This window comes from Jaculus jaculus, chromosome 2 (genome assembly GCF_020740685.1).
Source record: "Jaculus jaculus isolate mJacJac1 chromosome 2, mJacJac1.mat.Y.cur, whole genome shotgun sequence".
Classification (NCBI taxonomy): domain Eukaryota; kingdom Metazoa; phylum Chordata; class Mammalia; order Rodentia; family Dipodidae; genus Jaculus; species Jaculus jaculus.
Window position 1 is genome coordinate 194664516 of NC_059103.1, and position 72089 is coordinate 194736604.

Genomic DNA, 72089 nt, shown 5'->3' on the forward strand with positions numbered 1-72089 from the left:
AAGCCCAAGAACTCATGTTCAAATCTCCAGGTCCCACATAAGCCAGATGCACAGCGATGTAAGCACGCAATGTCACACGTGAACACAAGGGGGCGCACGCATCTGGAGTTCGCTTGCAGTGGCTAAAGGCTCTGTCAGCCCACTCTTTCTCCCTCTCTTTCTCTCTGCCTCTCTCTTTCTCTCAAATAAATGAAAATGAAATAAAACAAAATGAAATACAAGAATGAAATGTGGGAAAGAACTGTGGGAATATTTCTTACGACAACACTGCTATGATATGCTTTTCTGCTCAATTCCTGATATGTATCTTGCCCTCAAGTTAGTCTCTGACCATGCAGTTCTGCCACTTAAGGCAATGTGACTAGTTTTCCTCTGCTTTGGTATATCTTTGGCCTGAACAGCCCAGATGACCAATATTGACAAGCAATGTTCAGAGATGCTGGCTGATCTTAAGCTATACTCTTTGCCCAGTTTCCTTAGTGGCCTGGCTAGACTCTTGACACAGAACAAGTGTGCATTCATGAGAAGTACTGAAGACAACATGGTCAGTAATGACTTGCTCACAGAACTACCACATAGCTATTGAACACAAATGTAATTGCAGTTTGTGAACACAGTGTGTGTGTGTGTGTGTGTGTGTGTGTGTGTGTGTGTCCTGGATCAGCAGAGTCCAACAGGTCATACCCCTAAATCTCTTCATTTAACAAAATTTTTAACAATTATCCAAAGTCAGAAGCCCTTTGCCCTTTACTCATGCAATGCTCAACTTGTTCACACATGACTGTTTGGCATAGTAGTGCACACCTGTAATCCCAGCACTTGGGAGGCTGAGGTAGGAGGACCACTATGAGCTCTAGGTCACCCTGAGACTACATAGTGAATTCCAGGTCAGCCTGAGCTAGAGAGAGACCCTACCTTAAAAAACCAAAAACCAAAACAAAACAATAGTACCAATGAGTACCTTTGAGCAAGAGCTACCACTGCAGAATATCAGCGCAGAGGCGACAGCTGATGCAGCGGGCTCACCCCTGGTTTAATCCACAGGTCAATTTTCTTTCTCTTCACCCAGGCTCTGCCACAGACAGTTAGCCCACTCGACTCCAAGAGTGAGTGCTCCTGTCCACTCCACACTGCTATGGATGAAGCTAGCCTACACTTGGTTAAACGACACCAAGGGTTAGTTGCCTATTCTTGGATAAATGATTCCAGGAGTTAGTTTCTATTAATTCCAGGGTTGTATCCTGGCCAACACATTCAGGTGAACACAAAAGTAGAGCAGTGTCTCAAGGCATGGTGATCAGCCTCCTGGAGACAAAGCGTCAGAAAGGTCTTCCTTGATGGGAAGAGTCGCCTGCACATTTCCCACTGGGCCATTAGAGACTAACCATGGGTAGAATGACATGAACCAACCAGCAGTGAGAGACTGGCTCACTGCAGGAGTTGTGACAGCTCTTTATGTGGCTAGAGGACAGGGAAAGAGATGTGGAGGAAAGGAGAAAACATTTCCCGGCTATACAAAATTATATTTTCCTTCCTCAAAGAAGGAAGACGATCTCAAGCTTCTGACACTAAAATAAATTAGCAAATGTCTAGGCTCTGCCATGACATGGTGATGTTGCCAATTCCTGACTAAAAGACTGACTCAAATCCTACTCCACATCCCAAGCAGATGCTAAATATAGTCTGCCCAACTCCCTCTCCCCTGCCGACTCATGCTTTCTTGTGATTTGTTTATGTGGCTGTGGTCGAGCTGGGCTGTTTAACTTCAACCAAGCCAGACATGCCTTTTCTGTGAAATTTTCCATTCGTCTTCTTATGAGGTGCTGTTATAACTGTTTTCGTTATCTAACTTTTTAGTTGAGTGTACTTTTTAGTTACCTATTGTTCCATAACAACGTTAATAACCTAAGACAAACATTTCTATTGGCTTGCTAGGTGATGTAGGATCGGGATGTGGCTGGACAAGGTTTCTGCCAATCTTCTTCGCTGGTCAGTCATTGGCTGATTTGGTTGTGGGGTGTCGGCAAGGGTGGGCTTTTCACAGGCCTTTCTGCACAGTCCCTCTACCAAAGTGGTTACTACTACTACTTAGTATATGTCTGCGTGTCATCCCCTTGGGCCTTACAACTGCTAAACAGGCATTCCATCAATAAGCTATATCCCCAGTCCTTTTGTGTTTTGAGACAGGATCTCACTAAGTTTCCAGGCAACCTTGAACCTGTGAGGCCCCTGCATCAGCCTTCTGAGAAGCTGGTCTGCCAGCAGTTACCTTCTGTCTCTCAGTAGCAGTGCAGAGCTCTCAGAGACACCAAAGTAGGGCTGGAGAGATGGCTTAGCAGTCAAGGCACCTGTCTGCAAAGCCAAAGGACCCAGGTTCAATTTCTCAGGACCCAGTAAGCCAGAGGCCCAAGGGGGCACATGGGTCCGAAGTTCCTTTGCAGCAGCTGGAGGCCCTGGTGTGCCTATTCTCTCCCTCTCTTTATCTCTCTTTCTACCTCTCTCTCACACACAGACACACACACAAGTAAATAAAAATATTTCTTTACAAATCACCAAAGTAGCTGGGCATGGGTGGCGCACGTCTTTAATCCCAGCAGTAGGGAGGCAGAAGTAGGAGGATGGCCATGAGTTCGAGGCCACCCTGAGATTACACAGTGAATTCCAGGTCAGCCTGAGCTAGAGTGAGACCCTACCTCGGGGAGGGGGGGGGAGGGAGCAGAAGTTTCCAGTGAAGGCCCAGAACTGGCACACTGCCACCTCCAGTGCTTCTCACCAGGGAAAGCAAGTTGTCAGCCAGTAAGTTCTGGGGTGTGTTGTTACCTAACAGACAACTAAAATACACACAAGCGGCTGAGTCTAAGGTGCATATGCCAAGAGCCATCGTTTGCTGAGGTCACTAATTAAACAAGCTGCAGCAGCTGGCTCTCTAGCCTCAGCTCTCAGCATGCAAAATGTTCTTGCCCTCTCCCAAGACCCAGATTCCCATCCAGCAGTCTTGGGCTCCAAGTCTAGGAACTCTATACATCTGGTCCAGGGTGGATGGGGCTTCGGAGGTGTTTTTCCTCTGGATCTGAAGTCCCACAACAGGAAGAAGCAAATAGTTTCTCCCTGCACAGCAGTGAGCCCACACAAGGTGACCACACAGGCTCTCCCACCAGACCTTTTTACATTAATTGTCTGTCCATTTCAGTTCTATTTTTCCCCCTGTGATGCTGGGGATTGAGCGTAGGCCCCATGCATGCCAGGCAAGGGCTCTGTCACTGAATTATATCCTCAGCCCTCTTTTTCCTTTTTTTCCAGACAGGGTCTTGCTAAATTGCCTAGACTAGCCTGAGCTGTATTGTGTAGTTCAGGCAGGCCCTGAATATGCGATCTTCCTTCTTCAGCCTCCCCAGAAGTTGGGGTTACAGACCCATGCTACCATGCCAGGTTCTAACTCTGTTTCTGCCAACAAGGTACTCTTCAAAACTATGTGAGACTGGGTGTGGTGGTGCATACCTTTAATCCCAGTACTCAGGAAGCGGAGTTATGAGGATTGCTATGTATTCCAAGCCAGCATAGAACCACAGAGTGAGTCCAAGGGTCAGCCTGGGCTAGGAGACCCTACCTTGAAAAAACTAAAGAACCAAAACAAAAATATGTGAGGCAAGACCTTTACAATAGGCAGGGGGAAATGATGTTATCAGAATAGAAGAGAGACTAATTGGAAAGAAGAAGGGATTCAATAAGGGAGGATTTGGAAGAGGACCATGGGGGTGGGGGAAGGGGAACATTATGATTTATTGTCTATATTATGGAAGTTGTCATTAAAAAATAATAAAACATGCCAGACGTGGTGGCACACACCTTTAATCCCAGCACTGGGGAGGCAGAGGTAGGAGGATCACCATCAGTTCAAGGCCACCCTGAGACTACATAGTGAATTCCAGGTCAGCCTGGCTAGAGTGAGACCCTGCCTCGAAAATAAAAAAAAAAAAATAAAATAAAATAAAATAAAACTGTGAGGTTCTTATATTAGATTGCACTAGAAAGCCTTACAATGTGTGCTGTGATAAGCCCCTCCATATGTGGGCTATCAAAGCACTGTGGGAAGACTTTCTTTATATTCCTAGAAGTGTACGTGCCTGGAAGGCTCTACCGAGATCTAACAAGATCTTCACAAAAGGTCGTACAGCTAGATGCTTGACTTGATGTTGACCCAAAAACATGCCCCATTTTACTAATAGCACTCTGGATTTGATCTTTTCCCCAAGACCAAATCTTGGAACCTTCTGCAGACTATAAAATCTGGAAATGATAATCAGATCCAAGTTGGAACATTTTTCTGCACTGATATTTTGATGTTCAATCTTTGTCTCTATTTGTGTCTCATACACAGCTCAAAGCAGCCAGTTGGCACTTTCAACATTCTGTCTGGAAACAGTCTTTTAGTCAGATCCCCAAGTAAGTTCTTTGGACATATTCTTTATCTTCCACAGTCAACATACTGCTGAACTTCCAACCACTACATACCCCAGGTTCTATCTCTTCCAGACTCTGACACGAGTTCCTCATGACACTTCCAACCTTCACTAATAGTCCCCTTGGGTTTCCCCCTGGTGCCACTATCCAGTCCACAGTCAAGAATAAATTCGTTTTTTTTTTTTTGGAGGTAGGGTCTCACTCTGCCTCAGGCTGACCTGGAATTCACTATGTAGTCTCAGGGTGGCCTCGAACTCACTTGGATCCTCCTACCTCTGCCTCCCAAATGCTGGGATTAAAGGCATGTGCCACCACACCCGGACTACATTTGGTATTTTGGTATGACTATAGATTATATGCAACTCCCAACTTCTGCTTTGGTAAGCTGTTCATAAATAACAAACTCTCCCCAAGTTCAGTAACTTACAATGACAATAACCATTTGGCTTTCTCACCATTCTGAAATCCAGGTTGGAAATCAAAGAAGTTCTTCTACTAGTCTCTCCTGTGGCCAACTATTTATGTGGCTACCAGAGGAGAAAAGTCAGGCCAAAACTGAGAGAGGGTAAAACTGTTGGAATGGACCACTCAAAAAACATAATCTCAAAGAGATTAAGTATCCTTTAACTAACTTGGAGGAATCTCGTGAACTGTGGTCGGTCTAGTTTCACATGAAGAAGGAGATGTGTCTGAAGTTTTCTGTGACATGGAAGTCTCCATGTTCACTACTATGGATGTTTACATGCCATTGTGACTTTAAGGTTATTCCAGTGAAAAATCCACTTCTAAGCGATGTCTCAATGAGCTGAAACAAACCTGGGAGACATAAACTGTTGCAGGTGAGGCAAATGGTTGGCCCAGGGCCAAACTGCTAGTCCACAGAAGACCAAGCATTGAGTTCTAAATATTACTCCACACTCCAGGACTTTCACAGCACTGCATCAGCTTTTTATAACACATGAGAAACCATTGGGGAGAGCCACAGCATTGCACCACAGTGTACTTATCTTAGGGGTAGCAATAATACAAATAATTTCAGAACTATGTGTTTGACCTTGGTTATCATCTGGGTGGCACTTTCACCAAGGATGTGCTGGATGGACTGAGAATTCAATACTCAAAAGAAAATAATTAAACCACACAATAATTACCTAAACAAACAGGACATGGAATCTTTCAGTTCCTATTATTGTTCAGCTTAAAAATATTAATCAGGGGCTGAAGGAGTTGCTTAGTGGTTAAGGCACTTGCCTACGAAGCCAAAAGACACAGGTTCAATTTCCCAGTACTCACGTAAGCCAGATGCACAAGGTGGAACATGTGTCTGGAGTTCTTTTGCAGTGGCTGGAGGCACACCCATTCTCTATGTCTCTTTCCATCTCTCTCAAATAAATAAAAATAAAATAAAGTAATTTATAAAAAATATCAATCAGGGCTGGAGGTATGACTTAGTGGTTAAGGTGTTTGCCAGCAAAGCCAAAGGACCCAGGTTTGATTCCCCAGGACCCACATTAGCCAGATGCACAAGGGGACGCATGTGTATGGAGTGCATTTGCAGTGGCTGGAGGTCCTGGTGCACCCGTTCCCTCTCTCTCTCTCTCTCTCTCTCTCTCTCTCTCTGCCAAATAAAGAAATAAGTAAAAATAAAATATTTTAAAAAGTATCAGGGCGTGGAGGCACACACCTTTAATAACAGCACTAGGGAGGCAGGGGGAAGAGGATTGCCATGAGTTTGAGGCCACCCTGAGACTACACAGTGAATTCCAGGTCAGCCTGAGCTAGAGTGAAATCCCTAACTCGAAAAACTAAAAATAAATAAATAAATAAAAATATCAATTAGAGGTTAGGAGTGGTGGCACACATCTTTAATCCCAGCACTCAGGAGACAGAAATAGGAGGATCACTGTGAGTTCAAAGTCAGCCTGAGACTACATAGTAAATTCTAGGTAACCTAGGCTAGAGTGAAACCCTACCTCAAAAACTCCAAAATAAACAAAAAAGAAAAATACTAATCAGATTTCAAAGCTTTTCAAACAGTTTACTACCATCAAGGGTAGTGTCCTAAAAATTACTATCTTTACTAAAAACAGATAACTGAATAATTTCTCTATGGCGCTCTTTCCCATGTGATACACACACAAAGCTTGGACTTTCCAACCCTGCTAAGAGATATGTCACTACCATTTGATAAGCAGAGAGATCCTGAGAGCTCAGGAAGATTGATTTTTCACATGTAAGTTTCACATGCACAACCGTTTGACTGCAAATGGCAAATACTATTTATGTGGCTTCAGAAAAGCCCAAGACTTCAACATCCTGGATCATTGACTTCAGTGTCATTGTACCTTTAAGGTGACAGTTATCCCAATGAATAGGCCACTTCCCAGCAGCTGCTCCTGTCAGAGACTCAGAGGTGGGGGCCTTATGAAGATCACTGAAGAGAGTCGAATACTTAAACCTATCCATCCATTTTTTTTTTTTAGAATACTTATGGGATTGTCACCAGCAAGTAGAACTGCATGCTATTTAGAATTACATATATATTTGCTGATATATTCAACAATTTTTTAAGTTTCTTATTGACAACTTCCATACCTATAGACAAAGATCATGATCATAGTCCTCTCCCTCCACAGCCCTCCCTTTTCCCATTCTGAGAACTAGCTTTCAATTGCCATCTCAGAGGAACTTTATATGACTTTTTTTAAATTATTTATTTATTTATTTGAGAGTGACAGACACAGAAAGAATGACAGATAGAGGGAGAGAGAGAATGGGCGCGCCAGGGCTTCCAGCCTCTGCAAACAAACTCCGGACGCGTGCGCTCCCTTGTGCATCTGGCTAACGTGGGACCTGGGGAACCGAGCCTCGAACCGGGGTCCTTAGGCTTCACAGGCAAGCACTTAACCGCTAAGCCATCTCTCCAGCCCCTATCCATCCATTTTTAATGAGCTTACAATTCTCTAGTCAAACCTTCAAAACTTCAAATCTTAGACTGAAGCTATTTTTTGAACTACTAGTATCTTCTTAGCAAAATGTTTTCTACTAAAATTATTAAATGACCAGGTTCTGTGTGCAGACAGATTGCAGAGGAGTACAGCAGGGACCAACCTCCCCCTCAGAAAGAGGGGGCCGCATAATGTGCCATCACCCACTACAAATGTCAAGGACAGAACAAATGAATTAGGAATACCTTTGCGTTTTAAGAGCACAATGCTGAGGCTTTGTGCAGCCCATAAAAAGCGAGGCATGGATAGTATCGACAGAGCCCGTGGGATTGTAGAGAATTTAACACTCATTAAAGCTCAACTTTGGGACTGTCCTCTATATTTTGCTTATACTTTCCCTGGAATGGAATAATTAAATATTTTTATGTGAAAGGTTATTTTACATTGTCTTGCTGCAAAGCACGGATTAATAACAGAAGTCATATCAAAATGATTTCATTGCCCAATGTTAAATTATGTAAAAATTAGAACTTACCAGCAATATTGTGAACTATGCGGGCCACTCATTTAGAACTACATAATTGTGGAGCCTGCATAAGACTTAGAGGCCCTCACTGATAAGGTGAACCTCCCCCAGAGAGGGACTGAATCTCAGGGTTCTGTTGGCCCACCTCCCCACGATCCGGTTCATTGCTGAACATTTAACATATATCATAGAAGGGAGTATAGAAAACATTTGTTCTGAACTGCCCTTGACTTCTTATGTTTTGCAGAGACAATGAAAAGCTGAATCTGGGTTGAAGAGATGGATCAGTGGTTAAAGGCAAGTTCTTGCTTGCAAAGCCTGATTGGCCTGAGTTTGATTCCCCAGTACCCATATAAAGCCAAATACACATGTGTCTGGAGTTCATTTACAGCAGTGGTGTGTCCCATTCTCTCTTCTCTTTCTCTCTCTCTCCCCAAATAAGTAAATATTAAAGAGAAGAACCCTCGACAATAAAGAAAAGCTGAATCTCAAACTATTAGCTTTTGAGTGAAAGGAAGATGTCACTATAAATCATGGATGAAGGCAGCATCCAGCCAGAGCTTTCATCCTGTTGATAAAACATGCCAATTATCAGACAGTACCACAGAAACAAACACAGGGAAGCTGCAGAAATTGGAGTGAGCTTCGGCACAGCTGCTCTACAACATGCTTCTCTCAAAACCTAACTGTTCTGAAAGACAGAGGGACTTGAAATAAATAAATTTGTTATAAGCACCTTCATCACTGCTCTTCTGAAGTCTTTCATTTCAAGTCTACACAGAGAAATGTAACTAATGAAAGTATGGTGCTAACCATACTTCCTAAATTGCCCACCTTGTCTTCATTATTAACATAATGCCACTCCAGAACTCTTAACACAGAAGAGGAGGAAAAACAGGAAGACTGGGGGAAGAGGAAAAGGGAGGATGAAGAAGAAGGGAAAGAGGGAAATGAAAGGAAGGAAGGAAGGAAGGAAGGAAGGAAGGAAGGAAGGAAGGAAGGAAGGAAGGAAGGAAGGGAGAAAGGGGAAAGAGGAAAAGAAGTTGCTTAGAATGTGGACTTGGAAGAGCTGTATTTAAATAAAAGTGCAGCTATTTAAACAGCACTCTCTAAAACTGAGGGTTGTATTGCTGTTTCTTATTTGTTTATAAAATATTAAAATATCCTGGGCTGGAGAGATGGCTTAGCAGTTAGGGTGCTTGCCTGCAAAGCCAAAGGACCTCGGTTCGATTCCCCAGGACCCACATAAGCCAGATGCACAAGAGGGCGCATGCATGCATCTTGAGTTTGTTTGCAGTGGCTGGAAGCCCTAGCATGTCCATTCTCTCTCTGCCTCTTTCCCTCTTTCAAATAAATAAGTAAAAATAAAAAATATTTTTAAAAAAGGTATTCTGATGGCTCAACAGTAACTGCTTTCTGTTGGCTACTGTGGCGATGTGGAGTTTGAGTGATTCAAGAGAGATCTCTTCCACCCTCTCACTACTCGGGTGCATCCTTGGCTTTAGGTTGTCTCCCTGTCCCTTTGCTTCTCTGGTCCAGGAGAACATGGCCAGGTGCCACATGGTGTGCAAGGCCTGCGACAGTCCACCGGGAAATGCAAATGGGAGTCACATGTGCCTCTGAAGACGCGAGGGTGGATTTTCAGCCTCGGAACTGTTCGGTGTTTGGGCAGATGATGCTCTGCAGTGGAGGGTGGTCCTGGTAGGTGGTGAGCAGTGCCTCTATCCTCCATCTACTAGACAGACAGCATCCTTAAGAGGGTCAAAATTGTGTCCAGATATATTAAAATGTTCCCTATAGGGCTGGAGAGATGGCTTAGCAGGAAAGCACTTGCCTGTGAACCCTAAGGACCCCAGTTAGAGGCTCGATTCCCCAGGACCCACTTTAGCCAGATGCACAAGGGGGTGCACACATCTGGAGTTCGTTTGCAGTGGCCGGAGGCCCTGACGCGCCCATTCTCTCTCTCCCTCTTTCTCGCTCTGTCACTCTCAAATGTGTGTAAGAGAGAGAAAGGGGCAGAGAGAGAGAGAATGGGTGCAACAAGACCTTCAGCCACTGTAAATGAACGCGACACATGTGCTCCCTTGTGCATCTGGCTTATGTGGGTCCTGGAGAATTTAACCGGGATCCTTTGGCTTCATCGCTAAGCCATCTCTCCAGCCCCCAATCTTATTTTTTAACTCTTTTGTGTTCTCATGGCTCCAAAGCTCTCACCTCTCCCATTACATCTTCTCTTGCTGCTGAATGTTTTACAATTCACTAGCCCATTTGTCATGAAACTGTAATTACATTCATTTAATGTGTTCCCAATTCCAGATACTGTATTCAGCCCTAGAGTACCAATTTAATTTTCATAGACACTCTGATACAAGTTTTTGTTTTATCCATAAATATCTCAAACATATTACTCACTCTAGACTTCTTGTCAGAAATCTGAGTATGTGGACCTGTTTCTCACGTCTTTATTCCTAAGATTTTAGTCATGATCTTGCTTTTTGACCTTTTTGACCTATCTTGGGATCTCCAATTAATTTCCAGATGTCATTTCTATATATATATATATACACACACACACATACATATACACATATACACACACACATACATACATTTTTTTTTTTTTCTGGCTTCTGGGGATACGTTTGTCTCGAAAGCTTTGTCCTTCCTTTTTCCAGGGTAAGAGACCAGCGCTACCCAGCCAAGACTCATGCAAAGCAGGGCAGAGCTGCACATTTCAGAACAGGCTTTGCACCTGCAATATGTCCCTTGTCTTCAGCCTTCTGGTTACCACCTGGGTGTTCTTCAGACCCGCGCATTCTAAACCTCAAGTTTTTTGTGAGGCTTTCTACTTTCTGTTTTCTATTCTAAACAGTGCCATAATTTTGCAGGGTTTCTAACAGGAAATCATACATGCTCAGCACTCCCTAATATCTCTACCAAAAACTCTCTTGATTCCTGTCCCCTTGCAGCAAGATTTTAGTATGATTTTTATTTAAGAGAGAGAGAGAGAGAGGGGGAGAATAAGAATGGGTGTACCAAGGCTCTAGCCACTGTAAACAAACTCCAGATGCATGTGCCACCTTGTGCATCTGTCTTTATGTGGGTACTAGGGAATCAAACCCAGTCCACTAGGCTTTGCAAGCAAGCACCTTTGCTGAGCCATCTCTCCAGCCTACAGCAAGTTTATATAAATATAGAACCAGGATCACCAGCCTCCAAGCCAAAGCAGCCCCTGAAGCCACGTTGCCACTGAATTCACCCCCCTCTGGTGTCTTCTCCAAGCTGGTTCTACTGCCTCCAGACAGCTGCGCTCCATGCCTGAGCTAGCTCGTCTGCTGGGAGCTGGTGGTGATGGCTAGGTCTCTTACTGAGAACAAGTGAGCACTCGTTCCCTGCCTGAATAGAAACTGAAACTTCAGGCTGGGTGTGCTAAAGCAGTTGTTTTTCATAGTAGGTTATCCAATACCACGATGCTACTTAGGAAAAACAGAATTGTGCTTTTCCACTGGCAAGTGTGATCACTACATGCAAACTCAAGGTAACTCTTGTGGATGGTCTTTCATACTGGGAAGAAAGGTGAGGAATGAATACACACCAGCAAAAGGGGAAGGTTGCCATATGTGGCTAACTGTCCTCCAATATGCTGATATTTTTTCCTTTTTCTTTTCTTTTTTCTTTCTTTTTTTTTTTTTTTTTTTTGTTTTTCAAGGTAGGGTCTCACTCTAGTCTGGCTGACCTGGAATTCACTATGTAATCTCAGGGTAGCCTCAAACTCACAATCTACCTCTGCTTCCCAAGTGCTGGGATTAAAGGTGTGTGCCACCATGCCCGGCAATGCTGATCTTTTTTTCTAAACACTTGATCATAAAGAATGGAGATACTAGCCGGGCATGGTATCACACCTTTAATCCCAGCACTTGGGAAGCACAGGTAGAAGGATCACCATAGGTTCGAGGTCGCCCTGAGACTACATAGTGAATTCAAAGTCATCCTGGATTAGAATGAAAACCTACCTCAAAAACTTAAAAAAAAAAAAAAAACTAAAAATTTAAAAACCCATAGAATGGAGGCATTGCAAAATTTAAGATATGAATAAGCCATATGAAAACCTACTTTCTTTGCTAGACAATAATCTATATGCTTTTAAAAAGTTTGGGGCTAGAGAGATGGCCTAGCAGTTAAGGCACTTGCCTGAAAAACCTAAGAACACATGTTCAAATCTCCAGGTCCCACATAAGACACACACAGTGATGCAAGCATGTAATGTCACAATGTGCCACAGGGGTGCACGCATCTGGAGTTTATTCACAGTGGCTGTATGACTCTGGCATGCTCTTTCTCTCTCCATCTCTCAAAAAGTAAAAAATTTAAAAAAATTGAAGAGAGAGTGCATTTGGGCAGACGTATCCTATGGAGGTGGATTAGGATATGCCCAGAAGCCACAGATTTTTATTAGAAAAATTTCAGATCCGGGGTGGGATACCTTCCAGTGAGTTATTGCCCAGAGAGGTTCCTGATGCCCCAAACATTACAGGCTATTGCCAAGGCTCTTGGTTGCCCACCGGAACTAGATGGTAAGACCTCCTGCTGAAGACTCCACATGCTTGGGCAGCAGATCACTGAGGAAACAGCTAGTACTGAGCTGGAAGTCTCATCATCTAGCTTTCAGGATGCTAGAAAGAGCTATGCAGCATGCAGCCTTTTGGGAGAGAGAAGTCACCAGTGACGTTAGCCGGCAGCAGACCCTGCAAGCCTTATAGCTGGTCATCCAGGACAAATGTGTCAACTGGTACAATGGAGGCATACCTGTTAACAAGGAAACCAAGTGTTCTCTGATTTATCTTCAGGCATGCTCTACAGGAAGGAATACATGTCTGGTCCTGAAAATCTCATCAAAACCCTATGGCTGGCGAGGTCGTGAGCCCTCAGGGAGTAACATACTGGTGTGGGGCTAAGTGAATATATTATGCCCACAAAACTGCCCTCTGAACACTTAGGTTTATACCCATATATTAATGCTATTCTTGCTTTTGGTTTAGAGAAGCTTCTCTTTTCAGATGACAGTTGTAAGGCTTGTGAACCACCAAAGACCACACAGGACCACTCTGAGGCAAGGAAAAAGCTGTTTATTGCGGCCCAAGCTGCTGGGCTGTCTCATCGGAGAGTGAGCAGACAGCCGGCTTGACCCTGGATAGTTAGGGTTTTTATAGTTTTCCTTCTGGGAGGAGGATACAAAAGACAAAGGACTGGGAACTACAGGGAACAGCAGGGACCAAATGGGGAAGCTAGATAGTCAGAGGGACAGAGATCAAACGGAGGACGAAGAGATGCCATCAGAAGAGAATCCAGGCTGTCTCTAAGATCAGATCCACATGAAACTGTGGCTGAGCATTGTTAAGTGAGGGGAGTAGGGTCAGGCAATATAAACATGCAAAGTTGCATCAGTCAGGCAGCTGTTGTTCTCCTCCTCCATTTCGACTACATTGTAAGACTTGTCCTACCTAACAGTGACCTCTGGAGTGACCCCCAAATCACCATAGTGCTGAGAAGTGACAGCAGCACTGAGACATCTCTGTCCCACCAAGGCCCAGGGTCCATTGCAAAAGAGGTGGCAGAAAGAATAAAAGAGCCAAGGAAAGGATAGGAGCACTTACGATGCAGTCTTCCAGACAAAATGGCCTTGATTTATGACCTCACGGTGCCTGGCATTACCTACACAAGACCCTGTAGGATCAGAGGGGGAAATGATGACATCAATACAGAAGAGAGACTAGTCAGAAGGAAGGGATTCGATAGAGGGTGGATGTGGGAACAGTGGGAGGAAATTATCTTGGCTTACTGTCTATGCTTAGGGAAGCTGTCAATAAAAGGGTTTTAAAAATAAAACAAAGAATGGTGGTATTTACAAGATTCTTTTAGCTGAGCACGTTAGTCTTCCTATGGTGGAAATGTGACAGACTTGTGAGGCCATTTAAAAGCTGCTTCATGCCCTCTCTGTGGGTCTTTCCTGTTGGTCAGTGTGGACATGATGACTGGGGCAGAGGTGGTGTTTTTAGATCACCAGGTGCCATTCATGATGAAAGATGTACCTGGTGCAGCAGACAGGAACAGAGGCCTGACTTCACTTTCCGAAGCACCACCTCTGTACGGGCTCTGGACATGAAAATTTTACACACGAAACCTCTACCTGGTTTCAGCCGTTACAGGATTTAGCAGTTTGCACATGCAGCTACTCTAATTAGGATACTTTGAGATAGCAGTTTTCAAAGTGGAGGAATGGTCTGCAGATTTCCTGTTTTTTTTTTTAGGGAGCTTTTGAGGTTACATTTATTCATTATTTCCTTTTTCACTACTGGCATTCACTGGTGAAGCGAAAGCAACAGAGTTGCAGTACAGTGGCTTATGTCTAGAGTCCCAGGTACTAAGGAGGGTGAGACAGGATTTCTGAGTCCAGACATCTGAGGTCAGCTTAGGCAACACAGTAAGATGCGAGAGGGAAGACAGGAAGGAAGAGGGAGAGGAACAATGCGGATCAGAGAGCACCTTAGACCCAGGCAGGGCATCGAATAGGCACTGTATTAGTCGATGTTCACATGGTTGCAATTCACTCCGTGGTCTTCACAAGGCAGCACAAATTCTGTTATAAACCTTTACTGAAATATTCTAGATGAAGTGAAAAGTGTGCACAATGTCCTTCTGGGGACAGCAGAATGATGGCTGTCTCAAAAAGCACTTGCAAAACTGTTATGAATTGCAGATAAACTATTCAGACGCAGGAATCTGCCAGGTATCTTCAACAAGAATTAAGTGAACTCCACTACAAAGTAAACAAAGGGGTTTTACAAGCAGTGTTTAAGCTTTCAGGTAAGGATCAGTATTGAGAGAAGTGTCTCTGCATCTGAACTTCTCAATGTCTCAACACTTAAAAGGCTCCTATGAACGAATTCACCAGTCACACCAAACATGACTTTAAGATTTTCAGAAGATGATTATATTAACATTCAAGACATCTGCATAACTTGGTAGACCAGTAGTTTGCAAATGTGGGCTACATGTGTCACAAATCATGCAAGGGACAAATGAGAGTCAAGATGTAAAATGAAGAGTGGATGCTGATGCAACTCCAGGCAGAACTTCAGTGACCCGGATTCAGAGACTGGCCACCCAGCCTTTCAAAACCACTCTTGGCAAGTCTGGGTTCAGAAATCCAATCATGCAGACTACTGAAGTATTGCTTCCTTTACTTCAAATAACACACACCCCATAGATGAAATGCAAAAATAGATGAGAACCCAGCTGTCTTCTAGTAACCCAAAGTTTGCAGAATAACAAAAGTAAAACAGGGCTGGAGAGATGGCTCAGCAGTTATGGTGCCTGCCTGCAAAGCCTAAAGACCCAGGTTCTATTTCCCAGTACACACATAAGCCAGGTGGAAAGGTGGCACATGAATCTGGAGTTCATTTTCAGTGACTGGAGACCCTGGCAAACCCATTCTCTATCTGCCCATCTCCTCTCTCAGATAAAATTTTTTTTAAAGTAAAACAATGCTACTCTCACTAGTAATTTTCACCAAGTCTGTATTACTGTCAACATAAAGTTTGTTGTAGTAACATTAAATAAATTAGTAAGTTATTTTCTTATAACTTTTCATTTTCATCTTTAATGTGTACTATTTATACAAGCTTCATATAAAAGCAGAAACCACAATGTTTTTGAGTATAGAGATCTTGAGGTCAAAGTTTTCAAACCTTTGGTTCATGATACTGAATTTGAGACATAATCACAAAGCCACTCCCTTTGAGAACACACAATCTATTAAGCCAAGAGGTGGTGGCATTACATGTTCAGTGGGTGGGCAGGGAAAGTTTCTAAACTGTAGAGCAATATACTTGGCATTAACCCTTGGAGACAAAACAGAACAGACGGAATTGAAAGTAAAGTGTAACCATTAGCTCCAAACACATGTTCACTGAAAATAAATCATGTCAAAGCCAGGAATATTTATTTCCTTGAAATAAGTTTTTTAAGAGAACATGGAGGCTGGGAAGGCAGCTTAGCAGATAAAATGCTTGTCGTGCAAGCATGAGGACCTGAGCTCAGATCCTCAGTTCCCACATAAAATGCTGGGCATGGTGGTTCAATGGGAGACTCCATCTCCAAAGAATAAGGCAGAGAGCAATAGAAGACATTGTACATCAACCTCTGGCACACACACACACAGGCATACACAAATGCACACATATATACACACACACACATACATACTCAAAAAAGGGAATGTGTACATGTTGCATTCCTCATCAAGCATTTGATTATCTGTAATGAAACAATGACCTGGAGAAAAGCCCATAGCCAACCTATCTGAAATAAAATGTGCACAGCTCTCAAGAGATACAGAATGCGTCCAGGAGGTAAACCAGTACTTTAGAACTAATACAGAAAGGGTTCACGATGAGGTCAGTGCCCAAGTACCTAGAGGGGAAAATGAAGTGGTGTGGGAGCACTCACTCACCAAAGCAAGCACTGAGCATCCATGAGGCAGGGAGCAGAGAACATAGCATTCTTTTGGAGAGATGACATTAGCATTGCCACATCTTTTCTTCTTATGAAATGTGAACTCTTGAGTCAGTGTGGAAAAAAAAACAGTCAAAACTGCTAATAATGAAAGGAACTATGGGCTTGGAGAGATGACTTAGCAAGTAAAGGCACTTACTTGGAAACCTAACAGCCTGGGTTTGATTCTCCAGCACCCACATAAAGCCAGATGGGCATTCATCTGCAATGAATGGGGTGTGTACATGCGCACACATCTGCACATAGAGATAAGACTTTAATTAAAAAGTAAACTATGGAGCTACAGAGATGACTCCGTGGTTCCGGCGCTTGCCTGCAAAGCAAACTAGGTTCGATTCCGCAGGACCCATGTTAGCCAGATGCACAAAGTGGCACATGCATCTGGAGTTTGTTTGCAGTGGCTGGAGGCCCTGGTGTACCTATTCTCTACCTGCCTCTCTCTCCCTCTCTCTCTAATAAATAAATAAATAATAATGAACTAAATTGATTTGTATTTCCTCTACTCCCAAGTAACAGTATGGTACATAATGTGTATTCTACAACGTAGTCCCATCAGTCTGCAGTTGAGAAGGGGAAACTGAGGAAAAGGAAAAATGCACAGAGGCGGAAAGGAAGAGACAGAAGACTTGATACTGCAGAAAACAGTGCTGCGGGGCAGGTGAACAGAGGAAAATGCATTCTAGTTAGTTTTGTTTTTATGTAATTACCTCTTTAAACCCCATTTCTGTGTAACAACTACATACATAAGTGCCTTGTAAATGTTAAAGCACTAAGCAAATGTACAGCTTTCCCATTATTAGCAAACACCATCTTACAAAAATGTTTTAGCCTACATCTTTGGGGTTGTTTTTTTTGTTTGTTTGTTTGTTTGTTTTTTTTGAGTGCATGTATGTGGAAGTTAGAGAAGGACTTTGCTGTGCCATTCCTCAGGTATACTGCTCACGTTTTTTTTTTTAAATTATTTATTTATTTATTTGAGAGCAACAGACACAGAGAGAAAGACAGATAGAGGGAGAGAGAGAGAATGGGCGCGCCAGGGCTTCCAGCCTCTGCAAATGAACTCCAGACGCGTGCGCCCCCTTGTGCATCTGGCTAACGTGGGACCTGGGGAACCGAGCCTCGAACCGGGGTCCTTAGGCTTCACAGGCAAGAGCTTAACCGCTAAGCCATCTCTCCAGCCCACTGCTCACGTTTTTGAGAGGTCTCTCTCATTGGCTTAAAGCTGACCAACTAGGCTAGACTGGCTGGCTGGTTGTACTCAGTCTCTGCCTCCCCAGCTCACATGCTATCTTATGAACACTGGGAGTCAGACCCAGGGCCTCACGGTTGCAAGGCAGATACTTTACCAACTGAGTTGTCTCCCAGCCCCGTCCTACTGTTTCTGAAAGTTCTCCCATGCCTTCTCCAAAGAGCAGTTCTCTTAACCTCTTCAGTTTTCAGTCTCACATTTCATTCACTTAAGCAAGTTTGGCTTGTAATTACATAGAAATGATTGATTTCTTTAAATCCAATTCTAGCGTTTAAATTTTCTCAAACTTCTTCCATTCATAAACTTATGTAAAGGGATCAATGTCATGTCATGCTTGAAATGATAAAATTCCATAAGTACCCCAATGTAAAACACCATGTGTTTTATAGAGATGTCAGTAAGACTGTAAGATCAGTAGAACCTCACGTCCTAAATCTTGAACTGAAATGTCATCATGTGCCTGTTTTAGTTTAATACTTGATTTTTAAAGTCAAAAAAAAAAAAAAAAACTAAGCTAAGCTGGATGTGGAGGTGCACACCTTTCATCCTAGCACTTGGGAGGCTGAGGTAGTAGAATCATGAGTTTGAGACCAGGCTGGAGCTAAAGTACGTTCCAGGTCAGCCTGGGCAAGAGTGAGATCTTGCCTCAAAAAAGCAAACAAAAAAAAAAAGAAAGAAAAAAGAAAAAGAAAAGGAAGGAAGGGAGGGAGGGAGGGAGGAAGGGGAAGAAAGCTAATTTCATCATTAGCTATAACATACATACCAAAAACATTTCTTGCATTGTTAAAAGCGAAAGACCTGTTGGTAAGGTTTCACTATCAACCCTTAACAAGCCCTAAGTTACCTGCAGGTTATTTAGCCTGAATTGTAAGGTCACATTTCCATGTTTCCAGGTCATTTTCTTCAACTGCCATCAGTAACTATCCAATGAATATTACTCTGCACACTTAATCTTTAGACTTAGTGCAGACAATAGCAAAATGAAACAAACAGGAAATCATTTACAACACATTCCAAAGTAAAATATTTCCTACATCTGAGACTGTTCACATTGAATTTCTAGAATTTAGCATACCACTCCTCCCAGGTATCTATACTAGACATGCTCTCACTTCTTCCAGGTCCTTCCATGCCTCATTTATTACCACAGGCACTTTCTAATCCCCTTATCTTGTTCCAGTTACCACCATGGAATTTATTACCATCATTACATATATTTGCTTTTGTGGTCTCTTCTCCCACCAAGGCTTCCTGCGTGATAGGCTTCATGAAGACAGAGCTGTTCTTAAGCCAGGTGCAGTAGTGCGCTGTAATCCCAGCACTTGGGAGGCAAAGGCAGGATTGCTGCAGAATGGAAGCCAGGCTGGGCTACACAGCAAGACCTCGTCTCAAAAACAACACACAAAAAGATACTACTGTTTTGGACACAGTATGTGGTCAAAACTCACAGAAATTACTTAATGAATCTTGAAACGTTTATCATTTTAGGTTACAGAGGAGAAAATGACTCCTTGAACCTAGAGGTAAAAAGAAAGCAAGCAGATGCTAAGGTCCAAGCAACTGACGTCATCATTGCACATTAGCTAAGACAAGCCATTTGCACGGATAAAGCTGATCCCAGTCCACTTAGAAGTAGTCATAATTCTGAGCCAGAGAACCTCTACATGTCTCAATTAAGCCACTGCGAAGTAGGGATAATCACAGCATCAACAATGCTACTGTGATTAAATGCAGTAATATACAAGAAGTATTATAGTCAACAGCAACAAATGTGTGTTTAATAAAAAGAAGGTAGCATTGGTATTATTACTACGCCTATCATCACATTCCAAACTCATTTTCTATTACTTCCCAAATAATTTATGGTAACAATAACTATCTCCTGTCTATATAACTGAAATAAAAGCAGATTATTTTATTAATAAATATTTGATAATATTTATTAATAAAAGTGAAACAAGCAGCAAAAAAAAAAAACAACATAGACAATGAAAGGCCAGCACTAAGGAGGCAGAAGTAGGAGGATCACCATGAGTTTGAGGTCACCTTGAGACTACATAGTGAATTACAGGTCAGCCTGAGATAGAGCAAGCCCACACCTCAAAAAACAACAAAAAAAGCAGACAATGAAAAACTAGATTATATGACCAAAGAACTGCATTATAGTATAGTAAGAATGTCCATGAAGAAGATGCAATCCTAAAATTAGGCAGATTTACTTCAAAATGGTTGATAAAACCTTTTGGTATAAAAGATAAACTTCCCTTGCCTTCAAAATCCAGAGGAAAGAATAAAGTAAATGAGGCACTATTATATAAATGGCTTGGACGGCACTGCTGTAAACACCCAACACCGATTTATCAAGTCTTCGACAGCTGTTTATGGGATTATTATTCTCATACGCTAAAGTTCAATGTCAAGTGTGGATTTCAAGGGAGTGGAAAACAGTTCCAATACTGTCTCTGTTACACTGCTACTATTTCTAACAAATCTGCATCTGCTGATCCTATTTCCTTCAGTGACAGAACTACCATGCCCTCTGAGATGAGTAACAAAATCAAACTTGAAAATCAAAACCACATTCCAAATTTCTTAAAAGGTTTTTTTTTTGTTCAGTTTCTTTGTAAAAACATTGGTCACCATTTAACATACAGTAGCAACAAAATGCACCCAACATGCATCAAAAAGTCAAGAAATCATAACACAATAACAACACGAAGTTTGCACACACAGTACTAATGCAGCTCATGGTGCATCTCACTGGAGCTCTGCGGCTTAGCGGCTGCTATAAGAAATAAAGAGATCCAGTTCAGTCCGAGTAAGATTCTCTATGGTGAGTAACATGGAACAGTGAGCATATGAAGGGAACCATGTTTCAGAAATCACATTCGGCAAAGCACCATATTATATCAGAACAAGAGCTTGAAAAAAATGTGTATACCTTTGGTTAGACAAAGAGCCTTTGTTTTTGAAAATTAGGTGTCTGAATGACCCACATATTTTTATTGTGACTGAATGTGAATTTTTAATATGAAGGCTATATATTTAATGTTTCCACATCTCAAGCAACCCTGAAGATTTTCAATTAAACAGATGATTTTAATTCTGTTAATAATGTAAATGCTGCTAAAAATAGGATTGGCTTATTTTCAAGAGAAAACAAAAGAAAATAATCAAAATTTCTTTCTAAACTTGCAAGACAAGTTTCTGGAAGTGGGAATTAATGAAAAAAAAAAGTTAAGACCACAATAAATTTTTTAAAAAGGCAACTATCAATATAGAAATTACAGACAAAAGCACTTAAGACATTTACCAAAAATTAAGCATTCTACTCCTATCAACCTACAATTCTGTATTTGGTATCTATAGTAACATATGTGGAAGACACACGACAGAAACCCTTTAAGATCTCAAGTTGTGTGATTCAAATTTGACAAATGAGGATGCTATTATCTCTACATAGGAAGAATATGATATATTTTCTTTTTTTCCCCTTGAAAAATGTGATAAATGGACAGCACTACATCATTCCAAAGTGCACAAGTGAGAATTTTTGACAAACTTTTTTTGGGGAAAAAGCTTTCCTGGAAAGTAAGAGCTCAACATAATTATATGCAAGAAAAAGTCAAGCTGAGATTACTAAAACACAGCCATCCTGTCAGGTTTTCTTCTTTTGTACCTACCTAGCAACACAAATAATTTTAATAATCAAAAGAGGTCATTTTAATTTCAATTTTTCTCTTCCATAATGTTTACTCTTTTACAAGGAATTGTTTAGCACTTGCTAAAAACCTTGGGTTAAAAATAAAGTTTATGTTTCATTTATGATTATCCTTAGCTAAGAAAACAAGACTGAAAATAAGCAGTTAAACCAAGCATATGCTTTAATCACCACAGAAGAAAACAAGGCCAAAAATGCTGGAAAGGCTTTCTCTTTGTGTTACTGTTTGTTTGTTTTTCGAGGTAGGGTTTCACTCTAGCCCATGCTAACCTGGAATTCGACTCAGGGTGGCCTCGAATCCTCCTACCTCTGCCTTCCAAGTGCTAGGATTAAAGGTGTGAACCATCACACCCAGCTATCTTTGTATTACTTCTGACATAGCAAAAAGTAAAATATAAAGTATATCTTTTATTTCAAAAGAATTTATCTAGAAAAAATTAACTGTATAAGATATAATGAGATTAGAATTATGAGCATGGAAAATTGAGACTTGCCCCATTCAGATGAGAAAATAATGCTTTACAGAAAAAAAAACCTTTTGAAGAAATATAATTTGTATTTCATTATCCTCCTACATAACACTCCAATATCACCACTTATACCATAAACCTTCCTGACAGTTTAGATTGCTCAAAAAAATAAAAAAGTCTCTATTCCAGATGCCATCTTAAAGTCCTTAGTTCATGCTAATCCCTTAATCCTTATTTTAAAACACTGTAAAATGGTCATTTTCTTCTCAGAAATCAAAACCCACCATGCAATTACTCAAAATTGGGAAAGTTTTTAAAAAATCAACTAGGAATAAGTACACTTGTCAGCATACATAGCATTATACAAGAGGGAGAAAGATCTTTGCTCTTTCTGATGAACCTCTGGCTGTTAAGATGGTACAGTAATATTAGACTTAAAATGTATGTGCATTTTGAACAGATGTTAAAGTTACAGAATGACTTAAAATATTATGAGTGTTTCCTGTTGAAATAATACAAAATTGATGTTGACAGAAAGGAGTAAAAAAATCATTAACTGATATTAAAATATTTAAAATAATTTGGAAAAATCGTAGTTGAATTGTAACCATTATAAAACAACAAAAAATACATATTTCCATGCATGTACACATGTTAAGTAATAAACAAATAAACCCCAAGTCAGTACAGTACATCAATGACTGAAACTTAAATAATATCTCAATATATAAAAGAAAGAGAAGGGAAAGATAACATTGACTGCTACTGATGAAAAAGCATCTCAACAACTTCCATAAAATGATACTAAGTAGGTTTTTAAAAAGATGACCTAAGGAGATCAAGCCACAATAAGTTAGTGTTTTCCATAATACATGCTGAATTACTTGTTCCCATATCTATACACTGTTACTGTCTTTATCCTAAATGTTGTGACAGCATACTTATAACTGAGGTACATCAGTTTACATCTTTTTATGGGTATCTTAAGAGGATTGATTTTTCTTTTCCAGTTTTTCATCTTCTTCACCTCCTCCAAAGAAAAACAAGGGAAACATTCCTAGAATGCAGCCAATAGTCACACCGACAGCTTTGCCCTAAGGAAACACAAGAGAAGAGGTTTAGAGATGGCTAAATTCCTAAAAAGAAGTATTCTTGCTTAACTATCTATGACAATGGACAAGTACTACATATTGTAAAACTTCAACTATAACTCTGACTATATTATTGTTTATGTGTAGTAACTTAAATATAAAAATAAACCATAATCTAGAACATGTCTATTTATAGTTCAAAGACACCCAGAAAAAAATTTTAATAAGTCATAAAAATAAAATGAAAAAAATGCTCAAAAAGAAAACACTTAAATTTTTTTTTTTATTAGGAACATACTTTGTACAGACACATCATGTGTTGGTACTATCTTTTTCCTCCTCCCTTAGAAGACACTTTTTAAGTGGGCTGGGGAGATGGTCAGTGGTTAAAGGTGCTTGCTTACAAAGCCTGGCAGACTGGGTTCAATCCCCAGTAGCCATGTAAAGCCAGATGCACAAAGTGGCACATTTGTCTGAGTGTGTTCACAGTGCCAAGAGGACCTGGGGCGCCCATCTCTGCCCACCCATCTCTCTCTTCTTGCAAGTAAATAAAACATTTTTAAATAAAGAAAGAAGAAAACACTTTTTAAAAATATACATATATTTTAACATCAGAAGACTGGAAGGCAGGGAAATCTTACCAACTATTCTGTACATTTAGATTTTATACACCCTGTAAAAATTCCTTTTCAATGTTTACCCCATGTATATTTCTGTACTGTAATTATTATAGAAACAGAGCTTTGCTTTATGCCTCTCCTCACCACATACAACCACATATTACAATAAATTCTTTTCCACACTACTGCATAAATTTAATTTAAAGCTTAAATTCCACCGAGCCTGCTATAGGACTCACTTAAGCTACACCTGGTCTTATAAATCAAAGAAAAGCAGACTTGAGGAATGAAAATTGTTGTAAACTGCTAAATTTTTTAATTTTCTTTTCTTTTTTTTGGAGAGAGAGGGATAGAAATGGCATGCCAGAGCCTTAGCTACTGCAATTGAACTCCAGACACTTGCGCCACCTACTAAGCACATGTGACCTTGTACTTGCCTCACCTTTCTGTGTCTGGCTCACATGGGATCTGGAGTCGAACATGGGTCTTTTAGACTTCACAGGCAAGCGCCTTAACCACTAAGCCATCTCTCCAGCCCATTCTTTTAAAATCATTTTATTTTGAGAGAGAGAAAGAATTAAATTGCTAAATTTTTGGTAACTGTTCATAGTTATAGGCAGGCCTAAGATGGAGCCAGAGTGTGAATTGCTAATGACTCCTACCTCAATTCCATCTGCTGGGTCTGGCACCACACTCCAAAAACCAGCACTTCATCAATCTCACCATCCCCCATGCACCCTCACACCCTTTAAGGAAAGTTTAGTAGTGATGTGCTACTCAATATTGCAATATACTTATCATGGCACTCCCACCTGCTATGCTTTTCCTGTTATTCTCAGATTAACACATCTCTTTTTTTAATTTTTTAAATATATTTATTTATTTATTTATTTGAGAGAAAGAGGCAGAGACAGAGAGAATGGGCGCACCATGGCCTCCAGCTACTGCAAATGAACTCCAGACACATGCTCCCCCTTGTGCATCTGGCTTATGTGGGTCCTGGAGAGTCAAACCAGGATCCTTTGGTTTTGCAGACAAGTGCCTTAACTGCTAAGCCATCTCTCCAGCCTTGATTAATGAATCTCCAAAGTACTAAATGTTTTATCTATTAGATCTTTTTCATTGTCTCCTCTGCTGGAAACAAGATCCACCAGGGGAAAAAAAGATTTTGTTTCATTAACAAATGTGTTCAAAATTTCTAAATCTGTATACCTGGCACATAACAGGCAAACAATAAATATTTGCTGAACGAATAAATACTGAGAGCCATCATTTCCAATTCATATTTCTCTAACTCTTAGCTTCTTATAAATATTATTTATCTATTTATCTCTTTTAGTTTTTTTGTTGTTTGTTTTTGCTTTTTTTTTTTTTCAAGGTAGGGTCTCACTCTAGCCCAGGCTCTCCTGGAATTCACTATGAAGTCTCAGGCTTGCCTCTAATTCACAGTGATCCTCCTACCTCTGCCTCCCAAGTGCTGGGATTAAAGGCACCACCACACATGGCCTTTTTATTTATTTATTTACCTTGTCTTTAAAAAAAAATTAAATCATGTCTTTCTATACTAGTCAACATACTTGGAACTTTCATCTAGTAAATACCTAACTGATAAGTCAAGAAATCAGCGAAGATTCAAGAATTACCTAGAAATTTCCCAACCAAAGGAATTTCAGCTAACATTGTTAACTTCTTACTTGTGCTACTGCTGTATCCTATGACTCAACGCCCTCTATTACTGCTTATAGCACAGTACATCATTAATCTACACATTGGATTCTCCACATAAACAAATCTCTCAAGCAGAACTATTCCATTTTATTCATTTTATGACCTTTAATCTCTAGCACATAACAGATACTCCTTAATATTAACTGGATTGCATAAGGATTCTTTTTAAAGTCAAGTATAGGGCTGAAGATATGGCTCAGGTGTTGAAGAGCTTGCTTGCAAAGCCTGATAGCCCAGGCAACCCAGATTTAATTTCCCAGTCCCCACATAAAGCCAGATGTACAAAGTGGCATGTGTGTCAAGAGTTCGTTTACAGCAGCAGGAGGCTCTGGCATAACCATTCTCTCTCTCCCTCCTTCTCTCTCTCTAGTAACCGAATACTTTTTTTAAAAAGATCAAGTATACTTATAAAAGATAAGGAGTCAATAAACAAATTGTTCTTTTGAGAACTACCAAGGCCTAGATAATTCTTATTAACAAAACTCCATTCAAACCAATTGTTGTCATGCTCTGACTACAATTTCATGATTTTGAGCCATATAATTTACTTACCAAATGTGTACTAACACGTGTTTGCCACATGTCAACTTGCTTTGGTGTAAGATCGGGAATTGACAGGCCTAACCTGGAAGCCAAAGCTTCAACATAACCTGCAAGTCTTTAAGAAAATAAGAGAAACAAATAAGTAGGTTTTTAAAGAGCAATGCACAAATCCTCAGATAGTAAAATACTAAGTACTACAAAGAGAATCAAGATACTCTCATACTTGTAGTTGGCACTCTATAAATAGCACAAATACTTTCACAGATTTTATTTTTATTGTGTATGTATGTTCAGTTTAAATACACTTTCATATTAGTAAGTTTAAAACATAGGTAAATTGACTTACAGCAAATATTCTCTTATCATTATCTTTAAAAGACCAATTCATGATATATCCTTTTTTATAACAAAAAAGGTAACTACACCAATATCTACAATATTATCATTATTAACCTTTAAGTTAGAACTTAGGGAATGGAATGTTTAAGAGGTGATATCATGATAGATTTACTCTACAAATATGAAATTCCTATCACAGTCCTAAAGCAGAATCTTTAAAGAAGCTTTGACTACAAACTCAAATGGAGATATCTAATACTGAGGGTCAAAACACTTATAAGACTGCTGCCTTTGCCCAGATTATGGGGCTAAGTAGACTCCTATTAAGCCCACTTCCAAATCACACAACATAGTACTTGAATTAGACAAGAAAAGAAAAGAAAACGAGTGACAGAGCAAGAGAAAGATGTTTATAATAATACTTAAGGCCAACTCTCAGAACTCCCCAAGCTTGGGAAGCAGCCCAGGCCATCTGCCACCAGGAACAAAGTAAGGACATGGGCTTTTCCTAAATGGCCATCCTTGATTTATTGGATCATTTCTATCACATGAAATAAGAAAAAAGTAGCTAAGCAAACATGTTTTGGGGTCTGGGACTATGGCTCAGTGGTAGAACACATTATTGGCACGTTTAAAGCTCAGGGTCCAATCTCCAACATCAACATACCTAAGTACGCGTGCACACACACACGCACACGTTTTGACCTTTATTTCCCTTAAAATCACTACCCTCAAGTTTGGGCCATATGTCATATATTTGGACTTTGTGAAAATGAGGTGGAGTGGAATGACAAAGTATTCCTTACTTTTCCTCTTGGCAGTGTTCATAAGACACACCTTCAGTAAACAAAAATTTCATTTCATGGTAATTTTAGGATACATTTTTGCATATCAGAATACCAGGTTTCCATCCCCAGAAACACTAATTCTGTATAATTGGGAAATTATCCCAAATAGCAAATATTTAATCCTACTGACTTAGGAATATTAAGTTAAATCTAGGGCAAAGAAAAATAAATTTACTTTATTAGGCTCCTCAATTAAAGGAGAATATAAAAAAGTATATGTTAGTACATAAAACATCCAAATGAATAAATGAATGGACCTACCCAAGTCCAGCTAAATCTGACACAAGATTTCCCAAAGCAGCAGCTAAGAAAATGGAAATTGCACAATGAATTATTACATGAAGTCAAAAAAATCATGATAATGTACTATCATGTAATCCACAGAGGGCTGGTTCTAGAGTTACCACATTTCTCCAGCTACAACTATATCCAAAGCAACTCACAGCTCTGACTCTCCACAGTCCAAACAGCACAAGTATCAGGCTATCACATTCTACCTCCATTAAGGTTTTTTTTCCCCCCCTCTTACAGCAGCCAATCTCCATTTTGTTTCAATACTACAATTTTGCAGTTGGGTTTTCCATATAATACTTGTCTTAGGAAATTTGCACATTTGAAATTTAAAGAGTAAAATTACACAAATAGCTCAGAATTCAAGAGTGACAGAAAAGGGCTGGAGAGATAGCTTAGTGGTTAAGGCACTTGCCTGCAAAGCCAAAGGACTTAGGTTCAATTTTTAGTGCCCACATAAAACCAGATGCACAAGGTGGTGCATGTGCTGGAGCTTGTTTGCAACCGCTAGAGGCCCTGGCATGCCCATCTTCTTTCTTTCTTTCCTTCCTTCCTTCCTTCCTTCCTTCCTTCCTTCCTTCCTTCCTTCCTTCCCTCCTTCCTTCCTTCTTTTTTTTCCTCTCTCTCTCCCTCTCCCCTATCTGCCTCCTTCTCTCTCTCCCTCTCTCTCAAATAAATAAATAAATAAAAATACTTTTAAAAGAGTCAAAGGAAAAATATATCATCTTTTAATTTATCTACTCAACTAGAAAATACCTTAGAGACAAAGGGTAAAAAGATTTGGAGGTAATACTGGATTACCAGAAAACCTTGTCTTTACATAGACTATATGATAGAGTACTGTTAGTTGTTAACTAAGTACCTAAAATTTCTCTGGAAAAGCACATTACATATACAAACCTAAGAATCAGAAGATTAGGATAGAGGAGTAAACTAAACGGGTGCCTCAATGAGTAACAAGTTCAAATAAATTATTCTTCTCTAAACCCAACTTACTGAAATGGCTTAAAAATATGCAGACAATGGAATATGAACAAGTTATTATTAAATACCTGCCATTGTTGAAATTCCCAAAATAATTCCAATAGACAGTTCGATATGTGTTCCCTGAAAAGTGATTAGGAAAAAGCAAACTTTTAAAAGTACAGCTGAAGTGGCTATAAATGAATAGCAAAGTGTTAATAAAAACAGATAAATAGCTAAATCAATATACTGATACAACAAAATTAAGTACAAGATATATATATATGTAATGAAGCAATTCACTTAACTATTAAATATATATTCATGTATAAACAAACAATAACATTTTATTCCTTAAAATTAGATCCTTATAAAAATAAAAATAGCAACAGGTAGTAATCAATTCATGATTAAGAATCTAGAATTTCTATGTTTCATTAATTTTTAATTCTTTTTTTTTTTTTTTTTTTTTGAGGTAGGGTCTCACTCTGGTCCAGGCTGACCTGGAATCAACTCTGTAGTCTCAGGGTGGCCTTGAACTCATGGCGATCCTCCTACCTCTGCCTCCCAAGTGCTGGGATTAAAGGCGTGCGCCACCACACCCGGCAATTTTTAATTCTTTAAAGTTCACATATGGTATTCCTCCTAGAATTTGTTTTTCTCTCACAGAGAAAGATATTTTTAAACTCTTTGAACACAAAGATAAACTCATATTTATTAAATTTTGAATGATGTGTATACTATCATTTATGAAAAAAAAATTAAAAAGTCTAAACCAGTTTCTAGGGAAATTGCTCCCTCATAAAATTAGCCTCATAACTAACCCAGGCCCAGAAAGCCAAACGCCACATGTTCTCTCTCATATGTGGATCCTAGCTACAGATGATTGGGCTTCTGCGTGAGAATGAAAATACTTAGTAGCAGAGGCCAGTAAGTTAAAAAGGAGACATAAAGGGAAGAGAAAGGAAGGGAGGAGGGTACTTAATAGGTTGATATTGTATATATGTAAGTACAATGATTGTTATGGGGAGGTAATATGATGGAGAATGGAATTTCAAAGGAGAAAGTGGGGGGAGGGAGGAAATTAACACGGGATTTTTTTATAATCATGGAAAATGCTAATAAAAATTTTTTAAAAAGATAGAAAACAAAAAAAAAATTAGCCTCATAACTTTTAGTCTTTTAACCACTAAGCAGCCAAACTCATTCATTTATAAGTAAGAACAGAATTTAGCTTAATAAGCCTACAGTAAAAATGGGACTCTACCATATTTCCACTAACTTATTGAAGGTTTTAGATTGCCGACATTTATGTCACTGTTCCATTACCTCAAAAAAATAAAAAGGAACTTATATTGGGCTGGAGAGATGGCTTAGTGGTTTGAGCACTTGCCTGTGAAGCCTAAGGACCCCAGTTTGAGGCTCAACTCCCCAGACCCACATTAGCCAGATGCACAAGGGGGGTGCATGCATCTGGAGCTCGGTTGCAGTGGGTGAAGGCCCTGGCGTGCCCATTCTCTATCTCTATCTGCCTCTTTCTCTCTCTGTCACTCTCAAATAAATAAATAAATAATTTTTTAAAAAAGGAACTTCTATTGTTACTTTCTCTTTAAAGAGGAATTAAAGTGAGGTAAACTAAAATTATTCCAGTAGGCTATAATTATTATTCCAACAGGAGGAAGAAATCCTTTGATCTATTTTGCTAATTCAGTTCTAATCCTTGAAGGGCATATAATCAAATTTCAAGAGTTCTTTGGTGAACTGACATTTGAAAGTTTTTGATTTTTTTTTTCAAATCTTCATAAAGTTGAGAAAAATCTTATGTGTTATATAGAAATATGGTATTAGGTATCAATTATTAACAATTACAACACTGAAAAGAAGCTGAATTAAGTTAGCTTCAAGTTCCCTGTCCCTAAGACTTTTGGTTCTGTACCTTTGACATATGCTACTTGCTGAATATGGTCCAAGCGGCCTGGTGCTCCATGCTCCCAGGCACATAAAATGACAAGCTTTCCAAAGGACCCCAAAAACCAGATTTGTGAAGAAAACAAAAACAAATAAATGGAAAGAATGAGCACTAGGGAAAAGAATGAAGATGCATACCTTTATAAATATAAAATACTAAAGCACCCACAGAGGAGCAGTGTCTCAAGGCTACAGTATGTCACAGATACATGCAGCATCCTTAGCAGCATTAAGTCACGGCAATGACTCAAGCAGCATCTGTGACACACATTTACAGGCACTTTTGTAAACTGAGGCTGTGGCTCAGTTGAGTCTCTGCCTAACATGACTGAGGCCCTAGGTTTGATCCCTACCACTACAAATACAACAAAATAGGAAACAAAGAAGTATTATGTATCATCATTTGTTGGATTTAGGTGCTTGATGGTCCTTCTAGAAGCATCAAAGGCTTCATAAAAATTTAGATGTTTTTAGGACAATCAATTCCTTATTTCTTTATCCTGTTCCATATTTCATCAAATTTTGTATTAACAGGTGAAATAAGAATTATAAATAAATCTAGTGGGACCTCATGGTGCAACAGTTGCATGTCTGGCCTCAGGAATTATAAATAAATCTAATAGTTATCAACGTTAACCCTCAGTAGTCACCTTAATTACATTTCCCTTATATTTAACCTATCCCAGGATTCTTAAAAGTTCTAATTAAATTGTAAGAAAAAGTAATCCTTTAAACCACTAAATTATAAACTTAGAAAAGTAATACAGTAATATAAAATTATAATAAGCTATGAAATTTAAGGATTAGTATTAACAGTAGCCAACAATAAAGGTCTACTCTATTACAATCAGCTGTACAGGAAAATGTCACCATCCAAAATAGCCTTCAATTATACAAGATAGTATTTTTGCTGGCCAGACCAGTGACTTACTCAGTGTGGAAGCCAGTGGCTCAAGATATTTATTTCAGTAAAGCTGGAGGATACATCCCTGAAACTGGACTTCAATGCAAAGAGAGTACCCAGTTTTATTACTAATTCAAAAGTTACCACCTCAAATTTGGAAAATGCTCTACTGTTATACTAATAGAGACACAGACTAAAGAACACAAAACAATGACCAATACTAACACATTTTGGCTCTTGAATGTGAGCATTTGGTTTTGTTTAGGTCACTATAGTTAAGCACAGATGTCTATTATTTTAGTTATTTTTTAATGATAAGACCATACTATGAAGGATCTTACTCAGGATCTAAGAAAGTAACATAGTTCCCTATCCTGGTCTCTCTTATCAAAATAGTTTTACACCCATCTTTATGTAAAATATATCATCCCCACAATTCCCTATAGTGAAGGACAGTGTTTCAAGCATTTGAGTAATGGTTTTCTAATTAAAGAAACGTACAGTGATTATTCAAATGGTAGTATTGTTACTAGCTATAACTAAAGAGAATAAATAAAAACTAAAATGTTGACTGAAATATTTACCACAGAGATGCTTTAAATCAGACAATTCATTCAAGAACACTCAGTCTTAACTACAGCTTATAAATTCATCATAATGGAGTCTTTATTACAAGCAGATTTGCCTAATTGTTGAAATAATCTAGCCAACTTGAATTTTAGTTTAGTAGTTTAAGAAAAGGCAGTGTTAGCCAGGCATGGTGGCACATGCCTTTAATCCCAGCACTCGGGAGGCAGAGGCAGGAGGATTGCCATGAGTTTGAGGCCACCCTGAGACTACATAGTGAATTCCAGATCAGCGTGAACTAGAGTGAGACCTTACCTCGAAAAACCAATAATAATAATAATAATAATAACAACAACAACAACAAGAAAAGGCAGTGTTCCCTAAATAGCTGGATGCTTTTTTCACATACACAATGACTAGCTTTATTCTTATAGACATACTGAAAAAACAATAATTCTCAAAAAGCTACCATTCTGGAAGTTTCAGTGACACTGGCTTAATGTGTATCAACCTTTAGAAGTCTGGTCTTGCCAGACCACATGTACAGAATTCTCCAAGGGTACTTATACCTCAAGTAATAAGCCTGCCAGAGCACCTTCTGTGAGAGCTTATGTAGCCGTCACTGTCCTGTGATGATGGGACCCCTATACATCTCCTCAGCCAGGGCAAATTGTTCCACTTTCTGAGTAGCTGACTCCTATCAACCTGACCATAAGGCTAGACTGCAAATAAAACCATTCTTGATGAGCTAATTTTAAATAGTGTTTAAGTAATTTATAATCTACAAAATGTCCATTCATTAAAATACCTATTTGAAAATGAATCTATTTATGTTCATTTGCACAAGGGAATTCAAAAAAATAGAAGAAATCAACCTAAACACAGTGGGACTATAGTATAAGTAATTGTATTTTTTTATTAGATTGATCAGGAAAGCTGACAGCAAATTCTCAGAGCTAAGAGAACCATTTTGATTTTCTATAATGAGTTTATGCAAAAACTTGCCTTTAAACTCCAAAATGATAGCCACAAATAACTAATCCTTTTTCTGATTATATCTGAGAGATGACTATATAAAGTAGGCTAAAAAGCATGTAGAAGCTGGTAACTGCCTTAACTAAACTTGGATCTAATTTATTAGCCTGAATAAAGTAAGAGAAAAGTAGAGAGATCCCTGGGCAGTTATAGGGTAGCTAGGTTTCAATCATTAATTTACTTCTCTTAGGAAAAGGGACCTACTACTGGGATCCAGTAAACAAAGTATGATCAATGGTAACATTTAAAAGACCACAGCACAGGGGAATTTGTGTCTTTAACATCACAATACAACCAAGGCAGAGAGGATCAAAGCAGAAGATAAGCTACTCAATGTTCTGAACTGAATCTCTGACATCTTTGGATTAATGAGCCAGACTAAAGTACCAAACACCTAAGGTACCAAACACCTGTTAAAGCATTTTCAAATGTGAACAACTCAAGGAACTAACCAAACTCTATACACGTGATAACTACCGCCAACATCATTAAAGAACATCATCTTTATATTTTATCTGCCTTTAACAAAAATGTTCAAACTAGAACAGAATAAATCATGAATGTTTGTCTAGCTGCTTTGCCAAAGTATTAATAATAAATATATATGATACCTTAAAATTGAACTTGTATAATATAAAATACAGTAAAAACAGACTTGTTCATTATGTTAATTAAAGCTTTGCAGCTAGAGTATATAAATTATCAGAAAAATGTATACCACATTAATTGCTCTATTAACTTAAAATAGAAGTGGTGAAAGAACTTACTGCAACAATCATAATTGCATTATCCAAAAAGCCAAACCCTATGAAAGGTATCGCATTGTGGATGAACACTGAAAAACATCAAAAAAAGAACAGAAAATTTAATAGGCCATATCATTATAGCCTTCCAAAAAGACATGATAATTGTTAGAACTCATTTTTCATTCCTTATAGCCAATAAATCCTGCTACTGCTGTAGGTTTACTTGATAAAAATTATACTTGACAACAAGACAAAAATAATACATAACATGTACCAGTAATTACTAAGCTTTGTTTTCTTACTAGTAACATCCCCCCCCCACATATATACATGATTTACAGCAGAGCACATTAGCAAACATATGATGGCCAGATCTGATCTGATTTATTGATCCTCAGCTAGATCTATTTCTCTCATTCCTAAGGACCATGACAATAACACTGATCTCTAATTGAGAAATAATAAAAAATTCCAAACATCAATTCACAAGTTATTTGCTTTGATTCTAATCAACTTTTTAAAGACATGTTAGAGAAAGGAGACTATCACATCCTCATTGAATTCTATGTGTACTCTTCCCCATGTCACAATCCATCAGATGCCTAACTACTACTGAAAACTAAAGAATCAGTATTTGGCCGGGCGTGATGGCGCACGCCTTTAATCCCAGCACTCGGGAGGCAGAGGTAGGAGGATTGCCATGAGTTCAAGGTCACCCTGAGATGACAGAGTTAATTCCAGGTCAGCCTGGACCAGAGTGAGACCCTACCTCAAAAGACCAAAAAAAAAAAAAAAGAATCAGTATTTGTCCTAACCAAATGTAACTTGGCCTCTTCTGACCAAAGGCACATCTCACCTCATCTACCTGGCACATAACCTGAATGGCCTGCGTCACTCAAAGTACAAGTAGAAAAGGCATTTCTTTTTACACATTTAGCCTCTTTTTTTAGACTCACATCCTCAGCACAGTGCTGAGTAAGTACATAGTAGATGCTCAGAAATGTCAGTTACTTAAATTATGAATCACCAGCCTGGAGAGAATTCCAAATTAATACAACTGGGAGCAGACTGTGATGTAGACTACAAACTGGGGATAGGTAAAAGACTTTAATTAATATATGAAACTGCTAAGATATACTATAAGCTGAGCTGAGGATTTTTTCAATAAGCATCAAGAATCTGAGTTTTATAATATTTCTATCTAAAAAGCATTCCCTTAAACCAACCAGTTATATCTGTAAAGTGATTTTTAGATTCTTTTTTCTTTTAATATAGTTAAATCCAAAGAGAACTAAAAATATGCAATATAATTAAAATATAATCCAAAGTTATGAAAGTTTGGCATCACTATATTGAGTTCTATGCCGCTAGGGAAGGCTAATAAACAGTAATTTAAAATACACACGAACACACTTGTCGCAAAGCATAGTGACTCATCCCTTTAATATCAGCACTAGGGAGGCTGAAGGAGGAGGATCAAAATGAATTTGAGACCAGCCTGGTCTACAGAGTGAGTTCCAGTTCAGCTTGGGCTAGAATGAGACCCTGCCTCAACAAAAACAAAAACAAAACCACTTCTACCCATAATCACTATGAAAGAAAAAAAAATACAATGCAGACTGATAATGTGATGTCTCACATACATAATCATAGCTGAACTGGAGAGTACATAATTAGGTACATACTAGGTCATTGCAGATTCCTTCCTGCCACAGTTAAAACATCCAAATTAATAACAAAATAGTTTTGATTGTTTTTAAAGCTATTAAGATAATAAAAATCAGGTATCACATTAATGAAATGGGATTTTTCAATCAAGGAAAATAGCCTAAGTTCTATGATTTTTCATGTCCAATTGCTTTCGTACTGAACATTCCAATTTTTATAAGCAGCTTCCAAAACATATTCACAAACTTAATTTCCAAATCCACTATAAATTTAATAGGCTTGAAGAATATGATGGATTTTTTTTAAATCACTGGATGAAATATGCACAGTAAGCTTTTTAAGTATACCTAGATAGCCCTTTGCCCATGGTTTGTGAAGCATAAATATGGCACAAAAAAATAAACAGTGAGATCAGTTGAGATTACTTTGTATTTTGAAGGTCAGTTTAATGATGTGCCTGAAATTAGCAAGTTTAAAAAATTAAATTTTAAAGTAAGGGGTAAAGGACATGAGATTAAGATTGTACTAGTTATTATTCTTACAGAAGCGTGGTTAGTATAACCAAGGCACTTTGAGCTGTATCACTTTAAAGTATAAGATATGCCTTTATGTTTATATTTAAGTAAATGTGTCCTTTAAAAATTGATTTTTAATCTGAAGGAAGGAAAATAGCATTTCAAAGAAGAAATGTGTTCTGGCATGCTAAGGGAACTTGAGAAATACAGTTTAATAAAATTTGGTTTCCATAGTTCAAAGGATTTACATACAGGAACTTATCCAAATAAACAATTAACTTCAATACCACTTATACACAACAGCAATTTTATGATATGTTTCTATGAATATATATTTATGAATCTAGGCTAGAAGAATCAGGAAAAGATTACATGGGAAGAGAGATCTTAACGAATTCTTAAATTGTTTTGATATTTGAGGAAACATACTGATATTATAACAAATTATATTCTATCTATGAGAGATAAATGTTAATTTTCTGGCATTTAAATTTGCCTCCAACACATGTGATTTTTTTCATTTCCTTCTATAATAGGCATCTATAGTGTGGTGGTTTGATTTAGGTCTCTCCATAAATTTAGGTGTACTGAATGCTAGATTCCCAGCTGCTAGAGATTTGAGAATTAGCGCCTCCTGGAGGCAGCATATTGTTGGGGATGGGCTTATGGGTATTATAGCCAGCTTCCCCTTGCCAGTGTTGGGAACACTCTCCTGTTGCTATTGTCCACCTTATGTTGGACAGGGGGTGATGTCTACCCTCTGCTCATGCCATCGTTTTCCCTGCTATCATGGAGCTTCCCCTTGAGTCTGTAAGCCAAAATAAATCCCTTTTTCCCAAAAGCTGCTCTTGGTCAGGTGATTTCTGGCAGCAATGCAAACCTAACTGCAACACACAGCAAATTACATAATTTTTTTTTACATTTTTACTTATTTTATTTGAGAGAGAGATTAAGAGTAGAGAGAGACAATGGGCATGCTAGGGACTTCAGCCACTACAAATGAATTCCAAACACATGCAACACCTTGTGCATGTGGCTCACATGAGTCCTGGGGAGTTGAACCTGAGTTTTTTGGCTTTGCAGGCAAATGCCTTAACCACTAAGCAATCCCTCCAACCCTCTTACTAATTTTTAATTATCTACTTAATTACAATCGACTCAAATTCACGGCTACATGATAAGTTCGTCTCTTAATAATCTCTTTAACTATTGAACATTGCTTACATGTTAGTCCTGCAATATTTATTCTTACCCTGACAGAGAAAAGAATATGAGCTGATTTGTAATGGTCTTCCTCCTAGTGGTTTTAAATAGATTTTTCTCTTTTTCCCCCCATTGTAAGAAACACCTAACCAGAAGTACTTTCTGCATCAGGGAATAGTTCTCCCTAGCCTAAGGCTTAAGAGTTCTGGTTACCCAACTGAAATTCAAACACATCCCTTTCCTGAAAAGTAAAAACTTTTTCTTGAAAAATTGAAAAAATTTCTTTCATATGTATAAACTATATTTCTAGATGGTAGGACTATATCAAACAGTATTAGACATTCCACAGTACTGTGATGTTTTAAACCTGGTTTATTAAGTGCTTCTGCATACTAAAGGGATAACCAGCTCTATCAGGAAGATTTACTGATTTTTAATTAGCTGACAGAGTATCCGTGCTATCATGACCAAAACAGTTATTTCAAATACAAAAAATAGATTCATATAAATTTAACAATTATAAAACCATTACCATATCTCAGTTGTCCTGGGGTAGGTGGTAGAGCTTCCAATTTTTCTAAAGGGGAAAAAGGGGTGTGAAACAAGAATTAGTTACAATAACATGTTTTTCTCAATTACAATGAAGAAAATGGATATTAGCATTTTTAAATTATATTTAAACTAGTAGGCCACAGTTATCCACTTAAAAGAATTCTAACTGGTTTGGATTAAGTCACAAGGTGAGCAAATAAATAAGTTTTGTTATAAGCCATGGATGATACTATATGGATTTCTCTTTAATTCCTTCCAGCATTATATTATTGACCTATTTGCATTAATTACAATAGAGAAAACATTTTAGAAAAACCATTTTTCTTTACTATGGTAACTCTAGCCAGGCGTAATACACACCTTTAGTCCCAGCACTCAGGAGGTTGAGGTAGGAGGATCACTGTGAGTTTGGGGCCAGTCTGAGACTATATAATGAATTCTGGGTCAGCCTGCATTAGAGCGATACCCTACCTTTCAAAAAACAAAGATAGAACTCTACATGAAATATATACAAATATTGTTTGCAGAAAAAGAAATACTCAAATATCCCTAAGGTACTCTTTAAAAACAGAAACTTATTCATTCATATACTCATTTATGGATGTAGGGGCTCACTAAGTAGCTCAGATTGCCCTTGACTCCACAATCTTTCTGCCTCTCCTGTCTCTACATTCCAAGTGCTGAGATAACAGGCCTGTGCCACCATTTTTGGCTTGAATATTATATATTAAAAGCAATGTAATTACAACAATAATTTTTACTGGATTATACAATGTTTTTTAATTAATTGCACTAATATGCTTAAATTTTTAGCTTTGAAATCTGTATTACTGGAAAAAAAGAGTAGCCTACACATAATCATAACAAAAAGGCATGGTGTCATTCAAAAATCAATAGTAATAATATGCTATTTATAATATATGGGATACACCTGATGTCCACCAAAATGCCAAGAAGGCATAAAGTTTTCCCAAGTATTAACAAAAATATCATTAGTGTCATTACATGTGAAAAAAATAATTATTATAAAAAGCACCCTAACCTGGAAAGGATTATACCAAGTAAGGTAACCCAGGCCCAGAAAGCCAAGCGCCACATGTTCTCTCTCATATGTGGATCCTAGCTACAGATGATTGGGCTTCTGCGTGAGAAGGAAAATACTTAGTAGCAGAGGCCAGTAAGTTAAAAAGGAGACATAAAGGGAAGAGAAAGGAAGGGAGGAGGGTACTTAGTAGGTTGATATTGTATATATGTAAGTACAATGATTGTGATAGGGAGGTAATATGATGGAGAATGGAATTTCAAAGGGGAAAGTGTGGGGGGGGAGAGGGATTTTTTTTTTTTATAATCATGGAAAATGTTAATAAAATTTTTTTAAAAAGCACCCTAGTGAGGCATGATGGCATACGCCTTTAATCCCAGCACTTGGGAGGCAGAGGTAGGAGGATCTCTATGAGTTCAAGGCCACCCTGAGACTACATAGTGAATTCCAGGTCAGCCTGGGCTAAAGTGAGACCCTACCTCGAAAAACCAAGAAAAAAAAAAGCACTCTAACTAGTTTCCTAATTACTATCTCACTCTCTGTATAAGTTAAGAAGGTTGGTAATTCTATTTCCTCTATCCTCACCCAACCAGGCAGAATTAGCTGATGACTGACAAAATAGGGCCTGTACAGTGTTGGGATGCCAAAAGGCCCAGATGCTAAAGGACTGTTTCCCAATGCAGCAGTGTTCAGAGGTGGAGCATGGGGAAGTGAGTGGATCATGGAAGACCTCACTTCATCAATGAACTAATATCCCTTATAGATTCATAATATTCTGGCATCATTGGGAGGAGCTAGGAAGGAGGATGTAGGGCCTAGTTGGAGGACATAAGTCACTGTGTCCAGGATACATATATCTTCCTTGTCCCCAGGCCCTTCCCATCTCTCTGCTTCCTGGCTACCATGAGGTGGGCAGCTCTGCTCCATACCCTTCTTCCATGACAGTCTGTCTCATCTCCACTCAAGAGTCAATGGGGCCAGGCAAACATGGACTAAGTCTTTTCTTTAGGTTTTTTCCTTGGGTAGTTGTCACAACGATGAAGAGGTGATTAACACAGTGAGGAAATAATTTCCAACACGATTTATGAGGAATACTACTACGAACAAATCCTAGTCAATAAATAACCACAAAGAAGAACACAGGGCTGAAGGTGTAAATCAGTGGTAGAGTTTTTGCCTAAAATATAATGGGCCTTAGGTTCAACTTCCCAACTCTTGGGATGGGGTAGAGATTGATAAACATGGTACAAAAATGTATTTTCTCTTTATAATGAAAAATAATTAACATTCCAACATCCTCACATTTTTCCTTCTTAGTTTTCATTGCTTCATACTGTTCTTGAGAGCTGCATGTTTAGAAATCTACAGGATAAAGAAATGACCCACAAAAATCTATAAGATAATATATATACATAGTTTTCCTTATCTGTAGGCTTCACATTTTGCTGGAAAATAAATCAAAGAGAGTTGCTACACACTACTATTTTATATTGTATCAAATTCAATGAACATTATCTAAAATGAGACCTTCTCTTCTTCCTGTATGCCTTTGAGAATGTAAATATATCATTTTATATAGATGATCTTTTCCTAATGCAAAATACTATATATATTCAATACAAGTTCTGAAAAGATACCAAAAATGCTGCCTGTTTAAGGATAACAGTTTTCAATATTTTCAACAACTTGATTTTACTTCAGCAATCCAGGAATGTTAATGATATGAACTGAAAATGTTTCAGTTTCTTTTTTTCTTTAAATGAAATTATTGCATCAAAATGGAAAAAGAATGAGGTATTCTGATTTTTAAAATAACTAAAGCAACCATGAAGCAACTGTAGTTTGTAAACTACTGTTACTACCTAAGTAATAGTTAACTGTAAAAGAATACTTCCTTGATGATTCAGATAGCATAGCGCATTAAAATAATCACTTCAGGGATGGAGAGACGGCTTAGTGCTTCAGGTTGTTGCCTGCAAAGCCTAACAACCTAGGTTTAATTCCCTAGTACCCACATAAAGCCATATGCACAAAGTGGTACATGCATCTGGAGATCATTTGGGGTAGCTAGATACCCTGGTGTGGCCATTCCTTCTCCTTCCCTCTATCCCCCCCCCCTTCTCTCTGTCCTCTACTTGTAAATAAATAAATAAGCTTTTTAAATCATGACTTTAAAGCTTAATTATTATTTATCAAGGAAATAAAAAAACAAAAAGAGAGTCAGAAAATAGCAATTTTTTCCATGTTTTGGAGTATTATATCTAACCCAGCTGACATTTATATCTTGTTATCTAAATAAGTTCTATATCATGTTCATTTAAAGAAAATGGGAAATCTGTATGCAGAAAGGGACAAAGGGGAGAAATGAAAGATGGAACAAAGGAAGGGAGACAAAAAATAGAAGACTAATCAGAGGTTTCAAAACAAACCAGACTTGGAGAAGAAAGCCTCTCAGGCACATGGGGAAGCCGGCTGCGCTGCTAGAGCATGGGCTGTTAGCTGCCCCACGGCTTTGCCTGGGAATCAGCCCTCCTCTCCACTGGACAACTCTGGGTCACATGGCTAGGTCACTAGGCACCAAGAGAGAAGCGGATGACCAGGAACTCTCTTCAGCACGGCCAGAGCCTTCCAGACTTTGATGCAGTACTAAAGGGTCCTGTACCACTGGAGGTGTGCTCACGAAGTTTACTTTGAATGAAATTAATTCCTGACCAATTGTTTATTTATTTTTTTGTAATCTAAAATGGCCTCTGATAGGAAAATAGATTGCTAAGTATAAATTAGCTTCTAAAAAGTTGAACTATAGTTGTTTTTCACTTTGCTACACTGGAAAGAATCCAAATTCTTTTTATCGTTTGTAAGATTAAAAAGCTTTTCCAAATACACATATTTGGGAAGTAATCCTTGATCTAAGCTTATACTATTACAGTGATTATATGATCTCCAGCCATATTAAAGCAAATTACTTCCACTTTACAGCTTACACCTGTTACAAATCTAAGAAATTTTTACTGAGTTTAATATGTTTTAGAAAACTTCATTGCTGAGAAGTGACTTACATTCAAATACATTTGCCAGCACTACTAAATTTTAGCATATTAAAATGTACACTTTCTACAAAAACAGAATAAAGTAGAAACTTAATTTAACTTACACTTTCCAGGGGAACAGAAATGCCTAGAACCCTAAACCCATGTTCATATCTGTACCTGTTGCCATGTTTAACTGCACTCCCCTCCTCCCGAAGTCTGAGATGAGATTACAGATATACAGTTCCACTAGACCAGCATAGAAAGTAAGCCTAGGGTTCTCAGTTGTAATAAAGATAAAAGAGTGGCATGGTACAATAAGTACATCATATTGTCAATTATTACTAGTTAGAAAAGTACTAATAGATCTTTATTTATTTATTCATGTATTTATTTAAGAGAGACAATGGACACATTGGGGCCTCCAGCAACTGTAAACAAACACCAGACGCATGTGCCACCTTATGCATCTGGCTTATGTGGGTCCTGGGTCCTTTGGCTTTGCAGGCAAGCACCTTAACTGCTGGCCTTAAATTCACAGGAATCCTCCTCTCTCAGCCTCTCTAGTGCTAGGATTAAAGGCATGTGCCACCATGCCCAGCGAAACTAGTGTTTCTTAACCTACAATTTGAGAATTAACATTCTGAATATTATAAATAACTGCCTAGTCTTTTAATAGAAACAAAAACCAAATGGGTGAAATTTTCAGCCCATATACTAAAACACAGTCAGGAATGAAAAAAATGCAGACCATGCTGCATGCAAAATAATTCAGCACATCCTATTAAATGCCAAAAGCCATGTACCAAAAGGGATTTTTAACACCAAACACATAAATATGGCTACTATATTTACAAAAAATGAAAAATGAACAGTGAAAATGGCAAAGAAATTAATTGATAATGTAGATTTCAATTAATAGGCCCTTTTTAAATATTTTAACTATAAGGGGACTTTTATTTTTAAAATACTTTATGTATTAGAGAGAGGAGAGAGAGACAGAGAGGGAGAGGGAAAGAGAGAATGGTCACACTAGGGCATCTAGCCACTGCCAACAAACTCCAGATGCATATGCCACCATGTGCATCTGGCTTATGTGGGATCTGGAGAATCAAACCTGGGTCCGTAGGCTTCGCAGGCAAGCGCCTTAACCGCTAAGCCCTCTCTCCAGGCTGGGACTTTTATTTTTCAAAGATACAAGCTTTATAAATGTATATACTATGCTTATCAAACTGCCCAGTAAGCACTTCTCTTAATGTTCATACTCATATGGTAATGCTACTCTCACTTTTGGTAGAGAATCTTCTCTTTTCAGATGTCAGTGACCTTGGGATGACTCAGAAGGCATTATGGTGCTGGAAAGAAGTGGCCACAGTGCTCAGTACTGCAATATCTCTATCACACCTTCCAAGACTCAGGGTCTAATGCGGAAGAGGTGGCGGAAAGAATGTAAGAGCCAAAGGAAGGGTAAGACTCCTTAAAACGTGCTCCCCCCAGACACAAAATGGCCTGGATATCCATGACCTCACAGTGCCTGACACTACCTATACAAGACCATCATAATAGGAGGAAAAGATGATGACATCAAAATAAAAGAGAGATGATTGAGAGGGGGAGGGGATATGATGGAGAATGGAGTTTCAAAGGGGAAAGTGGGGGGAGGCAGGGTATTACCAAGGGATTTTTTTTTTATAATCATGGAAGTTGTTAATAAAAAAAATAATTTTGGCCAGGCGTGGTGGCGCACGCCTTTAATCCCAGCACTCGGGAGGCAGAGGTAGGAGGATCGCCATGAGTTCAAGGCCACCCTGAGACTACATAGTGAATTCCCTGTCAGCCTGAGCTAGAGTGAAACCCTACCTTGAAAAGAAAAAGAAAAACAGAAGAAGAAAAAATTTTGTAAAGAAAAAAGGGACACAAGCTTTAGGTTAAATCCATGTAAGTATTTAAATGTAATCTTGTCATTTTAATTAACATTTAAAAGTGATTATTTCCTACATTTTGTAGGAAAGAAAATCCTGTTTAGAGCCTCTAAGAAGGAGCCATTACCTCACCCTTCTGGGGAACTTCCTGAGCAACCTACAGCTAGACTGTCACTGAGGTCATTCCCAGAGGCAGCTGCTGCATTTCTGGGCTGAATAAGCTCCTAGCACAGTGGCTCAAGGTAGGAGTCGGCCAGTGGTAATGGCATGAAAGCTACAGAGCTCACTTAAGATAAAATTAGTATCTCCAACTTAAGTTACAGTAAATGCTAAAGGCACAGTAATTTCATTCTTCTTATACCTTTCATTTCATAGTCTTTTTTTCCTTCAGGATAACCAAACGTACTACTGATTTAGTTGTTTTTGCATATATATACAACTCGTATACTTGAAATAATTATTATAAATAAGAAGTCTCCTTAATATAACTTCCGTTCCTCTACACCTATGGAAGAAAGAAAATAATTATTGTATGCAGTGATAATCCTTATATAAAATACTATTAAGATAGTAAAACAGCCGGGTGTGGTGGCGCACGCCTTTAATCCCAGCACTCAGGAGGCAGAAGTAGGAGGATAGCCATGAGTTTGAGGCCACCCTGAAACTCCATAGTGAATTCCAGGTCAGCCTGGGCTAGAGTGAGACCCTATCTCAAAAAAAAAATAGTAAAACAAAAGCACAACTTTAAAGTGTTAGTCAGATCTTGTTACTTTTTTATATTAAGCATAAAGAGATGCTATTTGTTTTTAAAGAAATCACATAAGCACGTATAATATCACAGATGGAAAGTTTAAGTTGAGCTAGAAAAAAATAACCTCTTAGAATATCATGTGTAGTACATCTGTCTGTGAATATGACTACACAGATTTCACCAAAGATACTCATTTTAAAATACACTTGCTTAATATCTAGAAAACAGCAGAGATTTCTTTTCAGTTGATTCACTACTACCTTTTATCTTATCAATCTTCCTACAAATGAAAATTCTTTCATAAAATGTTAGAGATGAAAGAATTCTTGGAAAGCTATGGTTCTAACATAGGATGGTACCTCTCCCCAGGAGAAGCATGGCAATGCATGGTTTGCATGTAACAATGGCTGGAAAGTATTAGAGCACCAGGAATTCAAAGCTTTCTACAACGCAACAGTCTTTCATAACAAAACACCATCTGGTCTAAAAGCCAAGAGCATACCCTCTGAGACACAGACTTAATTCTCTGTCTGCTTTGACGATCTAATCCAAGATGGTGACTTAATCAATGGTGTACAGCTGGGTCCAGAACCTACATTCCAGTTTCAAACTTTCTTTCATTTAATGTAATTTGCAATAAAAAAAAAATAATTAATACCTTATGATATGTAAAATACTGTCAAAACATTGGTCATGCATTATTATTTGAAATGTAAATAGGGCTGGAGAGATGCCTCAGTGATTAAGGCATTTGCCTGAAATGGAAATAAAACTGGAATTAACTAAAAATACTAATATCCCTTCAAAATTTTCCCCTAAGAAATAACTGCCATCCAGAAATATCTTTTTTAAAACCTACCATCTAAATGAAAGGTAAGGAAATCATGTGACTCATCATGATCACCAAATTAAACAACCCTTGAACAGGTTTAAAACTGGATGTACTACAGTGTAGGGCTCACTTCGATTGCTAACCCTGAAGCAATCCGTTATCCTGAAAAAGCTCTAAACTAAAAACCCACAGGACTTGCCACAAATCCATGCTCTGACACATAAATAGATGCCAAATCTTGAATGTTTTCATGTCACAAAATGACAGGCTTAGGCCCCTGCAATCCCTTCAAGTCCCAAGATTCAACTTTGCTTCTCTTTACTGCAGGCTGGTAGGTTTTAAAGAGGTAACACCTACATTCACAAAGACGACCATGCTAAGCAGGACGGAGCTAAAGGCTGAGCTTCAACAGAGAAGCCCCAACGGTAACAGTGCAGCAACTCCTCGGCATTATCTGCCGTCAACTATGACAAGAAACGTTTCTTTTTGTCTCTACATTGTCCCAAAAATGAGGGCTAAATAAACCATCTCTAGAATAATTCAAAACTAAAACTAAAACTGACACTACCATTAAATGTTTATGACCACTGGCTTGAGTTTTTTCTTTTTCTTTCTTGGTTTATAAAGTGAGGTCTCACTCTAGACCATTCTGACCTGTAATGATGGCGATCCTCCTACCTACCTCTAGCTCCCAAGTACTGGGAAAATTAAAGGCGTGAGCTGCCACACCCAGCTAATTTTTCTATTTACCTTAGAACTAGCAAAGTAGTGGAATATGCTGGAGGATTATCAGCAAACTACTAACATGTAAATACATCTGCAGACACATGTGTACATAGACACACTTCCCTGAAGTTCTTATGATTTGGTTTTTGTCCTGTATACCATAAGTAATATTTAATCAATTTTTGCTACTGCTGTTGTTTTTTCTTGGGTTTTTTTTTTTTTTTTTTTTTTTTGGTTTTTGATTTTTGTTTTTTGTTTTTAGGGTTTTGTGGTTTTTTTGAGGTAGGGTCTCACTCTAGCTCAGGCTGACCTGGAATATGTAGTGTCAGGCTGGCCTCGAATTCACAGGTATCCTCCTACCTCTGCCTCTGGAATGCTGGGATTAAAGACATGCACCACCCCTTGCAAGTTTACAATTGGCCCATAAACACAAAAATTAGTTGCAATAACTTGTCATGCACTATATTGTACTTCTTAGGCAATTTATCTAAAATAGTAATAAAACTGAAATTAAATAAAGAGAAATTGATTTTAATCTTTATTTCTCCTTCTGTCTTTCAAACAAACACCTACAATTTCACCACTACCACAGCATGCAATTTAAGTTAAACATCAAGCTATACAGTTGTTAATTTTTTAAAACATCCTTTCATTAATGATTCATGACTCTACAATGAATTTATGTAAGGCTTTCAAGATATTGAAGAATATATATATTGGGGGCAGGGCACAGGGTCTCACTATACGTAGACCACACTAATAATCTTCCTGTCTCAGCTTCCTAAGTGCTAGGATTACAGGCATGAACCACAATACCCAGCTGATTTAGACTTATTATGGTCATAAACTTAATCCATAAATTAGTTAAGCATGCAAGTATTAAGTAATCATATTCACATTAGTTAAGCATGTATTCTCAAAGTCTAGGGCTAGGTAATAAAATATTCTGCAGACAGTATAAAATGTTAATATAAAAATGCCTTTTGAACAAGCAAGTCCACAGAAGTCAAATAGATGCTTTGCTACTTGCACAAACACGTGACAAACACCACCACACAAGGTACTATACCAAAACTATCAGGGCTCTCTGCTGGTGACACTTCCTTCACATGCTTCACAATGACCATCTCAGGTTTGGGATATCTGCATGCTAAAAAATTCTAAAATCAAAACATATCCAGGCAATAAAGTAAATGCAATGTATATAAATAAAAAATGTACAGGACACAAGGTGGTCACTGCATTCCTAAGCAGTTGTTACCTGCACAAGACCAGCATAATATTGGCCCCATCAACATACTGTCATGGATGACAGAGGAAGGAAAGAACAGGTGTCAAAATAGAAGAGGGAATGGAAAGATGAAGTGGATCCACGGAGTGAGGATAAGGTGGAATACACAAGATGGTGGAAGGGGCTTCTGTAAATTTTTTAAGAGAGTTTTAAGGAATAAAAATGTGTAAGATGTTTTAAAGTACCACATGCTAGTACACAGTTATTAATCTGTCCAACAGTGTAGGGCTGTAAAGCTACCAATGTGATTTAAAATGACATGGTAATAACAGCCAAGGTAGCTCAATGGTATGGCACTTAACTGGTGGGTAAGGCCTTGGGCTAGATCCCAAGTACTGCAAAAAAAAGGGGGGGGGGCTGGAGAGATGGCTTAGCAGTTAAGGCACTTGCCTGCAAAGCCAAAGGACCCCAATTAGATTCCCCAGAACCCATGTGAGCCAGATGCACAAGGGGGCACATGCATCTGGAGTTCATCTGCAGTGACTGGAGGCCCTAGCACATCCATTCATATTGTCTCTCTCTCAAATAAATGAAAAATAAAGTTTAAAAAAACAGCAGGAAAAATTTAAATCATTCTACAAACTTTAAGAATTTTGGAGGGGGCTGGAGAGATGGCTTAGCGGTTAAGCGCTTGCCTGTGAAGCCTAAGGACGCCAGTTCGAGGCTCAGTTCCCCAGGTCCCACGTTAGCCAGATGCACAAGGGGGTGCATGCGTCTGGAGTTCGTTTGCAGAGGCTGGAAGCCCTGGCGCGCCCATTCTCTCTCTCTCCCTCTACCTGTCTTTCTCTCTGTGTCTGTCACTCTCAGATAAATAAATAAATAAAAATGCACAAAAAAAAAATTAAAAAAAAAAAAGAATTTTGGAGGAAAGGGCCAACTATGGCTGTACATGTCCTGTAATCCGAGCACTCAGGGGGCAGATACAAGAGGGTCTAGAGTTCATTGTCAGCCTGGACACATATAAGTTCCAGACCAGCCTGAACTTAGTGAAACCTTATCCCAAAATTAGGAGGAGAAGGATACTATAAATGTAAAGGAAGTTTTTGAAAAGGGCAAAATGTTAGTTAATTTAGTACACTGTATTTTAAAACTGAAATACTGGGCTGGAGAGATGGCTTAGCCATTAAGACACTTGCCTGCAAAGCCTAAGAACTCATGTTCAAATCACTGCCACACACACAGTGATGCAAGCACACAATGCCGCACATGCATCACGGGGGGATGCTCACATCTGGAGTTCGTTTGCAGCAGCTGAAGGCCCTGGTGCGCCCACTCGCGCCCTCTCTCTCTCAAAATAAATTTAAAAAGAACCTGAAACACTGGTCATTAAGTGTTTCAGTTCTTGGTACTTAACAGGAACTAGCTTGAGCAGCACGAGGCTCAGCTCGGCTCGGCACGTAACGTCCACGATGGAGGGGCGTTCCTCCTGCGCCTCATGCGCTGTCACACTCCCTGCTCAGTCTGGATGAGCACAGAACATGGGATGTCTATTGATTTTCAATGTCATGGAACATACATTCTACTTTTGATAAAATACCTTCTCTAGCCTTTCTACACAAAACATGGCAAAACACTGTCCCTGGCCCTGTAGCACAGAAATCCCTAGGACCTGGTCAGAAGTACAGAGATGGACTACGCATTGATACAAGGGTCCCAAGGGATACATGCACAAACGTTATGAAGCTAAGTTCTACTGTTCACTGAGATGCAGACCCACAGGAGCATCAGACATAATAAAACACAGTTAAAATCAATTCAAACTGATAGCTTACTTCAAAGTCAGAAGAAAACTCAAGTCACAGATCAAGCAACTGGACTTCGTCAAGAGAGGCAAGTGCCTGCAAGGGCAGTGGAGACTCAAGGGTAGACGTAACTGCATACCAGAACTGCAGTGGTTTTACCGCACTATGCTTTCTGCTCTGACAGAAACGTGATGATTTAATAAGCATCAAACTAGTATATCTGTGGATTATATCCTGTTAGGATGTTTGGTTTTAAAAACTGCCGTTTGAGCTGCCAGCTTGAGTGTCAAAAAAAATTATTTAACAAACTTTGGTATAGAACTAGGATAGAATTTCCAACAATTTCTGAAATGTTCTTAAACATATTTCTGCCATTTTATAGCATGTATTTATTTGAGACCATGTTCTTGGCTTTGATGACTAAGAAGCCCTGCTCTGTAAGACTGAATAACATTACATTTCTTGATTCAGAAGTTGCAACTAAATATGCTCATTTATAAACAAAAAGAAAATTTTTATAAAAGATATTAGTCCAGTACAGTATAAATGAGTCTATCATATCTTACCAATTATGCAATGATGCAGAGAGTCCTTTCAAAAGAAAAAGAAGGGGCTGGCGAGATGGATTAGCAGTTAAGCACTTGCCTGTGAAGCCTAAGGACCCTGGTTCAAGGCTCGATTCCCCAGGACCCAAGTAAGCCAGATGCACAAGGTGGCGCATGCATCTGGAGTTCATTTGCAGTGGCTGGAGGCCCTGATGCACCCATATTCTCCTTCCCTCTCTCTTTCTCTTTCTCTTTCTCTTTCTCTCTCTCTCTCTCTCTCTCTCTCTCTCTCTCTCTGCTGCTCTCAAATCAATAAATAAAAATAAACAAAAAATTTAGGTAAAAATAAGAAAAAGAAACAGAAAGGAGAAAGGGAGAGAGAAAAGAGGAAGAGAAGGAAAAGAATGCAGGGAAAGGATCAGAAGGGTTTTCACCTAGCTCTTAGGTACTTTAATTTGGAAAAGAATGTTTCAAAAAAGAAAAGAATGTTTCAAATCATTGGCTTAATTTTTATGAAATTTTTAATGAAACTATAACAAACTAAAAGATGATCATATTAAAATAAAAGGAAATTACAATGAAAGCAACACTGGAAGAGCTGAGAAACAACTATAGAAACAGGACTTGTGTACAATTCAGCTGCTGCCTGAAATGGGAACTCTGGTGGCTTGCATGCTTTGGCCACAGGCACCCATTCTGGCATACGGGTTGAGAGATCTTGGAAAAGGTGCTCTTAGATTCAGAGTTTCTTAATTTACAAAACAGAGAGAAAAAAAAGAGAGAACTTCTTCATCCAAGAGTGGTAAACAAAATAGCTGTATGAAAATTCAGTTCAGTATGTCCAACAATCTAGCACTCAGTAAATCCCCAGTAACTGGTAAGTAATGGAAGTGAAGATAGTATTCACAGCAGCAAAACTGACAGCAATAATGTATCTCTATAAAATATAAAAACTATTACGCAATAAAACTCGGGATTGTTTTATAAAATCCATGGCTGACTTTAACATTATGTTCTCGGAACCAGGAGTGGTGGCACATGCCTGTAATCCCAGCACTTGGGAGGCAGAGGTAGGAGGATCACTGTGAGTTCGAGGTCACCTTGAGACTACAGAGTGAATTCCAGGTCAGCCTAAACTGCAGTAAGACCCTACCTTGAAAAACCAAAAAAAAAAAAAAAAAAATTATGTTGTTGGGCTGGCTTAGCAGTTAAGCACTTGCCTGTGAAGCCTAAGGACCCCAGTTCGAGGCTCAATTCTCCAGGACCCATGTTAGCCAGATGCACAAGGGGGCACATGCATCTGGAGTTCAATGTCAGTGGCTGAAGGCCCTGGTGCACCCATCCTCTCTATATCTGCCTCTTTCTCTGTCTGTCGTTCTCAAATGAATAAACAATAAAAAATACTTTAAGATTAGGTTCTTTTCCTTTTTACATGTGTGTGTGTATAGTGTACATGTATATTCATATGTCTGTGTATGTATGCATGTGTAGGTGTGTGTGCACATGTGTGCATTTGCAATTGGTGGCCAAAGGTGAACATTTGGGTGTCTTCCTCAACTACTCTCCACCTTATTTTTTGAGGCAAGGTCTCTCGCTGAATCTAGAGCTCACTAATTCAGCTAGCAAGCCCCAGGGACCCTCCTGTCTCTGCCTCCCCAGTAGTGGGATAACAGACACACCATCACTCCCAGTTTTTATGGGGGTGTTGGGGATCTGAACTCAGATGCTTCAGTCAACTACTTTTTAGTTGCATCAAACAATAAAAATCTAGTCACAATCCAGATATTATTAGTAAAAGTACTTCCAGGAAAGATCTTCAGTGTAAAAGCTGGGACTCTCTCTATAACAATGTGATCCTTGATGTGCTTACTAAGATTAAGACCTTGGAGAAGTGGTGAGTGGAACAGCAGTGTTTTGTTTTTAATAAGAAAATTAAGACAAAATGGTAACACCATGGAATACTGACAGTTAATAGAACAGCACACACGAGAAACAGTAATGGAATGCCAAAAACAGGCCTGACACAGCAGAAAACAGTTTACCACAACCACAAGGAATGAATGAGAACAAAGTAGACCTCAGAGCACCGGAGGGGTGAGGGGGGATGGCTGAGTCCAAAACATTTCACTCTCACTACAAGAGTCTCAAAACATGTCAGTTGAAATAGCATTCTGGAAGCATGTGGCCCAATGTCCAGTACTTTACACAGAAGAAGCCTCAAAGATCACATAATGTAAGGACTCTGGCACCTGGTAGAAGGCAAACTGTGCTCCCTGTCGCTCAACTTTCACTAAAGCAGAGAAAAGATGCAATATGTTCAAATGTATTTCCATCAAAGCCACTGAATAAATGTTTCACAGTTTCTCTGCAAAATCGTTTGCATACAAAGGACTCTCACCAATCAGATTGCTTCAGGCAATTCTGACATGTAACCACTTGTTATGTGGATTGTTTTCATTGACTTAAAGCAGACATACAGCTATGAGTCAAAGACAAGGCCAGAGTCCTATAAGGTACATTCTAATTAATTCAGCTGACTTGAGCAAGACACTAATAAAATCTACACACAGGGATTTATTCCCTATTTGTTCTAGTTATTTTATACTCAGGCACACAAAGGAAACCAGACAAATGGGTGGTTATGCAAACTCACCACTATTTTGAAGAAAACCAAATCTCTACTAATAATGGTTCAATATCAAAGCTATACACAACATTCAAGATCACCCATGCAACCTTCTGGATTATCCTATAAATTACAGGCTTTACATTATTCCAACATTCCTACCCTCAAATCTGACACACCACACACACACACACACACTCTCCCCCACACACAAATAAATATTTTAAAAAAAAAACATTAATGGGCTGGGGACATGGCTCAGTTAAAGGAGCTTGTTTACAAAGGCCTGTTGGCCCTAGTTAAATTCCCCAGTACCCACATAAAGCCAGATGCACAAAGTGGCTCAAGTGTCTGAAATTCATTTGCAGGACCAAAAGGCCCTAGTGCACCCATTGTCTTTCTCACACAAATTAAAAAAAAAATTAAAAATAAGCAGTGAGGGGCTACAAAAGAGGCCAAATTACACACATTTGTAAATTAAACTAGAGCAATGTTTGATTTATCTAAAAGCCATATTTTATAAATTTTGAATATTAAGACTGTAGTTAAAAAGTGAAGAGACCCACCCTCTCCCTCTCTCTCAAATAAATAAATACAAATAAAGTTAAAAAAAAAAAAAAAGATGGGCTGGAGAGATGGCTTAGGGGCTAAGGTGTTTGCTTGCAAAGCCAAAGGATCCCAGTTTGACTCTCCAGAACCCATGTAAGCCAGATACACAAGGGGGCGCATATATGTGGAGTTCATTTGCAGTGGCTGGATGCCCTGGTGCCCCCATTCTCTCTCTCCTTCTTTCTGCCTCTTTCTCTCACTCTCAAATAAATAAACAAAAATAAATTTTTTTTTTTAAAGTGAAAAGACAACCCAATCAAGAAACCACTCACCCACCAAGTTCCAGTATCAGACTAGAGAGGTGAGCAGGAATCCTGTTCTCATCCAAAGACAAAAATATACAAAATAAAGCAATGACAGAGGCAAAAAAAAAAAAAAAAAAAAAAAGAATGCACTGCTAACAACAAGAACTATGGATGACAGGCTAAGAGGAGAGACAAGTCAAAGCTACTGAAGAAATGACTTACAGCATTTCATATAAAGTAGTATCTCTGGCCCCACCAGGTGAACCTGCTAACCATTCCCCGAGTGCGTGACATCCGCATGTTATCCAAGGAACATTTAGCTGTCTGGCCACAGTTTTGGTCAGCATAGCTGGAATGGGAAGGGTGAAAGGGTGCTGTCAGCATTAATAGGCAGACAACAGGGATGTTTAAAATACCCTGCGAGAACAACACAACAGAAAACTTCCCAGCCCAAAACATCAGCATTGCTGAAGAAGTATTTCTATACAGAAAGGAATGTTATACATCCCACTATCTAAAAGTCATTGTACTGGCACCTGACACATGAATAAATGCTCAGTATAGGGACCCTTAGCCTTATTAAGCATATATAGATTACATTTAACGCACACAGCCATTAGGCATAAGTCCTCTTGGAAATGGATCCTCCATGCCGTACAGTCAAGACCTCAGAATGGAAGAATCACCCTAGTGGGAGGCTTGATTTCAGCTGCATGAGTGACCACGAAGTAGAAAAACCCAAGAGAGCTGCTCTAAGATTCAGTAACATTAGAAACTGTGAGGTGCCTGTTTTAAATCTCTGTGCTTGGGGATTACTTGTTACATAGTAATGGAAAACTACTAATACAATAACTGCTGACATATTTCAAAAGCAAAATGTATAAAATTTTCTTAATGTTCTGATATGAAGGAACTGTAATTGCTAGGCATTATCACCCACATTGAAATGCTACCTCCTAACTTTGCTTGAATCTGGACTAGCCTTATGACATGTAGCATAAACGACATCACAGGACTTCCAAGACTAGACCATAACTAGTCAGTAGTAGGCTGGATAGTGGATCCCAAAATCCTTGACATCCTCTCTCCCCCCCCCCCAAAATCTGTAAATAGGTTACCTTACATGGCAAAGGGACTTAATATTTGGAAAGAAATTATCCAGAATTATCTAGCTGGATCCTAACTATGGTCAAAAAAAAAAAAAAAAGTCCTTTCAAAAGGGAAGCAAAAGGTCAACAGAAAAGAAGATAACGCAACAGCTAAGCAGAGGGTAATGTGGCCAAGAAGGAAGGAATGCTGAAACCTGGAAGAAGCAAGGGACAGATTCTCCCTGGGGACCCTAGGACACAGCCTTGCTGATACTTTGATTTCAGCCCCTTCAATAACTATAGAAAAATACAAAATCTTTTACAGCTTCCATCTACCCCTGTTGAAACATTTTCTTTGGGAGCTCTGATCTATTATCTACATGCTATAATCATTCTGAGACTGTCATGCTGTTGAGGTCACCAAGTCGGCTTGGTTCCACAGTTCTAGCTGGGCCCAGCCATATGTGGGTAAGCCCATACTGGACCCTCTGACCAGCCCATCCTGATTCTTGTGTCCTTTCTGAGCCTAGTTGGGGCTATATTTCCCTTATTCTTCTGGCTTGTTAAGGTTTTTAATTTTTTTTTTTTTTCTATTTGAAAGCAGACAGAGAGAGACAGTGAGTGACCATGGGTGCATCCTAGGCTCTTCTCTGACCACTGCAAATGAACTCCAGACGCACTTGCCACTTTGTGCATCTGGCTTTACGCTGATACTGGGATTGAACCCAGGCCAGAGGCTCTGCAAGCACCTTTAACTTCTGAGCCTTCTTCCCAGTGCCTCTTCATTGTCTCAGTGAAGGTGATCCCACCGAGCTACCCTGATTCATGTGTCTTTGTTTGGAGTGTGAAATGCTTTTTCTCTTTGAGCAAAAGCTGAGACCAACACGATCTATCCCAGAGACTAAGAAAGTAACACAATGAGGCTAAGGAAAACAAGAAACATTTTTAAAGATCCAAAATCCTCCAGGACAAATTTCAGTAATATTTAAGTCTACACATCCCAATCAATATCAGCCTTTTATCTTTCAGCCTTTTTATTTTGTAAAGGCTCATCCATCTATTTGCCACATTCTCAAATCAAAGTACTTCATCCTACCTTATATGAACAATCACAAACAGGGCGTAGCTACCATATTAAAATTTACAATTCTATGAATAACATACATCACTGTAAATAGACAAGATTTCATGATAAATAAACATAAATAAGAAACAAATGCAATGAGTGACATATATAAATGTAAATAAGTGGTAAAAACAAAATTTAAAAGTATGTAATTACTATTTATACAGGAAAATGGAAGTCAATGAGTCTACTGGTAGAAAAACTACTCTATTCACCTTGATTAAAAAAATTTGTTTGATATACATAAAAATAACTTGCAAAAAATATTTTAAGTATACACTTAACAAAAATATTCCCTAAGAAGCTTATATTTTTTAAGTCATATCTCTCAGTATGCCTCCCTAAAAAGCCAACTCTTAGCCGGGTATAATGGTGCTTGCCTTTAATCCCAGCACTCGGGAGGCAGAGGTAGAACGATCACCATGAGTTTGAGGCCACCCTGAGACTACAGAGTGAATTCCAGGTCAGCCTAGGCTATAGTGAGACTCTGCCTTGAAAAACCAAAAAAAAAAAAAACAACCTTGTCCAATACTGAAAGGCAACTGTAATAATGTGAGCTTGCCAGTCCTCCTTACAACAATAAGCCAACAATGTACTATCATCAGCAGAATATGGCCTGCTTCCAAAAGAAGAGAAATAAAGTTGACAAGGGAAGAGTGTAACAGGAACATTTTTTAATTGATAAGAAAATCAGTTTGTAATTTTTTTTTTTTTTTTTATTTGAGGTAGTTGTCTCACTCTGGTCCAGGCTGACCTGGAATTAACTCTGTAGTCTCAGGGTGGCCTTGAATTTACGGTGATCCTCCTACCTCTGCCTCCCAAGTGCTGGGATTAAAGTCGTGCGCCACCACCAGTTTCAGTTTGTAATTTTAAAACTGAAATATCCTATTTAACTAAGATAAGATATCCTATGGTCTGCCTTATCTATTATAAATGGATCCTAAAGCTTTATCTTACCACAAATTATACCACGTGCTACAGATAAACACATAAAAAAGATAATGGCAAATGTACCAAATTTTAGCAGATCTCACTATCCATGTCAACAAGTAAATGATTTTTTTTCTCTGTAATGTTTCCACACCAAAACCACCTTTATCAGAAAATTTAAGCACCCTTTCCAAGGACACACAATTCCTATAATAAGAAACACCCCTTTTAAAAGTGACTTTACTTCATTAGAAAGTGTGTTTAGAAAGATGGGCCTGGTGGTGCAGGCCTGTAACCCCAGCTACTGTTGGAGGCTGAGGCAAAAGGAGCATAAATTCAAAGTCTGCCTGGATTAGACTGAGTTCAAGGCCACCCTGGGCAACTTAGTGAGAATCTGCCTCAAAATAAAAAGTAGAAAGAGGGCTAAAGATGCTAACCAATAGTAGAGCTCTTACCTAGCATGGGTTCAATCCCCAGCCAAAAAAGAAAATGTAGCTGGGGATTGGGGGGGAGGGAGGGTATTACCATGGGATATTTTTTATAATCATGGAAAATGTTAATAAAAATTGAGGGAAAAAAAAAAAAGAAAGTGTAGCTGGGCATGGTGGTCAATGCCCTTAATACCAGCACTTGGGAGGCAGAGGTAGAGGTAGTAGGATCACTGTGAGTTCAAGTACAGAGTGAATTTCAGGTCAGCTTGGGCTAGAATGAGACTCTACCTTGTGGCGGGGGAAGGGGAGAAAGTGCATTCAAGACATTAATTGCATATTTTAAAACATTAACAGGGCCAGAGAGATGGTGCCAATAGTTAAGGAGCTTGCCTGCAAGGCCTAGTGACCTGGGTTCAAATCCCCAGGACCCACATAAAACCAGATGCACAAAGTGACACATGTATCTGGAGTTCATTTGCAATGGCTGGAGGCCCTGACATGCCCATTCTGTCTCCCTCCTCTATCTCTCTGCTTGCAAACAAGGAAAAATAGATTTTTAAAAAATTAAGAATAACAGAAATAAGAGGGTTTCATTTGACAGAAAAAGAAAATGTTGGGCTGCAGAGATGGCTTAGTGGTTAAGGCACTTGCCTGTGAAGCCTAAGGACCCAGGTTTGATTCTCCAGGTCCCACATAAGCCAGATGCACAAGGTGGCACATGTGTCTGGAATTCATCTGCATTAGCTAGAGGCCCCGTGGCGTGCCCATTCTTTCCCCCCTTCACCCCCCCTCTCCCCCTCCCTCTGTCTGTCTCTAATAAATATAAATACTTAAAGAAAAAGAAAACGTTGATTTCAGCAATAAAATGAACTGTACACATTCCTATCAGAGCAACATACTTTTTAACTTAATGATTAAGGTAATTTACTGAGGGATGATTCTAGTTGTCTCCATAGTAACTATGTGTAATTATAGTGAAAACAGTAAGTGATCACCAAGACTATGCTAAAAATCAAAGCAGCAGCACCTCAAAGCATCATGTAATTCCAAAGGCAATAATTTAGTTGGTAACATCAAAAAAGTAGTTGGCTTAAACAATTCCTTAGCTCAAAAACAAGAGACAGGCATGAGACCAAATTGTTTCCTACACACTTGCCTGCTTCTCCTGAGCAAAGACATAAATTATAACTACCTACTTCTTCCTTACTAAGATATATTAAATTTAACCATACGACTTCAACCCTATTGTGGTTCACAGCTGGTATGTGCGAAAACTATGATGGATGAAATAAAATTTAAGTCTTTTTGCAGAACATGCTTTTCAATAACTGCTATAAAATTATATGCACAGGGCCCACCAATCTTGAAACATGTTGACAATGCAGGTTTCTAAGAAATTACTTTAGAAAAGAAAAAAAATGTGTGTTCACATAGTCTTGATAATTAAGAAAAATTACAAAAACTGACATTCTACCATATGACTATAGTGTTTTCAGGATGGAGGATTTTTAAATCACACTCTGAATGCACACAGACTACAAATATGGTAGTGTTGAATTAGGACTTCCCATCACATCGAAATTAATTAATAACTCAATGACTAGGATGTTGCGTTTTCCAGGAAAAGCACTGTGTGCAGACAATCTCTGAAATAAAACTGGTCCACAACACCCTTGGCTGAGGGGTGGAAAGTGGTTCAAAATTACGACTAATAAAGTTTCCAAAGTAGTAAAGATAAATCTTAAGACAACTCTTTCCTCCATTCATGCACATAGGCTAAAGAGGAAGTTCCTAGTGTGTCTGGCCAACAGAACACCACATTCCAAATCACTGTGTTCCCAACTTAAGACACTATGGAATGTTAATATATCTACCACCTTTAGCAGCAGAGGGTTGTGAACTTTTAAAAGTTTTCAAGTACAATACGTAAGTGCTACCAAACAGTAGCAGTGTACCCGCATACACAGCAGTATTTAAGAATGTACCACCAAACAGTAGCCAGTGTGCCTGCGTATAAAGCAATATTTAAGAACGTACTATCAAACAGTAGCAATGTACTTCTATATACAACAGCATTTAAGCGTCAAAAAAAAAAAAATCTTTTAAGACTGGATCCATTTTGGTCCTTGCTCCTTCCAAGCCTTTTCATTTTTCCTAACATTTATTTAGCCTTTTCACCTGGACTCAAATTCTGACCTACCACATGCAGCAGCACTTGTTTTAAAAATATCCTATCTTAACATGTTTGCTTAAAAATAGCTTGGGCTTTCATCCTTTACCAAATCAGTTTTAAGCAGAAGTCTGCTTTTTATTGTAAAGCCAGCGTGCCCAACCCCACCGCCAAAATACTCTTTCATGCTTTCAAACTTTGGAGCAGCAGAAACGGGAGTTTAACTTGAACCTTGGGGCTTAGAAGTTCGTATCTCCAGTCGCTGGCCGTGTGCATCCCCTCCAAACCCTTGGGCGGCTTACATTCACACAACCAGATGTGAATGGGGAGCAGGCTGACCGCATCCCCGACTGGGAAAGCCACCCATTTCCCCCGCCTTTTATTAATTTATTAGTTTATTTATTTTTGGAACATCCAAACACCTGCAAGAAAGTTTGCCCCTGCCCGTCGAGTGCGTCGCGCTTCCTCGGAACAGTCTGTCGGGGCTCGCCACCTGCAAGGGACGCGCGTTCGCGACGGGGCGACAACGGTTTGCTTTGTTTTTTTGGTTTTTGTAAGAGAATGGAGAGGAGGGGACACGACACACGACGACAAAAAAAAAAAAAAAAAAATCGCGAAGCGCCTGGTGCCAATTTAGACAGAAGCTCCGGATTCCAGTGGCTGGGGAGGAACCAGCCAGGGCTTGACCCACCGCTGGCTGGCACGATGCGCGCCCGTCCTCCCTGCCCTGGGGACACTGGGGGGGGGGGGGCGGGTGGCAAGTTTCCCCCGCCCTCCTCCCTCGGCTGGGCCAGGGTGGCAGGAGGGTGGGGCGGGGCCGGGGGGTCCAAGGCCGAGCGCCAGGGATAAGGGAGGCAGGGATGGAGGGAGGGAAGAGGGCGCCGTCCCCGCCAGCCCCTTACCTTGGGCGATGGCAATGGACTCGAAGCGGTGCAGCTCCTTGAGCAGGCAGCTCCGCTCGGTGGAGTGCAGGCTGTAGATGAAGTCGCGCGCGCCCTGCGCCGTGTTGAGCGCCTCCATGGGCTCCTTCTTGGGGTGCGTGCCCAGGGTCCGCGCCCCGCCGGGGGCGCCGAGCGCCAGCAGCCCCCGCCGCCCGCAGCAGCACCAGGACGGCGGGCGGGGCGCCTGGGCGGCGGCGGCGGCGGCGGCCGGGCCCGGCCTCAGGCTGCGCGCCGTCCGGCTCCCCAGCAGCGGCAACAGCCGGGACATGGCGGGCCCAGGAGCGTCGGGGACCACCCCCTCCACCCCAGCCCCGGCCCGCAGCGGCGCTCAGCCCGCGAGGACGAGCTCAGGGCGAGGCCGGACGGGGAACCGGGAGCCGGGCGCTCAGCCCCACCCCGCCCCGACGAGCTCCTGACGGGCGGCCGAGGCGCCCGGCACCATGCACGCTGCGGGCCCGCCTCCCCGGCCCGTGGGCTCTCGCCTCGCTCGAGGACCGCGACGGCGCCGGGGCCCTGGGCGGGAGGAAAACTTTCTGTGAGGCGGCCGGGCTCCTCCCCGGCCAAGAGGGCGGAGCGGGCGGGCGCGCCTGCCCGGCCGGGAGGAGCGACGCGCGCGGGCGCGAGCGGGAGGGCGAGGGCGCGTCTGTCAATCAGTCAGTCAGTCGGATCTTCCAGAGGGATGAGTCAGTCTGGCGCCGCCCTCCTCTCCCCGGTCCGCTTTCCCACCCTCTCGCCTGGCGCTGGCCGCCTCAACGAGTGGGGCTCCGCCGCCCGCAAAGCGACCGCGCGAGCTCAGGCCTCAGGCCGCCGCCGCCGCCGCCGCCACCACCACCACCACCCCCTAGCGGTGACATATGGGATTGCGGGGCGGGGCGATGGGAAATGGGGCGGGGCGTCGGCGGGAGCCGAGCCGCGCAGGCGCAGTGAGCACCTAAGGGCCCAAGGGGCCTGCTCTCGCCGGGAAGGAGCGCGCTCTCGTCTCCGCCCGCTCCTGGCGAGGAGGTGGATGGCCCGAGCGCGCGCATCTTTCACTGTCCAGTCTCCCGGCGGAAAACAACAGTGGAGGACCCCACGCACGGCCGGGTGGTGCAGCTTGCCTCCCAGCCCGCCTCGAGCTGGTTCTGAACGGCGTGACCGCAACACGAGGCCCCCTCTCTCGCCGGGCACCGGTGATTCCTCCCCCCCCCCCCCCCGGCCCCGTAGGCTCACAGCGCCCTGCGCAGGCCTTTGGGGAATGGAGCACCCGAGCCGCACCCCACCGCGGCCGGAGGGTTCGGGTGCTCCTCCAAGGAAGCAAGGCCGGTTCTACCCGTTCCTTTTGAGACAGACTTTGCGGTTTAGGGTGGTGGGAAAAAAATAATAAAACATCGTTCTTCCCCTGTCCTGATGACCGCCCCTTGCTTGAAGATTGCTAATGCTGGAGCCACAGGCAAGAATGTCGAGGACCTTTCCTTGGCTCCTCCTTGGGTTCCACCCTCTGTGTCCCTCCAAGAGAATTCTGCAGTTCCCCACGGTTCGAGTCCAGGTCTTAGAAGTCTGCAGGACCCAGGTCAAATGTCTCCCACTCTATCCTTTCCCTTCTCCCCAAAGGAGACTGCTGATCTAATGACACTTAGAAAACCTACTTAAATAATAAATCTGCTCAAGTTTTGTAATCAACATCCGAATCTCATCCTGATGGTAAAAACTGCCGCACCCAGCTCAACCTTATGTGTAAGTAGACAGTACCATAAATGTGTACGTGCAATACAGGCGGCCCTGCCTGTTTGCAGATTCAGTCAAACTCTGATCAAAGATAACTGAGAAAAAAAAAAGTTACGTCTGCACAATGCATAGCCTTTTTTCTTGTCATTTTTCTCTTAACAATATAACAGCTATTTACATAACACAAAACATTGCCTTAGGTATTGGAAGTTACCCTGAGATGGTCAAAGTATGCAGTAAGGCCCAGTCAGCTGTGTTGTTAACAAGCCCCCTGTCAAAACTTAGGTGTCTGAAAGTTTGAGAACCACTGCTCTTAACTTAAATGAGCATAGAAATCAATTAGTATTTGTATTTAGTTCGCCTCTGTGGGGTAATAATAAGGATTAAAAATGCTCTCTGGAGCTGGAGAGATGGCCCAATGGTTAAAGGCCCTTGCTTGCAAAACCTACCAACCCAGGTTCGGCAGTACCCACATAAAGCCAGATGCACAAAGTGTCATATGCATCTGGAGTTCGTTTGCAGTGGCAGGGGGGCTTGGTATGTCCATTCTCATCCCGCCCCCCTCTCTTTGCTTGATAAAAATTGTTTTTTTTTTATTTACTTGACAGAGGAGAGAGAGAGAATGGGTACACCAGGTCCTCCAGCCACTGAAAATGCACAAACTCCAGGAACAAACTCCAGATATGTGCGCCCCCTTGTGCATCTGGCTAACCTGGGTCCTGGGGGATTAAACCTGTTGGGTCCTTTGGCTTTGCAGGCAAATATCTTAACCGCTAAGCCATCCCTCCAACCCAGTAATATATTTTTTGAAACAATGCTCTCTGTGGCAGGATAGAGCTAGTCCCAGCTACTTGGGAGGCTGAAGCAAGAGGAACACTTCATCTCACAAATTGGGGACCCACTTGAGCAACATAGCTAGACCCTGTCTCAAGAAAACAAAAAAGGGCTGGAGAGATGGCTTATGGGTGAAAGCACTTGCCCGCAAAGCCAAATGACCCAGGTTCGATTCCTCAATACCCACATAAAGCCAGATGCACAAGGTGTCACATGTATCTGGAGTTCATTTGCAGTACCTCAGAGGCCCAGGTGAGCCCATTTTCTTTCTCTCTCTCTAAATAAATATTTAAAAAACAGAAAACAAAACAAAAACAAAGATACACTCTGTAAAAAAAAAAAAAAAAGTATGTGTGAGCGCTAGAACTGTGTCTTCCTTTTCTTTGAAACTTTCCACCCCCACCCCAGTATGTATTATAATCCTATGCAAAGTTCTCTCAATATCAGGTGCTTGCGTTGGGGTCTGGCTTCTCTGTAAGTACCTATCCCCAGTAGTCTCCAAGACAGCAGTTTGCTGTGAACTCCAGAAACATGTTGCTAAAACTGTTATCATTGATCAACCAGTGGCTCACGATGTGTTAGCAGTTGATTGTTAAGTCTGACATGGTGGCACATGCCCATAATGCAGCACTTAGGAGGTGGAGGCAGGAGAATCAAGGAATTCAAGGCCAACTAGGCTACACAGTGAGTTAGAGGCCAGCCTAGGTTACGTGAGATCCTTTCTTTAAAAAAAAAAAAAGAGCTGGGTAGAGTGGCCCATGCCTTTAGTCCCAGGAAAGGTAGAAGGATTGTTGCGGGTTGCAGGCCACCCTGAGACTACATAGTGAATTCCAGGTCAGCCTGGGCTAGAGTGAGACCCTACCTCAAAAAAAAAGGAGGGAGTAGATTATTAATAGTAGTTTTCAATGATTTACACAGTTTGTTATCCGCTCATTTATGTAACCCACTTGCATATTAATTGTGGGCTTAGAAATGTGACTTGCTTTGGCTGATAGAAATGAGATGTTACAGACCTGATTTGATAAACATTTGCTCATTGGGACTAACAGTAATTCCTTTGCTATGCAAAAAAAAAAAAAGAAGAAGAAGAAGAAATAAACTATAGAATTAAGACTCAGACAATTGCACCTAGAATAAATACCTTATTGAACATGGTTTTGAAGAATGCTTTACATAAAAAGTTGTGAAAAGGGACTAGAGAGATGACTCCATGGTTAAAGGCACTTGCTAGCAAAGCCTAAAGTCCTGGGTTTGATTTCCCAGTACTCAGGTAAAGCCAGATGCACCAAGTGGTGCATGTGCCTGGAATCTGCAGTAGCAGAGGCCTTGGCTTATCCATGCTGTATTTCTTCTCTCCCTCTCTCTCTCTCTCTTCCTTCCCTCTCTCTCTCTCTCCATCTCTCTCTCTCTCTCTCTCTCTCTCTCTCAAACAAACAAACAAATAAATAAATAAGAATATTTTAAAAATAGAAAGCTGGGCTGGAGAGATGGCTTAGCAGTTAAGGCCCTTGCCTGTGAAGCCTAAGAAGTCATGTTCAACTCTCCAGACCCCACGCAAGCAGATATACAAAGGTGAGCAAGCACAAGGTCGCACATACTCACTAGGTGGTACAAGCATGTGGAGTTTGATTTCAGTGGCTGAGGCCCTAGCATGCCAATTCTCTCTCTCTCTCTCTCTCTCCCTCTCTAAAATAAAATTAATAAAAAAAAAAAAGAAAGCTCTGTAAAGATAAGAAAACTTTATTAAGAAGACACAAAAGGGCAAGAGAGATGGTTTAGCAGTTAAGGTGCATGCCTGCACAGCCAAAGGACCCAAGATCAATTCTCCAGGTCCCACATTAGCCAGATGCACAAGGGGTTGCACTCATCTGGAGTTTGTTTGGGACAGATGAACATTTCATAACACCGTGGTCCTCCCAGCCTATCCTAATTGACTGCTAGACCATTCTACATACAATAGCTGCTCTTTGAACATGTTACACACACACCAAAAAAAGTGATGAAATAATGTATTCTGCTCATGATTTTGCAGGTCAGAAATTTGGGAACAGCTTTCTTCATCAATCCGATGCCAACTGCATCCGCTGTCACTTGAAGGTTCAACTAGGCTGGACATCGAAAATAGCTCGTTCATGTGAGTGACAGGTGATGTTAGCTCACTGGAAGCTGAGCCCTTCCAGCATGGCAAACCTTTCACCTGGAAGTTGGCTTCCAGGGTGAGAGTCTGAAAGGAATCAGGCTCATGGCCTCTCTGACCTATCCTTGGGAGTCATACAGCATCACTTACATTATATTCTATATTTTTTAAATTTTTGTTTATTTATTTGAGAAAGAGAAGAAGGGAGAGAGAGACAAAGAGGGAGAGAGAGAGAATGGGCATGTCAGGGCCTCCAGCCACTGTAAACAAACCCCAGATGCATGTGCCATCTTGTGAATCTGGCCTATGTGGGTCCTGGGGAGTTGAACCTGGGTCCTTGGGCTTTGCAGGCAAGTGCCTTAACTGCCAAGCCATCTCTCCAGCCAACTTACACTATATTCTACTAGGTTCAAAGCAAGTCACTAAAGCCACACCGGTTTCAAGGGAAAGGCACTATGTTGGTTAATGAGGGGACAGGAAGCAGAGAGAAAGGAGGGTGCTGGAAGGGGGCAGGGCAAGATACAGCCACAAGGACATGGCCCCCTGAATTCTTCCTCCACCTGTTATCTTTTCCAACCTCCCAATAGGGCTACCACATTATGAATTCATCAAAGAATTAACCTATTGATTAGGTCAGAGTCCCCTTGATCTAATTGTCTGTGAAACTGCCAATATAAACATACCCAGAGATATGCCTCACTAATCCTCTAGGCCTTGCCTAATCCAGTCAAGTTTCTAATCAAAACCATCACAGGTATATAAAGACTCCAGACACATGCGCCACCTTGTGCATCTGGCTAACATGGGTCCTGGAGAGTCGAACCTGGGTCCTTTGGTTTTGCAGGCAAACACCTTAACCACTAAGCCATCTCTCCAGCCCTGGGTCCTAATTTTAAAAAGAAATACCTACCTAGCTGTGGGATTTGCTGATCCTCTATCCACTTCCTCTCTCTGAACACCTGAGTAGCCTCAAGATGCATAAATGGAGACTCAGAGGCTTTATGGTTGATTTGTGGGGCAAGAAGTACAAGATAAAGTAGGCCTATATATGGGAGTGAGGAGAGGCTCTGGGGGGATGTGAAGTATGCAAGAGGTGACTCAAGAAGACTAGCTTTATGGAAGACGGAGGGAAGAAGGGCCTAGAAGGACACTTGGCCTCTTGACCTAGGTTCAGCCCAACCTGCTCTTCAATTTTTTTTTTTTTTTTTTTTTTAGATTTTTCAAGGTAGGGTCTTGCTGTAGCCCAGGCTGACCTGGATTCATGATGTAGTCTCAGGCTAGCCTCAAATGCAAAGCAATCCTCCTACCCCTTCCTCCCAAGGCCTGGGATTCAAGGCATGTGCCACCACATCCAGCTTGCTCTTCACTTTTAAAGATGCTAAATACCATGCCTCAGTTAATAACCACAGTCTCCTCCTCCTCATGGAAAATGACTACTGAATCATGAGTCCATGAAGGCCTGCCTCATGTAAATACTCTCCAGCCGTCCCTGTTGATTGCCAGGAACAAATCCCTTGCTGTCTGCAGCTTGTGATGTTGTGCACTCAGCTCTGTCCTCCACAGCAAAATGTGTGAAAGTGTTACTTAGTGTTAGTCATCTCTCCCACCCATGATTTTGCCATTGTCTTTCTCTATCCATCAGTCATGGAGGTCTTGCCTTAGTATTCTTTTGATCTAGAAGAAGGGCTCTGCCCTATTAGGACTGACGCAAATTACTTACTGCTTCACAATACAAACAAGAAAGTTTTGTTAGACAAATTTAAGGAAGCTTGCATAAATGGAATGAAGTAGTTTGGAAATTCAATAAACAGTGTGTCAGTTCTCTCAAAAAGTATTCATGGGGCTCTTCGTGGAAACAGAACCAGTAAGATATAGAGAAAGCCATGTATGGAAAGGGTTTTTTTTAATATTTTATTTATTTATTTGAGAAAGAGAGAGAAAGGAGCAGAAAGAGAGTGGGCATGCCAGAGCCTCTAGCCACTCCAGATGCATGCATCACCTTGTGCATCTGGCTTTATGTAGATACTGGAGAATTGAACCTGGGTCCTTTGGCTTTGCCAGCAAGGCCCTTAACTGCCAAGCCATCTCTCCAGCCCCAGGAAAGAGATTTATTATAAGAGATTAACTTGGGTGGTTATGGAGGCAATGTATATAAAACATATGACATAACACAAAGCATATGGTAAATGCTCAATTGATAAGAAGTGGTATTAAAAGGCAATTAGATTTTTTTATTTATTGTATTGACAACTTCCATAATTGTAAACAATATCTCATGGTAATTCCCTCCCTCCCCCACTTTCCCCTTTGAAACTCCACTCTCCATCATATCCCCTCACCCTTCAATCAGTCTCTCTTTTATTTTGATGTCATCATCTTTTCCTCCTATTATGATGGTCTTATGTAGGAAGTATCAGGCACTGTGAGGTCATGGATAACCAGGCCATTTTGTGTTTGGAGGAGCACATTGTAAGGAGTCCTACCCTTCCTTTGGCTCTTACATTCTTTCTGTCACCTCTTCCACAATGGACCCTGAGCCTTGGAAGGTGTGATAGAGATATTGTAGTGCTGAGCACTCTTCTGTCCCTTCTTCTCAGCACCATGGGGCCTTCTGAGTCATCTCAAGGTCACCACCACCTGAAAAGAGAAGTTTCTCTATACAAAAGTGAGAGTAGCATTAATATGTGGGTATGAACATTAAGAGAAGGGCTTACTGAGCAGTTTGATGAGCATAGTATATACATTTAGCCAGACAGCAACAGATGTTATACCCCTAGGGCTCATGACTACTCCTGTTGTAAGTTTTCAGTATCAGGGATGTATTCCCTCCCATGGAGCAGGCCTTCAGTCAAATTAGAGGGCTATTGGTTTCCCCCATAACAGATGTGCCACTATTGCACCCATTGGCTCCTTTGGCGTGGCTGGCCAAATTTAAGGCTTGCAGCATCCACTGTTGAGTATCTTTACTGGTGATTTCATTCTGTCTCACTAAACTGCATGCAGCATAACTTTCTCCAGCTTTCTGTCAGCTGGTCTACATGGAGGAGGTTTTCAGATCAGCTCCAGCAGGATTTCTTAGTGACCCTGCAGCCCGAGTATGTGGAATCTTCAGCAATAGGGTCTTACCATCTACTCCTAGTGGGAAACCAAAGGCCTCACCAATGACCTGTAATGTTTTGGGGGTATCAGGGACCTCCCTAGCCAATAACTCACTAGAAGGTATCCCATCCCTGACACTGAAAATTTTCTAGTAACAATCTATGGCTTCTGAGTGTTCTATTGTCCAAAAACATTAGGTTTCCATATGACTTGTTTATATCCTCTTAGATTTTTGTTTTGTTTTGTTTTTAAAGGTAGGGTCTCACTCTGGTCCAGGCTGACCTGGAATTAACTCTGTCATCTCAGGGTAGCCTTGAACTCATGGCGATTCTCCTACCTCTGCCTCCCGAGTGCTGGGATTAAAGGCGTGCGCCATTAGCCCTCCCTCCTTTTTTCCTTTACTCAATCTCTTCCCCTGACCTCACTTAGGCCTTTTCACCCCCATTAATCTGTTCTTCTACTTACTGTAAAACCCATGGAAAAATACCAGGAGCCCAAAACAGCCCCAGATGCAGACAGCCTTGTGACCCCCAGATGCAGACAGGCATGACCATAAACTCCGCCTAATGTACTATAGATAACCCTGTCAGGATGCTTCCGAGAAGAGAAAAAAAAAAAAAAGAGGATCCCCACCGACTCCAAGTCTATTAATAAGTAACCAGTAACCAGTGCTGGGACTGAAATCATGCTTCTGCTTCTGTAAACCTGCTTCTGCTCTCCCTAACTCTATAAAAAGAGACCCTTCCCCTTGCCTGGCGCACTCAGCCTCTCGAAGGACTGGAGTGCCCGCAGGCGCCTGTGTAAACAATAAAGCTGCCTCTTGCCTTTGCATCCAGTGGCTCGGTCTTGGTTCTTGGGCGCGGGTCTCCCACCACGGAAGATTCCCCCTCCCCCGGGAATCTTACAGCTGGGGGCTCGTCCGGGATTGGGGACCCCCGCCCAACCCAATTACTGCCCACCGGGAGGTAAGCATTTAATTTGGTGCACCATTCTGTCTGTCTACGTCTAGTTCCGTTTTTTGCGCTGCGTTAGAAAATCGGCTCGGATCCGTGTCGTTTTGTATCTGGGCGGCTTGAGAAGGAGCTGACGGGCTCGGACTTCTCCCCCGCCACCCTGGAGGACGCTTCAGGGAATTTGGGAGCCCGATTTTTCGGAGCTCAACAAGTATCCGAGGGATACGTTAGTCTGTTGGGTGGACAAACGGTCTCCCCGTCTGAATCTGCATTTTCAGTCTGTTACTGAAGCCGCGCTGCGCGTCTCTGTGCCGGCTGTCTCTCTGTTGTCTTAGTCCTTGGTGTTTGTTTAGTGTTGTCTCTTGACAAAATGGGTCAAAAAAAAAAAAAATGGTGACCCCCCCTGAGTTTAACCCTAGATCATTGGAAAGACGTTCGAAAGATTGCTTCCAACCAGTCAGTAGATGTCAAAAAGAAAAAATGGCAAACTTTCTGTTCCACGGAATGGCCCACCTTTAATGTGGGCTGGCCAAGGGATGCGACCTTTAACCTCTCTACTATTTTACAGGTGAAAGCAAAGGTGTTCGATCACGGTCCACATGGACAACCAGACCAAGTCCCCTATATAGTCACCTGGGAGTGTCTAGCAGTTGGCCCACCGCTATGGGTCGCCCCTTTTATCCCCCCCCCAACCTGCCCCGCCACTGCCTCTCCCTGCCCCTACTTCCTCCTCTTGTTGTCCGGTTGATACCAAGAAGCAGCCCCTGAAACCGGTACTTCCCCCGGACCTCAATACCCCCCCCTTATAGATCTCCTCTCGGAAGGACCCCCTACCTATGGATCCCAAACCCAGGCACCAGCCGCGCCGCCGCGCCCCCCCCCCCTTGCACTCCCTTCCCCAGTGGCTGGACGCCTACGGAGCCACCGAGAGCAGCCACCACAGGGGGAGACTTCACAAGCCTTTCCCTTGAGGCTCTTCTCAGGACAGAAGAAAAGCAGTCTTTCTGGAAGCCAGAAAGAATGTTCCAGGCGATAACGGGAGACCCACCCAGATACTAGATGAGATTGATGATGCTTTTCCTTTGACCCGCCCCGACTGGGACCACACCTCAGCAGACGGTAGGGGACACCTACGCCTTTATCGCCAGTTGCTCATAGCGGGCCTCCGTGGTGCTGGGCGCCACCCTACTAATTTGGCCAAGGTAAAGCAAGTAATACAAAAACCAGATAAATCCCCTGGTGCCTTTCTAGAGAGAATTAAAATAGCAGAGAGGATTTTTAATAAACGAGAGACAGCAGAAAAGAAAGAGGACCACCTACACAGGGAGGCAGAGGATAGAAAAAACAAGCATAAAACAAAAAAAAAAATGCTAGGAAACACACGAGAAGCAGAGAATTGAGCCGCCTCTTGGCCACTGTAGTACAGAACAATGATAGGACTAATAGGTTGGGAGACCAAAGGAGACCCAGACCCAGAGTGGACCGGGGACTATCGCCCTGACCAAAACCTTAGGGAAGTTAACAAAAGGGTAGAAGATATCCACCCCACTGTGCCTAATCCTTATAACCTGCTGAGTTCTTTACCTCCCTCTCATCAGTGGTATTCAATCTTGGATTTAAAGGATGCCTTTTTCTGCCTGAGACTGGCTCCCCAGAGTCAGCCACTGTTTGCATTCGAATGGAAGGACCCTGACTGTGGAATCTCAGGGCAATTAACATGGACAAGACTTCCCCAGGGATTTAAAAACAGTCCCACCCTCTTTAATGAAGCCTTACATCGGGACCTGGCTGACTTTCGAATCCAGCACACTTCCTTAATTCTGCTCCAATATGTAGATGACCTCCTACTTGCGGCCTCCTCACATCAGGACTATCATACAGGTACCGGGGCCCTGCTTGAGACTCTGGGACACTTGGGCTATAGAGCTTCTGCTAAGAAGGCCCAAATCTGTCAACAAGAGGTCACCTACTTGGGGTACAAATTAAGAAATGGCCAACGCTGGTTAACACCGGCCCGCATAGACACTGTAGCTCACATTCCTGTCCCCCAGAACCATAGACAACTCAGAGAGTTCTTGGGGACCACTGGGTTCTGTTGCCTATGGATACCAGGGTTTGCTGAAATGGCAGCCCCTCTTTACCCCTTGACTAAACAAGGAACCCCCTTCAATTGGACTAAGCCACAGAAAGAGGCTTTTGACAAAATTAAACACTCTCTCCTCTCTCCTCCGGCTTTGGGCTTGCCTGACATCACCAAGCCCTTCGAGCTATTCATAGATAAAAGACAGGGGTTTGCGAAGGGAGTGCTAACTCAGCAGCTTGGACCATGGAGGCGCCCGGTTGCATATCTCTCAAAAAAGTTAGATCCAGTGGCCTCAGGCTGGCCACCATGTCTAAAAATAATCGCTGCAGTTGCAGTCTTGACCAAGGATGCAAGTAAACTAACCCTGGGGCAACCTCTGACTGTGCTAACGCCACATGCCATTGAGTCTATCGTGAGACAGCCCCCAGATCGCTGGCTGTCTAATACACGTATGACTCATTACCAATCCTTGCTTCTCGACAAAGACCGTGTGCAATTTGGTCCGGTAGTGGCCCTAAACCCGGCCACCCTGTTGCCCCTCCCTGAGGGGCCAGAGACTCATAACTGCCAGCAGATTCTTGCAGAGGTACACGGAACCAGAAAGGATCTCACTGACCAGCCGCTGCAGGATGCAGACTTCACCTGGTACACGGACGGTAGCAGCTTCCTACTAAATGATGAGAGGCGAGCCGGGGCCGCAGTGACCACCAGAGACCAGGTAGTCTGGGCTAGCACCCTGCCCGGAGGGACCTCGGCACAAAAAGCGGAACTCATTGCCTTGACTCAAGCCCTCCAGCAGGCTAAAGGTAAAAAAAATAAAATAAAATAAAACTAAGATATTGGCCCTCCTCAAGGCTCTGTACCTACCCCAGAAGCTCAGCATTATACACTGTCCAGGTCATAAGAAAGGAAACAGCCCCGAGGCCATAGGGAACAGGTTCGCTGATAAAGCCGCCCGTGAGGCAGCTCTGGGACCCCAACTCTTGATTCTGATGGCCACTGAGGAGGGGACTCCTAAAGCAGCATCTCCAACTCCGGGATGGGAATACACGAATGAGGACTTGGACTTGATTCAGAAACTGGGGGCATCGTATGATGCTGCCCACGGCAAATGGACTTACCTAGAAAAGACTATTGTACCTCAAAAGATTACAGCCCTCCTCATTAAGCAACTTCACAGGCTAACCCACATGAGTGCTCAAAAGATGAATACTCTACTAGAACAAAAGGAAACAGGACATCTTTTTCTAAACAAAGGTTCAATCCTAAAAGAAGTTGCAAACACTTGCAAAGTGTGTGCTCAGGTAAATGCTGGATGAGCCCAGATGGCCCTTGGGTCTCGCCTGAGGGGACACCAACCCGGGGCTTGTTGGGAGCTCGACTTCACTGAGGTAAAACCGGGTATGTATGGTTACAAATATCTCCTAGTTTTTGTAGACACTTTTTCAGGATGGGTAGAAGCATTTCCCACCAAGCATGAAACCGCCAGAGTGGTAACCAAGAAATTGCTAGATGATATCTTTCCTCAGTATGGAATGCCACAGGCACTCGGGTCAGACAATGGGCCTGCCTTTGTCTCCCAGGTAAGTCAGTCAGTGGCCAAGACACTGGGGATCAATTGGAAGTTACATTGTGCATACAGACCCCAGAGTTCAGGTCAGGTAGAAAGGATAAATAAAACAATTAAAGAGGCTTTATCTAAA

General features: G+C 40.9%; 1 protein-coding gene across 1 annotated transcript; it reads right to left on the bottom strand.

Annotated features, from left to right (window-relative positions):
• Positions 1-20335: 20335 nt before the first annotated feature.
• Tmem65 (transmembrane protein 65) lies at positions 20336-59859 on the bottom strand. Its single transcript, XM_045144325.1, has 8 exons — positions 59538-59859; positions 46902-46982; positions 37511-37555; positions 33614-33681; positions 28462-28516; positions 27380-27422; positions 25941-26046; positions 20336-23043 (listed from the first exon to the last, which is right to left on the bottom strand). The coding sequence occupies exons 1-8, from the start codon at positions 59842-59844 to the stop codon at positions 22933-22935; spliced, it is 816 nt and encodes a 271-aa protein (XP_045000260.1). The 5' UTR covers positions 59845-59859; the 3' UTR covers positions 20336-22932.
• Between the last annotated feature and the right edge of the window lie 12230 nt (positions 59860-72089).

Bases quoted from the DNA above. Each gene is read 5' to 3' on its own strand.
- Tmem65 (XM_045144325.1), bottom strand. From the start codon at position 59,844: ATGTCCCGGCTGTTGCCGCTGCTGGGGAGCCGGACGGCGCGCAGCCTG. The intron at 37,556-46,901 runs GTATAGTACCTT...TTTCCCCTTTAG, and splicing joins AGAGAGCCCTGATAGTTTTG to AAAAATTGGAAGCTCTACCA. The intron at 33,682-37,510 runs GTAATGGTTTTA...GATGTTTTTCAG, and splicing joins CCCAGGACAACTGAGATATG to TGTTCATCCACAATGCGATA.